This window comes from Saccopteryx leptura, chromosome 3 (genome assembly GCF_036850995.1).
Source record: "Saccopteryx leptura isolate mSacLep1 chromosome 3, mSacLep1_pri_phased_curated, whole genome shotgun sequence".
Taxonomy (NCBI): Eukaryota; Metazoa; Chordata; class Mammalia; order Chiroptera; family Emballonuridae; genus Saccopteryx; species Saccopteryx leptura.
Window position 1 is genome coordinate 74,356,792 of NC_089505.1, and position 69,637 is coordinate 74,426,428.

Genomic DNA, 69,637 nt, shown 5'->3' on the forward strand with positions numbered 1-69,637 from the left:
TATCTTGGCTTTTTGGCTAAAATCAAGATTTATCTATCAAGCTACCTACCCAATATGGTAAAGAATTATCACTTCCTGATTAATGTTGTGTTAACATTAATAGATATTTTGTCAAATGCCCCTTTATCTGGGGATAATCATATGATATTTTTTTCTACTTAGCTCTGTTAAGATGATACATTTTATTAATGATTTCCTGATTTTAGTCATTTTGGCATTCCTAGAATAAATCGTACTTGGTCAAGATGAATTTTTTATTATTATTATTATTATTATTATTATTATTACTTAGCAAGAGAGATTGAGAGAGACAGACAGACAGGAAGAGGGGAGAGATGAGAAGCATCAACTTGTTGCGGCACCTTAGTTGTTCATTGATTGCTTTCTCATATGTGCCTTTACAGGGGGAGGGGACAGCTACAGCAGAGCGAGTGACCCCTTGCTCAAGCCAGTGACCTTTGGGCTCAAGCCAGTGACCTTGGGCTTCAAGCCAGTGACCTTTGGGCTCAAGCCAGTGACCTTGGGCTTCAAGCCAGTGAACTTTGGGCTCAAGCCAGTAACCTTGGACTTTAAGCCAGCGACCTTGGGCTCAAGCCAGAGACCATGGGGCCATGTCTATGATCTCATGCTCAAGCTGGTGACCTCAGGGTTTCAAACCTAGGTCCTCAGCATCTCAGGTCAACACTCAATCCACTGTGCCAGCTGGTCAGGCAAGATGTATTTTTTTGTATTAAAAATTATTATTTTTCATTGATTTGAGATAGAGGGAGAGAGAGAGAGACACACAGAGAGAGAGAGAGAAGAGAAAGGAGAGAGAGAGAATCGTTAATTTGTTTTTCTACTTAATTGTTCCATTTAGCTATGTACTCATTGACTGCTTCTCATAAGTGCCCTGACCAGGGATGGAACGTGGACCAGGAGAACACTTTATCCACTGAGCCACCTAGCCAGGATAAGATGCATTTTTAAAATTATTATGCTGTCAAATATCATAAATTTGTTCAACTGCTCTCTCCTGGAACACAGTTCTGTGGTCAAATAATTTGATGCTAATCTGATTTTCTTTCCCTTCTAAATACTTGGTCTATTGGCCAGGTAGCTAAATAATTATCTTCCTCTTAAAATAAAGAAGAGCCAGGTGGTGGCGCAGTGGATAGAGCGTCGAACTGGGATGCGAAGGGCCCAGGTTCGAGACCCCAAGGTCGCCAGCTTGAGCGCGGGCTCATCTGGTTTGAGCAAAGCTTGCCAGCTTTGACCCAAGGTTGCTGGCTCAAGCAAGGGGTTACTCAGTATGCTGAAGGCCCGCGGTCAAGGCACATATGAGAAAGCAATCAATGAACAACTAAGGTGTTGCAACGAAAAACTGATGATTGATGCTTCTCATCTCTCTTCGTTCCTATCTGTCTGTCCCTGTCTATCCCTCTCTCTGACTCTGTAAAAAAAAATTAAAAAAAATAAAAAAGAACTAGTAGTTTTTCTAGAACATATTTTGTTGTTGTTTTATGTGTGACTGAGATACAGAGAGAGCCAGAGAGAGGGTCAGATAGGGACAGACAGACAGGAATGGAGAGAGACAAGAAGCATCAATCATCAGCTCCTTGCTGCGACACTTCAGTTGTTCATTGATTGCTTTCTCATATGTGCCTTGACCGCGGGCCTTCAGCAGACCGAGTAATCCCTTGCTCAAGCCAGCGACCTTGGGCACAAGCTGGTGAGCTTTTGCTCAAACCAGATGAGCCCGCCCTCAAGCTGGGGACCTCGGGTCTCAAACCTGGGTCCTCCGCATCCCAGTTCAATGCCCTATCCACTGCGCCACTGCCAGGTCAGGCTGTCATTTCCAGTTTTAAAAGCCTCTAATTGCTTCCCTTTCCACTCTGAACAAAAGCCAGAGTCCTGATTATATCCTCCCGGCCATCTGTGACCTGCTCCTGTTAACCTCAGCTGCTTTGCTTGGTCCGTCCTCGTTCTCCGGGCCACCACGTTAGCCCTGATGATGCAGGGCTCTGAGGCTAACCCTTCCCAGCATGTGAAACATGCAGACTTCCTTAGGGTCTCTCGGTGGCTCCGCCCCATCCCTCAGGTCTCAGCTCTGGTGTTACCACCTGCCCCAAGTGGGACCCCCTCTTTCCCACCACCCTCAATATCCTTACACAGATTTCATCTTTTATATTTGAAAGCGTCTTATCTATGTCTTTGTCTCCCTCCCTAGACTGTGCCCTTGAGGGGCCATGTCTACTGCATCCACTGTCATATCTCCTGTGTGTATGACCATCATCTAGGGTTGCTAAGCAATCGCTGAAAGAAAGAATGAACCTTTTTTGCCTTTATCAAAATCTAAAACAAATGCATTTTTCCCTCCATGGCCTCCCCAGAGGGATATCTCAGCACAAAGGAGTTTTCATGGGGCCCAAGGTCACCGAAAAAAACTTTGTCCAGTTTCCTTTCAGAAACATTCTGCCCCAGACTCTAAGACAGTGAGAAAAAGAGAAAGAGGGAGAGAGAGAGAGAGAGAGAGAGAGAGAGAGGTCATGAGGTGAGGCCCCCAGGCAGGCCCTGCCTCTCACTCTCCAGGCCCAAGTTTATCTGGGAAATGAGATTAGGTTCTGGAAAGCATGTAGAACCCTTGTTCCCAGAGAGGAACTGGATGTTATGCCAGCGCTGGAGCAGCTCCCAGTGTCCTGGTGGACATGACCTGACTCACAGGACTCACAGGTCTCACAGGACCTACCACTCACAGGACCTGGGATAGGGGCCAAGGCTGCATGCAGATCATGGATTCAAATTCTGGCCTTCCTTCCAGCTGCCTGTCTGGGGGCATGTCAACAAGTGCTGTGTTTTTCACCGTCTTTATCTTTGCAGTTGAGGCTGCATTCTCTGCAGAGACATGCTCCCTCAAGTCTCCTTCCAGATTCCGGGGACAGGCATCTGCCTTCATTTGCGATCCTTGCCAGCCCTATGAAGTTATGTACCCAGCTTTGGACTCGGTAATAATTTACATGGTAAATTGCAAAATATATAGTGCTTTCATACAAAAGACAAAATGGTAAACAGAAGAAAAAGGATTACCCAGTTGTAATCAGGCACAAAATTTCAGTTATAAAGTAAGTAAGTCATGGGGATGTGATGTACAGCATGGTAACTATAGTTAACAATACTGTGCCATATAGTTGAAAGGTAATAAGAGAGTAGATCTTTTTTTTTTTTTTTTTTTTTTTTTTGAGAGTAGATCTTAAAAGTTCTCATCCCACCTGACCAGGAGGTGGTGCTGTGGATAGAGTGTCGGACTGGGATGCGGAGGACCCAGGTTCAAAACCCTGAGGTCGCCAGCTTGAGCGCGGGCTCATTTGGTTTGAGCAAAAGCTCACTACTTGGACCCAAGGTTGCTGGCTCGAGCAAGGGGTTACTCGGTCTGCTGAAGGCCCACAGTCAAGGCACATATGAGAAAGCAATCAATGAACAACTAAGGTGTCACAACAAAAAACTAATGATTGATGCTTCTCATCTCTCTCCGTTCCTGTCTGTCTGTCCCTATCTATCCCTCTCTCTGACTCTCTGTCTCTGTAAAAAAAAAAAAAAAAAAAGGTTCTTATCCCAAGGGAAAACAATGTGTAACTATGTTTGGTGGTGGGTGTTAACTAGACTTATTGTGGTGATCATTTTGCAATATATAAATATATCAAATTATTACATTATATGCCTCAAACTATATAATGTTATAACATTATATATCAATTATATCTCAATTTTAAAAAGAAAATATTACAACAATATGGATGGACTTCGGGGGCATTATGCTAAGTGATATAAGTCAGAGAAAGACAAAAGGATAAGATCTCACTTATCGCCTGACCAGGCGATGGCATAGTGGATAGAGCATTGGACTGGGATGCAGAGGACCCACGTTCGAGACCCCAAGGTCGCCAGATTGAGCGCGGGCTCATCTGGTTTAAGCAAAAAGCCCACCAGCTTGAACCTAAGGTTGCTGGCTCCAGCAAGGGGTTACTCTGTCTGCTGAAGGCCCCCAGTCAAGGCACATATGAGAAGGCCTTGAACAACTAAGGTGTCACAATGAAAAACTGATGATTGATGCTTCTCATCTCTCTCCGTTCCTGTCTGTCTGTCCCTGTCTATCCCTTTCTCTCTCTGGAAAAAAAAAAAAAAAAAGATCTCACTTATCTGTGGATATAGTGATTATATAGTCAACAATACTGTGTTATAAATTTCAAAATTGCTAAGATGCTATATATTCATTGCTTTCACCACAAAAAAAGAAATGGCAACAATGTGACCAAATGGAGGTGCTAGCTAGTGCTATGGTGCAATCAGTTTGCAACAGTATAAATGTATCAAATTAACAGTATGCTTTAGTAGTAACCATATTGCAATATACAAATGTGTCAATCTAACCTTATCTTGGCTTGGTAGCTGGTTAGGACATCGTCCCAATACAACAATGTTGTGGGTTCAATCCCCCCATCAGGACACATACAAGAATCAACCAATGAATGCATAAATAAGTGGAACAACAATATGATGTTTCTCTCTTCCTCTAAAAAAAATCCAATCAATAAAAATAAACACCTTGTATACCTGAAGCTTATACAATGTTATATGTCTATTGTATCTGGAAAACATATATTTTTAAGTCTAATAAGTCTGCCACTGATCCCAGTTTTCCAGTTTCTCAATCCATCTCCCCTCTTACCATGCTCTCGTATATTTTCCCCCAGAAATTCACTGCATGTATGAGAATGTATTTAATGGTTAGCAAGTGGCCTGACCTGTGGTGGTGCAGTGGATAAAATGTCGACCTGGATCGCTGAGGTTGCTGGTTCAAAACCCTGCACTTGCCTGGTCAAGGCACATATGGGAGTTGATGCTTTCTGCTTCTCTCCCTGTTCTCTCTATCTCTTCCTCCCCTCTCTCTCCTCTCTCTTTCTAATAAAAATGAATAAATAAATAAATAAATAAAAATAATGGTTAGCAAGTAACAGAAGGATTACAATTTTGAGGCACTGTTCTGAATGCTTTACATAATTTGTACTACACATTTAATGCAGAGAACTGTTCAGTAGGTGACACATTTATGGACATGGAAATAAAACATGGAAAGGTATACCTTAATGTCTCATTCCTGCTGCTATGCCTCAGTATTTAGTCCCTCTTCCATGCTTCCACTTTTTTATTTTTTTTTCTGAAGTGAGAAGTGGGGAGGGAGGCAGAGAGACAGACTCCTGCAAGCGTCCAACAGGAATCCATGTGGCAAGCCCACTAGAGGGCGATGCTCTGCCCAACTGCTGCATTGCTCTGCTGTAATCAGAGCCATTCTAGTGCCTGAGGTGGAGGCCACAGAGCCATCCTCAGCACCAGGGCCAACTTTGCTCCAGTGGAGCCTTGGCTGCTGGAGGGGAAGAGAGACAGAGAGGAAGGAGAGGGGGAAGGGTGGAGAAGCAGCTGGGCGCTTCTCCTGTGTGCCCTGGCCGGGAATCGAACCCGGGACTTCCACATGCCGGGCCAATGCTCTACCACTGAGCCAACCGGCCAGGGCCTCCATGCCCCCACTTTGATTAGTTTTCTTGCATTCTGTCAGCATATCGCAAGACCCAGATGATAGGAAAATGTTTTCTAATTTTTTTAACCTTTGCTCAGACACAGAATGACATAATCCTAATCTCTTCAGCATCTCTCTTATCTCGTTAGACAATTGAACGTGGAGGTGGTATTCTCATACACCATTCTGCATCTTGCCTTGAATTTTCACTTAAGACCGTATCCTGAAAAACGTTCCATTTAGGTAAAAAGAGATTCCTATTTTTTTGTCTGCAGGCATCATAGCTCATTTCTCTAGTCCCTTATAGGTGGAGACTTGGTTTCTCTCCAATCTGATAAGCACGTTTAGCAGGAGAGCTTTACAAACTGCTTGGGTTTCCTTCCTCATTTCTCAAGAAATACAACCTACATCTTCAAAACAGGAGACTGGAGTCTGTTTTGCTGAAGGGCTATGCAAGTCGCCATCTGTTAACGCAATCTGCACGGTGAGGAACAGGAAGATGTCTCATTGTGGGCGTGAAACCGCTGGGCTGCAGGGGCGAGGGGGGGGGGCGGATTCCTGGGGGTCCCGGCACTGTCAGAGGGCCCAGAGTGGTTCCGGTTTGCAAACGACAGAAATGGCTTCCAGATCCAAGAAGCAGAGGTGTGATTTAATGAAAGGGCACTGAGTACACCCCAGAAGGCCTGGGAAGGCTGGAGAACCAGGCGCTGGGATTTGGCAGGAAGCCGAGAAGAGACAGCAGAGAGAATGTCCCTGGAGTCGTGTGTAACCACAGCCCAGCTGGGAGGCTGCCGCTGCCCGGCTGCCCTTGCCGCCGGCCACTCCCACTCCCTCCACTCCACTCTCCACCAATGACACCTCATTCACCCTTGCTACTACACCCTGAATTTCCCTTTGCCCTGGCCTCTTTCCTGCTGCATTCAAAGCCCCAGCACAAAGCATTCGATTGTCTGTCTACCCCATACCATCCACGGAGTGCAAATATGCCCCCTTGGTCTTCCTGATAAACCAGACACCAGGGTGCCCACAATTGGAAATTCCCCTCCCCCCTCAATAAACTGGGGTTTTATATACCAGCAAGCCCTCAAAATACCAGACATTGTCTATACTATAGACTCTATAGTGTGTAAATATGCTTAAGTCCTGCAGAGAACATTCTGACAAGTAGGGGATTTTGGACACCTTGACACCAGACACCAAGGAAATCCTTCACAGAGCAGGAGCCCTGGGATCCAGGGTTGGCTGACAGCCTCAGGAGCCATAACTTCCTATTGATTCAGTGTTTTTTGTTTTTTTGTTTTTGAATGAATATTAAATTTGTCAAATATTCTTTTAACACGTATAGTCTGGGCATGCGATGTTTTCCTACTTGACTCTGTTAATACAATAAATCTCATGAATGGTTTCTAAATATTAGCCATCTTTGCCACCTAGAATGAATCCCACTTCTTTTTATTTTAATTTATCTTTTTATTAGTGAGAGAGAGAGAGAGGGAGATAGAGAGACAGACAGGAAGTGAGAGAGATGAGAAGCATCAACTCCTTGTGGCACCTTAGTTGTTCTGACTGCTTCACACAGGTGCCTTGACCAGGTGGGGGGCTCCAGCTGAGGCAGTGACCCCTTGCTCAACCCATTGACCTTCAGGCTCAAGGTAGGGACCTAGGAATCATGTGGATGATCCCACACTTAAGCTGGTGACCTTGTGGGTTTTGAACCTGGAACCTTAGCATCCCAGCTCCGTGCTCCATCTACTGTACCTCCACTGGTCAAGCCATTTTCACCTTTTTTTTTTTTTTTTTGTATTTTTCTGAAGTGAGAAGCAGGGAGGCAGAGAGATAGATTCCACTATGTGCCGGACCGGGACCCACCTGGCATGCCCTATAGGGGTGATGCTCTGCCCATCTGGGGCGCTGCTCCACTGCAACCAGAGCCATTCTAGTGCCTGAGGCAGAGGCCATGGAGCCATCCTCAGTGCCCAGGCCAACTTTGCTCCAATGGAGCCTTGGCTGCAGAAGGGAAGAGAGAGACAAAGAGAAAGGAGAGGGGGAAGGATGGAGAGGCAGATGGGCACTTCTCCTGTGTGCCCTGGACAGGAATCGAACCCGTGACTTCTGCTGGCCTGTGCTCTACCCCTGAGCCAACTGGCGGCCCGTTTCATCATTTTTGACTGTACAGTCAGTTTTCAATGACATTAAGTACAGTCACATTTTTTTTCTTTTCTTTTTCTTTTAAACATTTTCTCTTTTTTACCCTCACATTGTGGAACCATCACCACTATGCATTGCTGGAGGTTTCATCATCCCACACTAAAACTCGGTCCGCACTGAACACTAACTCCCCACTCCCCGCTCCAAGCCCCTGGTCATCATTACTCTACTTTCTGTCTCTAAGAATTTGATTAATCTAGAAATCCCATATAAGTGGAATCATATGATATTTGACCTTTTGTGCCTGGTTTATTTCACTTACAATATGTCTTCAAGGTCTGTTTATGCTTTAGTGGGTGCCAGATTTTTTTTTTTTTTAACAGAGAGAGTCAGAGAGAAGGACAGACAGACAGGAAGGGAGAGAGATGAGAAGCATCCATTATTCGTTGCGGCATCTTAGTTGTTCATTGATTGTTTGTTCATTGATTGCTTTCTAATATGTGCCTTGACCAGGGGGCTATAGCAGAGCAAGTAAGTGACCCCTTGTTCAAGCCAGCGACCTTGGGCTTCAAGCCAGCGACATTAGGCTCAAGCCAGTGACTTTGGGCTCAAGCCAGCGACCTTGGGCTCAAGCCAGCAACATTAGGCTCAAGCCAGTGACTTTGGGCTCAAGCCAGCGACCTTGGGCTCAAGCCAGCAACCTTTGGGCTCAAGCCAGTGACCATGGGGTCATGTCTATGATTCCATGCTCAAGCCGGATGAGCCTGCACTCAAGCTGGTGACCTCAGGGTTTTTTTTTATTATTTTTATTATTTATTTATTCATTTTAGAGAGGAGAGGGAGAGACAGAGAGAGAGAGAGAGAGAGAGAGGAGAGACAGAGAGAGAAGGGGGGGAGGAGCTGGAAGCATCAACTCCCATATGTGCCTTGACCAGGCAAGCCCAGGGTTTCGAACCGGCGACCTCAGCATTTCCAGGTCGACGCTTTATCCACTGCACCATCACAGGTCAGGCCGACCTCAGGGTTTTGAACCTGGGCCCTCTGCATTCCAGTCTGATGCTCTATCCACTGTGCCACTGCCTGGTCAGGCAGAATTTCATTCTTTTAAAACATTAAGTTTAGCACTGGCTGGGTAGCTCCATTGTTTACAGTGTTGTTTCCACAAACCAAGGTTACATATTGGATCCCCCATCAGGACACATACAAGAATCAAAGAATGAGTGCATAAATAAGTGGAACAACAAATCACTGTTTCTCCCTCTCTCTTCCTTTCTCTTTCTCTCTCTAAAATCTCTTTCTCTTTCTCAAATCAATAAAAAACACTGTTTATTATTTGTTATTAATCATAGCAATATAAGATTAAATCAGAGATGTGCAGAAGTTGATGAGTTTTTTCCTGAGTAGGTGGTGGTGCAGTGGATAGAGCATTGACCTGGGACACTGAGGACCTAGGTTTGAAATCTTGAGGTTGCTGGCTTGAGTATGGGATCAAAGACATGACCCCATGGTCACTAGCTTGAGCCCAGAGGTCTCTGGCTTAAGCCCAAGGTCGCTGGCTTGACAAGGGTTCACTGGCTCAGCTGGAGCCCCGTCAAGGCACAAGTGAGAAGCAATCAATGAACAACTAAAGCTCAGCAACTGTGACTTGATGTGTCTCATCTCTCTCCCTTCCTGCCTCTCTCTCTTTCACTAAAATAAATAAATAAATAAATAAATAAAGAAATAAATAATAGATGAATTTGAAAGAGAATGCAGAGATATGTTTATTTTATTTATTGGCCTGGCCATTGGTTCAGCAGTAGAATATTGGCCCAGCGTGTGGAAGTCCTGGGTTTGATTCCTGGTTAGGGCACACAGGAGAAGTGATTATCCGCTTCCTTCCCCCTTCCCTCTTCTCTCTATCTCTCTCTTTCTCTCCCCCTACCACAGCCATAGCTCAAATGGTTCAAGCAAAGTTGGCCCTAGGTGCTGAGGATGGCTCTATGCCAGTGGTTCTCAAAGTGTGCGCCAGGGCACACAGGTGCACCTTAGAAGATTTCCGGGTGCGCCCTATGGTATTCCAGAGAAATATGTGCCTGTTGGGGACCAAGAAACCAACAGGATTTTTGGAGTTTAGAATTTTGGGGGACAGAGGTGTGGGGAATTGGCTGTAAGCTGACAAGTCTGCCCAACCCCCCTCCTCACTTGCCTGATTAGGTTGCAAAAGGCTGTTAAGCTGTGGTGCTGGATTGTTTACACTACCCTCCATGTTCCCTGGAAAGAGTGGAGGCAAGTTTCTTCTATCCTTTGTTTGATGTAGTTAAGATGATATGTATGGTGGGGGTTTTCTGCACTCAACACAAGAGTAAAAAGAGAGGAATTCTTCAATGTATTGACAAGGAAATGAGAATTTGCCTTTCAAATATATGTCCAAACATTGCACTAGGACACATCAGGCTCATGTTTCGCATAAACACAAGAATAAAAAAACTTAACACGTTTGCGGTGGGACCTGCCAAATTTACTAAATCTTACTAAGAATTTATCTATATATATAAAAAGATAACTTTTTTGCCTTACCCGTGGTGGTGCAGTGGATAAAACCCTGGGCTTGCCTGGTCAAGTCACATATGGGAGTTGATGCTTCTTGCTCCTCCTTTCTGTCTGTCTGTCTCTCTATCTCCTCTCTAAAATGCATAAATAATAGCCTGACCTGTGGTGGCGCAGTGGATAAAGCGTCGACCTAGAAATGCTGAGGTCGCCGGTTCGAAACCCTGGGCTTGCCTGGTCAAGGCACATATGGGAGTTGATGCTTCCCGTTCCTCCCCCCCTTCTCTGTCTCTCCTCTCTCTCTCTCTTTCTCCTCTCTAAAATGAATAAATAAAAATAAAATTTAAAAAAAATAAAAAAATAAAAAAATAAAATGCATAAATAATAAAAAGAGGATAACTTTTTTGTCGTTTTTTATTTTTTTAACCCCTCTTTTTTTATGAATTCTAAAAAGCATAACTCAAAAAATGTAACATAAAAATGTTTTTGGGTTTTTTTTATGAACTTTTTTTTTTTTTTTTACAGAGACAGAGAGAGAGTCAGAGTGAGGGATAGACAGGGACGGAGAGATGAAAAACATCAGTCATTAGTTTTTCGTTGCGCATTGCGACACCTTAGTTGTTCATTGATTGCTTTCTCATATGTGCCTTGACTGCGGGCCTTCAGCAGACCGAATAACCCCTTGCTCAAGCCAGCGACCTTGGGTCCAAGCTGGCGAGCTTTTTGCTCAAGCTAGATGAGCCCACGCTCAAAATGGCAAGCTCAAAATGGCAACCTCGGGGTCTCGAACCTGGGTCTTCTTCATCCCAGTCTGACGCTCTATCCACTGCGCCAGCACCTGGTCAGGCTAAAAATGTTTTTTAATGTCAGAATAAATTTAATTTTGTCGTATTTATTTTATTTAATTACCATAAAAGCACACTTGAACTATTTTTTTAATATTTGACTTAATTATTATAACATATTTCTCAGAAATTTGTATATAGTGCACCTACAGTTATTTGTAGGATTTTAAATGAGCCCCAATTTCAAAAAGTTTGAGAACCACTGCTATGCCATCGTCTTAGGCACTAAAATAGCTTAGTTACCAAGCAAAGGAGCAGCGGCCCATACAGGCAGAGCATCGGCCTGATATGGGGCTTGCCAGGTGGATCCCACTGGGGTGCATGCGGGAGTCTGTCTCTGCCTCTCTGCCTCTCACTTAATAAAATTTTTTTTAATTTATTGATTTTTAACTTTTAAAAAAGATTGTATTTATTGATTTTTAGAGAGAGGAGAGGGAAGAGAGAGAGAGAGGAGGGGGAAGAGCAGGAAGCATCAACTCCCATATGTGCCTTGACCAGGCAAGCTCAGGGTTTTGAACCGGTGACCTCAGTGTTCCAGGTCAACCACTGCGCCACCACAGGTCAGGCTATTTATTGATTTTTTTTTTTTTTTTTTTTTAGATTTTATTTATTCATTTTTATTAGAGAGAGAGGGGAGAGAGAGAGAGAGAGAGGGAGAGATAAAGAGAGAACAGGGGGAGGAGCAGGAAGCATCAACTCCCATATGTGCCTTGACCAGGCAAGCCCAGGGTTTTGAACCGGCGACCTCAGTATTCCAGGTCGACGCTTTATCCACTGCGCCACCACAGGTCAGGCCTATTTATTGATTTTTTTTAAGATTTTATTTATTCATTTTAGAGAGAGGGGACAGAGAGAGAGGCCAAGAGAGAGAAGGGAGGGAGGAGCAGAAAGCATCAATTCCCATATGTGCCTTGACCAGGCAACCTCAGCATTCCAGGTCAATGCTTTTACCCACTGCACCACCACAGGTCAGGCTATTTATTGATTTTAGAAAGAAAAAAAGAGAAAAAGAGAGAGAGAGAAAATGGGGAGGAGGAGTGGAAATCATCAACTCATAGTTCTTTTATTCATTTTTTTGACAGACAAAGAGAGGGACAGATAGGGACAGATAGATAGGAAGGGACAGAGAGGATAAGTATCAATTCTTCGCGGTAGCACCTTAGTTGTTCATTGATTGCTTTTTTTTTTTTTATTGCTTTCTTATATGTACCTTGACCCCGGGGGCTCCAGCAGAGTGAGTGACCCTTGCTTGAGCTGGCAACCTCAGAGTTTTGACTGGGTTCTCTGAGTCCTAGTACGACATTCTATCTACTATGCCACTGCCTGGTCAGGCAGATTGATAACTCTTGGATTATAATAAAGAAAAGAGAAAGCAGTAACTAAAAAAAAAAAAAAAAGAGTTGGAAGAGGCAAGCAAGCCATCCTCTGCTTAGAGCTTTCAAGGGAGTGTGTCCTCACTGACACCTTGATGTCAGACTTCTGGCCTTCAGAACTGTGATAAAATACATTTTTGTCATTTTAAGCCATAAGATTTGATGATTTCACCCTGGCTGGTGAATCAGTGGATAGAGTGTTGGCCTACCATATGAATGGCCCAGGTTTGATTTCTAGTCGGGGCACACAGGAGAAGAGACCATCTGCTTCTCCACCCCTCCTTCTTCCCCTTCCATCAGCCTCAGGTGCTAAAAATAGCTTGGTACTTGAGCATCTGACCCCAGATGGGGGTTCTCAGGTGGATCCTGGTCAGGGCACATGCAGGAGTCTGTCTCACTATCTCATGAAAAAAAAAAAAAAGATTTGACGATTTGTTGTGGCAGCCCTTGGACACTAATACAGCTGATGTCCCACTTTTTGCAAATGTTATATTAACTCTCCATCTCTGTTCCACAGCTGATTCTTCAGGGTTCTTGTCCTTTTCTTCCTTCCTTCCTTCCTTCCTTTCTTCCTTCCTTTCTTCCTTCCTTCCTTTCTTTTCTTCAGCAAAGAGAAATCATCCAAATTTTATTCTTTAACTACCAACACGATTTACCTCTATACAGGGCATTACTATTTCTGCTACCGTAGCAAGTTCCAGTTTTCTCAGGGCCTTTTCCCTGACTTTTCTGGAAATAAAATATCATATTTCCAGCCATCGAATGGAATGAAAAATTTTCCTCATAAATATATGTACCAGGTTGGTATATTCACATATATGCTTTCTATTTTCAGACTAAGCAAAAATATGCAGTTAGAGCTATATTAACATTATCAAAGTAAAGACAATCCAAACAAATACCAAGAGTAATTGTGACCTTTCCATGCAGTGTTTGATATAGAAAACATTGATTTTGACATCTCTTTAAAAATTATTATTCAAATACCATCCTGATCACTCCCGGTCTAAGAACATTCAAATATTAAACCAAAAAGAAACAGATGTTAAAGATTGGTCTTCACACGTTACAATCGATGATGCCATACTTGTCTATGATCTTGTGGACATAAAACCACATCCACACCTCAGTGGCCATCAACGCATTCAGCCAGCGTCCTTAACTGTGAGCTGTTTGAAGCCACCAGTTTGAGCACTACTGACTATTTTTCCTCTTTCTTTTTTTATGATTTGATTTTGGAAAATGTTTATTTTTATTGATTTTTGAGAGAAGGGAAGGGAAAAAGAGAGACAGGAACAAACATCTAATTGTTTCTGCATGTGCCCTGCCTGGGGATGGAACCTGCAACCTCTGAGTTTTGGGACAATGCTCTAAGCAACCGAGTTATCTGGCCAGGGGCTTTTTTTAAGTTGTTCATAGTTGTAGGGATCTCAACAGGTGTTGGAGAAATCTTCTCAACCTTGGCATAGTGCCAAAAGTTGGCCAATCAAAGCCTTGAGTAAGATACAGTGGGTTTACCAGCGTGGGAGCCTTTTCTGCGAGGTTACGAACAAATTGGGCCTTGGTTCTGGGGTGGCAATTTTGAGGCCCCGAATGGCCAGATGAGTTTCAGGGAACTTGATCTTTCAATGCCCCATAGATTCCATTCTGCTCAATTGCGTTGATAACATCTTGTTGATAAGACCTAAGCAAGCAGGAAGGAGGAGATAGATACATTGTAAGTCTTACCAATATACATGCACGCCAGAGCATGGGAGAGAATCTCCATGAAAACCGGGGAGCCTGTCATGGCAGGGAAGTAACAGAATCCACCAGGTCTGAGGACAGTGGGAACACCCAGATGAAGAAGTTACTACCTCTGAAACTCATTGCCACTAACAAAAGAGATTAAACCTTCATTCCTTTGTTCTCACTTAGAAGGCACTCCTAAACACGGTATGTGTTGATGAATGAAAGAAACTTTCCAAAGAACCCAGAGTACGGAGAGATCTGTATGACGAAGTGCATTCCACAGTTCCGTGTGCCACTCCACGCAAATTACCCAGCAAATTATCAAACCCGGGATGGGGCCACGGAAACCCCCTGTCAGAAGTAGGGGAGGCCTGAACCTTGCGATTGGCATCTGAAGTGGGGTGGGGTGGTCTTGTGGCACTGGGCCCTTCACCTGTGGAGTCTGACACTAACTCTAGGTCGTTAGAATACCCTGGTTCAGAGTTAAATGGAATCGCTGGACACCCAATTGGTGTCCGAAGAGTCGGGGAATTGGTTTTTGGTGTGGAACAAAGAAACAAACCCACACGTGTGGTGTCAGGAGCAAAAAACAGTTCATCTATAACCCAGGTGAACTCTATCCACAAAAACCTCTATTTCCTCTATTTTTTTTTCTTCTCTTCCAAGTGAGCAAAAGGGAGATAGATAGAGGGACTGATTCCTGAACGTGCCTCGACCAGGATCTCCTGGGCAACCCTCGTCTAGGGCTGATGCTCTGCCCATCTGGGGCCATACTCAAAACCGAGCTATTTTTAGAGCCTGAAGAAGAGGCTCCACGGAGCCATCCTCAGCACCAGGGGCTGATGGGCCCGAACCAATCAACCAATCTAGCCATGGTTGTAGAAGGGGAAGAGAAAGAGGGAAGTGGGAGGGGGAGGGGAGAAGAAGCAGATGGTCACTTCTCCTGTGTGCCCTGACAGGGAATCAAACCCAGGACATCCACACACCGGGTGACGTTCTACCACTGAGCCGACCAACTGGCACTCAAAAAACTCTATTACAGAGAACGTTCCTAAGCCATCTGGTAGATCAGATGACCACTCCGAGGCTCTCCATCCACATCCCTCTCCAGACTCCCCCAAATACTTGCTTGATGGGCTCATAAACAGTTACTCGCCCAGGGTTAGCCAGCTCTGTCACCGATGACTGCCCACCTTCCTGGCAGCAGCAAGCACTGCTGAGCCAGGCCCTACCCTGGTTTCTTAGGGAGACCAGCCAAGTACCTGGTCACGGGAGGATTATATGGGCCCCTTTCCCCATGGATGAAGGCAGTGAGTTTTTCCTCCTTGGAATAATTTTACCTCTGGGCTGTAATTTGTTTTCCTAGCCTTCCACACTCCTGTATCTGCACTCAATGGCCCTATTCAGCTCACATTAACCCACACCGTATTGCTTCTGATGGAGGAACCCAGTTTATGAGGAAGTCAGTGGGCGGCTCCGTGTGCCCCATCACCTCGAAGCCGCTAGCCTCCGAGAACAGAGGCACGGCCTGTCTGAGACTGTGCTACAGTGCCAGGCTGCAGACAACATTGCTGGGCTCGGGGTGATGTCCTCCGGGATGGGGAACCGCTCTGGCCCAGTGGCCAGGAACACTGCCAGATTACCCGGACCGGCCACCCTAAGGTTTTTCTTCTCAGGATCACACCCGATGACTCACTCTTTAAATGTTTACTTCCTGTTCCCGCTGCCCTGAATTCTGCAGTGGTGGGTTTTGGTCCCTAAACGGGGACGGGCTGGGCAGGCTTCTACTAGGGAACACAAGATAGTAAGTTGTGTGAGTGGAGGCCGCTCCTGCTCTTTTGGGGGCATCTCAGGAGTGCCGCTATGGGGCCAGGCAAAGGGGGTGACTGATTTGGGCAGGAAGGAGGGGATGGGGAGATGCTGCTTCCCTGGGGGCCTAGAAACGGTGTGAATAGGACTTGGGGATATCCCTGGAGAACCTCTAACTACAGCCACGTCCTGATGCGGGATTCATGGAGACTCCTCCCCTCTGCAGGGCGCAGAATGACCGAGAGGGTCTGCGCCTACCCCCTCTGCAGGGGGACAAAACTGGGCCTGCAGGCTCCACATACCCCTACCCCCTTTTCTGCAGAGCTCAGCGTCCAGGCACTCCCCCCCCCAGCCCCTCCCACGTCCGCAGGGCACGCAGCCGGGTTTACTGAGCTCCCTGACCCCTCCCGACCCCGTTCCCTTCGCCCCTCGTTCGGCTTTCACCGCGCGGCTCGGCCTCCAAGCTTCCGCCGTGGTCGGCCTGGGAGGCACCCCGCGGCAGAAACGAGGTCACGGCCGGGTTGGCTCCACGTTGCGGAACCTCTGCGGCCGCCTCCAGGCCCCGCCCCGCGGCAGCCGCGAGCCAGGCCGCGCCAGGGACGACTGCGGAGCGTGGTGAGTGTGCACCAACCGCGGGGAGGGACCCAGGCGGCCCGGTCCCCGCCCCACCCGACCCCGGGCCTAGCAGCCAGACCTGCAGCTCCCGCCGGCTCTGAGCCCATCGGTGTCAGGGCCCCCCCCAGGGTCGCCCCTAGAAAAGCACCCCGCCGTCCCTCCCTGCGGCGGGACCGAGCAGACGGGCCCCTCCCTTGTTGCAGGAACCGGGAATCTGGCGCCCCCGTTCTCATTAAGCCTTTGAGCCCCTCCCTCTTTCCAGGAGCCAGGAGTGCAGGCCAAAAATATCTTTCCTCCAGACCCGAGAGGCTCCGCTTGCAACCACGTCTGCTCCGAAAATCCAAGTCAAAGCCTGAGCTTTGACTGCTCTTTCGAGCCAATCATCTGGGTCCCCAGCCTGGGCATCTACTGGAACCCGGGAATCGATGCCCCCAACTCCTAGCGCCTCACATCCCAGGAATTTTGCTGTCAACACCCCTCCCCCAGCCCCACCGTCTGTGACCCGGGGGTCCAGCCCGCCAGCCCTTGAACCGCGAGTCCCAGTGTAAATTACAATCAGGGGACCCTCGGATCCTTAAATACGGGAAACCCAAACGCTGTTCTTTTGGGGACCCAGGAGTCGGTGACCTCATCCCAGAAGCCTTCTGAAGTCTAGGGATCGGTACCTCTTTCCTCTTTCAGGGACCCAGGACGGAGACCCTAACCCACAGAACCCATTAAACGGAGGCCCGGTCGCCATCCCGCGACAACCCAGATGTCCAAGATTTCATCCATTCTGGGCTAGAGCAGACGGGGAGGGAGGGGGCAGGAAGGCGGAGGGAGAAGTGAGTGAGGTGACACTGGGGTGGGGACCTGGGCTGAGGGTCTCAGTCCTAAACAAATGCTAAACAGGCAGGGTGCTATGGCAACGGCCTTTCCGGGCGCCCCTAGAGACTGCACTGGGGCTGTGTCAGGGAGGGCAGCCCCACGAGCCCCCACTCCGCCAGCTGTTGTGTCTTCCTGTTTTATCACCATGGCGACAGTTACCTCAGTCCTCCACGCCCCCACCTCCCGCGGAGCAGAGGTTCAATTATTCCACAGGGAGCGGAATCTTGTGCTGGCCCCGCCCCGGGGCGGGGCTGGGACAGACCTGGCTTTGGGGAGTCCCGTTAGACATTGGAGCCCTGAGCTCCGGGCCCGCCCCAGGCCCCGCCCGTGCTCTCTCCCCACCGTCCCCACCCAGTCCGCAGACCCTTCTAGTCTGCAGCTGTCGACTTTGTTTCAGCTCAGCGGCCACAGGCCTGTGAGGTGAGGCTGCGGTGACTCTGGAGGGTGGGAACAGTGGTCCAGAATTCTTGGGTGCAGGAGAAATGGGCTGGGATTCAGAATGTCTTGAGTCCCTAGAAAGACTGGGGCTGGGCCAGACTCGAGTTTTGGAGAGGAGAGAGCTGAGGATAGGTCATACTTCTGAATGAATTGGGGGGGAACAGGGGCCCGGACTCCCGGGTCTGAGGGAGGAAGAGGGGCTGGGGGCCCGGATTCCTGGGTCTGAGGGTTCAGAGGGATGAGGATTCCTAGGATCCCGGTTTGAAGGGGCTGGAATCTGGTATGAGGAGGTCACCAGGCGGGGAGGAGCTTGGAATGGAAGTTCTGAGTTTGTGAAAGACAGTGGCTGGAGTTGAGAATTATTGACCTCCCCATCCCGGGGACAGACTCCGAACTTTGGACGGGAAAGGCCGGGACTGAGATCCAGCACCGATGCTCCCAAAGCGCGATGGAACTAGGCAGCCCGCGCCCTAAGGCCAAGAGAGAACAAGGCTGAGGCCAGCGTCCCCTGGTGTTGAGAGTGCAGGCTGGGGTTCCGGGGCGCGGTCCTCAGTCGGTAGAAAGATGGGGTGTGGTGCTAGGCCTGGAGGTGGGGAGGGGGCGGGGTGTGGCTGGGGCGGGGGTCCTGAGTTGGGTGGAGAAGACGAAGGGCTGTTCCTTCCCCTCCTCTCGGGTCCGGAGGCGCATTCCTGAGCTGTCTCAGACGAACCAGAACGTGGTCCTTGAGCTGACCCGCCTTCCACGCGACTTCTCAGGAGCTTTGACCCGTCCTCTTCCTCCTGGGCGGTCCCGACTTCCTCCTAACGGGTCCTGGAGGGAGAGGCGCGGGGGAGGCACCTTCCAGGTGGCCCGGGACACCTGCCTCCCTGGAGTGGTTCGGAGGTGTGGCGCCTTATCCCTGCTCTCGACTCCAGCACTGTGCAGGTTCCAGGCCTCCGGGTGCAGGGTCTCCGCCAGGCGAGCCCAGGGGTCCGGGCTCCCTGTCACTTCTCCCTTAGAGACCCTCCTGGGCAACCGGCGCCCAGCCCGTCTTCACAGGGACTAGAACTCACGTGTTGAACGTCCCAGATGTTTGGGTTCCAGGCCTTTCCCAACTAGGATCTGGAGTCCAGGTTCTTCGCCCCATCTCCTCCCACCTCCAAACCGACGGGCGGGGCGGACCCTCCCGGAGCCCGGCGCGGGGCGGGGGGTCCCAGCGCCGCCTGCCTGGCCCCCGTCAAATTCCTGGTGGCTGGGCTGACTTGAAGCCCTTATAAGGCCTGGAGACGCGGCGCCGGCAGGCGGGCGGCCGGAGGCCTCCGCCCAGGGCCCTCCCCCGCGGCGGCCGCGCCGGGGCGGGGTCAAGACCACTCACGCCCACGCCAGCCCGCGGGCGCACACTTCGGCGGATTAACCTCGGTTTTCGCGGTTTGCAGAGTTGAGAGGAGGCGGGGCTGCCCAGGGGTCACCCCACTGGACCCCGCCTCTGCCAGGAGGTGCCTCGGGCAACTGCAGAGTCTTTCTGGGGGTTCGAGGCGAGCCGGACTGTCGCCTGGGTCCCGGGAGGGCGGAGCCGGGATTGAGCGGGACACTGACGTGTTCTCTCTCTCTCTCTCTCTCTCTCTCTCTCTCTCTCTCTCTCTCATGCTCTGACTAACCTTCTCCAGGTGTCTGACTTCATCCGCTTGCACAGCCGGCTCTTTCTTTGTTGGAGTCCTCAACTAAAACCGCTGGTGAGTAGGTTACGGGCCTGAAACCCTGGATCTGGGGGAGGAGGGCCCGGGGGGGGGGCGACGACTGTGGGCCTGGACTTCTAGATCCTGAGAAAGTACCCGAAAGTTAGCGTTCCCAGGAGTGGGGCCCTGACCCCTGTGTATCTGAGGAAGGAGTGTGGGGTGGAGTTGGACTTCCTTATCCTCAGGGAACTGTTGTGCGGGGCTGGTTGGGCTCCCAGTGGTTAAAGCCTGTTATTACTGGCCCCTGACTCTTGAAGGGGGAAGTTTTATTTCCCTGTGGCGGAGAGAGTCCTGAGTTTTTTAGTGGTAGCAGCTGAGACAGGAGACATTTTACAGGCCGAGGGAGGATCAGATCCCCAGAAGGCTGGGTACTGGAGTCCTGAGGGTCTTTAGGACTGGAGGGTGAAAGCCCTGGGTTCTGAAGGGAATGAAGAAAGGAGTAGATCCCGGAGGGCAGGGCAGGGTCTGGTGTGCTCTGGGTGAGGCCTAGAATCCCAAGGTCTGCAGCTGGATAAGAACACGGGAGGCCTAGAGGTTCAGTGGAAGGGTCAGAGCATTGAACAGAGCAGAATCTGGGAGCTGAATTTTCATGAAGGTGGCGAACTAGCTGGCTGGGGCCCTAAGGCTGTTGGGTTCCACGTGGAGGAGGTGGAGGGGACATAGACAAGAGGAAGCGCCACTTTGTTTGGGCTGATGATCTCCAGATGGAACTCCCAGGTGGGAGTCAGAATGAGAGCAGAGACGCCTGATCGCTGAGGTGAGGGTGGGCAAGGGAGAGGGGTAGCCCAGAGATTAAAGCCAGTTCCAGGGACTGGCTAGAAGCTCTGATCAGATCTGGGTAACTGAGAATGCAGGCACTTGGAGGTTGGACTCCTGAACTTTTGGAGGCCAGATAAATCTAAGTCCCTTAGGGCAGCCCAAAGCAGGGAAATAGGGAGAAAGATGGGTCATGGAAGACTGAGCCTCTTATTATGACAAGGGTTGCAGGGGTGGGCCAGAGAAGGAGAGGCTTTGGAGCCCAGTCTTGAATGCTGAGTGGCTGAATCCCTGGGAGAAGCAGGGCAGTCTTGGATGGCTGTGAGAAGAAAACTCTGGTTTTACAGGAGGTGGATTGCAGTGGAAGGAAAGGAGTGTCAGACAGGAAGGAAGAGGGATGAGAAGCATCAATTCTTCATGGCAGCACCTTAGTTGTTCATTGATTGCTTTCTCATATGTGCCTTGATTGGGGGGCTATTGCAGAGCAAGTGACCCCTTGCTCAAGCTAGCGATCTTGGGCTGAAGCTGGTGAGCCTTGCTCAAAGCCAATGAGCCCATGCTGGTGAGCTCGGGGGTTTGAACCTGGGTCCTCCGCATCCCAGTCCGACGCTCTATCCACTGCGCCACTGCCTGGTCATGCAGGAAAGGAGTGTCTTGACAAGGCAAGAAATAGGGGCCTAGACTCTCCTGGGTGGGACACATGAGACTGCAGGAAAGGAGGGGCTGGGACCTGGGTGACCCATTCATCCTAGTAGACCTGGGAGCATCCCAGTTTGAAAACTAAAAGGCCTGCATCTGGGATACCACCCTCCCCCCCAGCTAGAGTTCAGGTTCCTTTGTCCTCCTTGGGGGAGGCAAGGGTTGGGTGCCTGGATTCTCCTGCTTGGAACCTTCTCAGAATACTTTCTTTCCCCTCCCTACAGCCATGCCGGTGACGGTGACCCGCACCACCGTCACGACCACCACGTCGTCATCTTCAGGACTGGGCTCCCCAGTTATTCTGGGGTCCCCGCGGGCCCTGACTCAGCCCCTGGGCCTCCTCCGCCTGGTACAGCTGTTTTCCACCTGTGTGGCCTTCTCGCTGGTAGCCAGCGTGAGCGCTTGGGTCGGGTTCATGGGCAACTGGTGCATGTTTGCCTGGTGCTTCTGCTTCTCCGTGACCCTCATCATCATCATCGTGGAGTTAGGGGGGCTCCAGGCTCGCTTCCCGCTGTCCTGGCGCAACTTCCCGATCACCTTCGCCTGCTACGCGGCCCTCTTCTGCCTCTCAGCCTCCATCATCTACCCCACCACCTACGTCCAGTTCGAACCTCATGGCCGCACACGGGACCACGAAATTGCCGCCATCGCCTTCTCCTGCATCGCTTGTGTGGCCTATGCCACTGAGGTGGCCTGGACCCGGGCCCGGCCCGGCGAAATCACTGGTTACATGGCCACTGTGCCAGGCCTGCTCAAGGTGGTCGAGACCTTCGTGGCCTGTGTCATCTTTGCCTTCATCAGCGAGCCCTACCTGTACAAGCACAGGCCAGCCCTGGAGTGGTGCGTGGCCGTCTATGCCATCTGCTTCATCTTGGCAGCTGTGGCCATCATACTCAACCTGTGTGACTGTACCAACGTGCTTCCTATCCCCTTCCCCAGTTTCCTGTCCGGGCTGGCCCTGCTCTCCGTCCTCTTCTATGCCTCAGCCATGGTCCTCTGGCCTCTCTATCAGTTTGATGAGCGGCACGGCGGTCAGCCCCATCGAAGGACTGATCCTAACTGCAGGAACAGCCACACCCAGTCTGTGTGCCCCTGGGACTGCCGCCTGGCTGTGGCCATCTTGACAGCCATCAACCTGCTGGCTTACGTGGCCGACCTGGTGCACTCGGCCCGCCTGGTGTTTGTCAGGGTCTGAGGCTCAGACCAGGAGCTCCCGATTCGCTCTTCTTTGTGGAGGTGTCTTTACTGAGTTCTGGTTTCCTCTTCCTGGGACCCCTCTCTTCTTCTGCTCTTCCCCTTCCCCATTCAGCTCACTTTCTCCTATTTCTTTCTTTCTTTCTTTCTTTCTTTCTTTCTTTCTTTCTTTCTTTCTTTCTTTCTTTCTTTCTCTCTCTCTTTCTCTCTCTCTCTCTCTCTCTCTCTCTCTCTCTCTTTTGGGGGGAGAGAGAGACACAGGAACATCAAGCCACTCTTGTATGTGCCCTGATTGGGGAATCGAACTGGCAGCCTTTCCGCTCCAGCACGATGCTCCAACCAACCAAGCTACCTGGCCAGGGCTTAATTTTTTTATTTATTGATTGCTTTATAGAGAGACAGGGAGAGGAAGGGAGAGAGAGGGGAGGGGGAAGGGAAACATCATTTGTTGTTCTACTCAGCTGTGCATTCATTGGTTGCTTCCCGAGTGTGCCCTGACTGGGGATTGAGCCGGCAACCTTGTCCTTTAGGGATGACGCTCTTAACTGACTGAGGTAACTGGCCAGGACCATGTTTCTTTTCTTTCTTTCTTTTTTTTTTTTTTTTTACTGAATTTATTGGGGTAACACTGGTTAATATCACTCTCCTGTTTCTTCTGTCGCCTGCTCTCCCCTGTCCTGATGCACTGGTCTTCCCTTCCTATTTCCTTTGGTTGCACACGTCCTGTTAGGCCTTTCTCTTTTCACTGTTGTTTTTTTTTTTTTTTTTAAACCTTCTTGGTTTATTTTGTTGTTGTTCAGTTCTTTTCTGGCCATCTTCTTTGTTTTCTCACCTGCCTGTTACCTGACCACCTCTTCCCATTTCCCTTCTTTGGAATCGGGAGCCTTGAGACTTCTTTGTTCACCCCCCACTGCCACCCCCAATTCCAAAGGTGCTGAGCTCCACATCCCACACCCCTTTCCCCAGCTGTTCAGACCCTGGGCCTCCTGAGGGGCCTCATTGCCAAAGCATGTGCCCACCCTGGCTGTGCCTTAGTAGGTGTGTGTGTGTGTGTATGTGTGTTTGGGGGGGGGGGTAGCTAGGGATTGGGCCCCCTTTCTCCCAATGGAAGGGAGTATACAGTGCTCCTTCCCTTTAAGTTAAAAAAAACAACAACAAAAACTCAAGGTCAATTATTTCCAGTGGGCAGGAGGCTTAAATCACAGACCGTGGGTCCTTAAGCCCCGCCTGGCACTCAGCCTAGCCTGAAACTGGCTCCAGAATTCTTGCCAAGGCTTACTAAACCCCCTGCCTAAAGGCCATCTTAAAGGAAGCAAAGGGTGATGAATGCCTTCCATCCTAATTATTCTCTGGGTATCAAGATGTCTGATTATTTGTGAGGGGCAGGGGTATGGGGCTCCAGCTTCAGTGTTAAAAATAGCCGGTACTGCCTTTGCTGGGAGAAGAAAATGGCCACTGCTGGCCTTACCAGAATTCTAGCCTGGGTTTTTTCTTTTCTTCTTCCTATCACAAGGGCAAAAATGACTGGGTGGTCCTATTCTTAAAGGGGAAGTTTCTTTACCATTTATTTTAAAATTTGTGGGTGGGTTGGGTAGGTGGGGGCTGCTGTCACTATAGTCACTTGAGTGTGTGATAAAACATGCATGTTCCTGTGTGCTAGTTGCTTCCTGCTGCTGCTTCCTGCTTCTCTGGGACTCACGTATAACGTGATATATATAGATGTATAAATATATTTTTTATTTTTTTTAATTCTCTGGAGCTTCTGGTTTCCATCAGCCCCTGCTGTCAATTATAGAGGGAAGCTTTGTCCCTTTCCACACTCCCACATCCATAATCTTTATTTTATTTTTTACCTCAATATAGAGATAAAAGGAAGACTTGTGCTTGCTTTATTATTGGGGAGGGCTCCAGGAGAGAGGGCAAGGCTGGGATTCAGGGGTCTGGTGGGAGGTGGGTGGGGCCAAGATGACTTTGGCCTCATCAGAAAAGTACTAGCTGACATTGGATCTTCCAAATTACTCTCTCAAACCAGGAGAGCTAGTTAGGATAGTAATGAACAAGATTTCTCCACCCCTGGAGCCCATGAACAGCTCAACTATATGACATCCCAATCTGACTAGGAATCTTCCTTCCAAAATCAACTCTTCCAGGTTCCCCATCGCAGTATTAGCCTTTCAGGGTTGAGAACCCAAACACTTCTTCTCATGGGCTCCTCCCACAGTCAGTGGCTAATCAAACACTGTCCATTCTTCCTCCTAAATGATATTTATGTCTGTCTCCTTCTCCAGGTTCCTGACCCAGCTCAGGTTTCAGGTCTACTCCTTGATACCTCCAGCCCACCCTGGCCTCACCCATGGGGCTTCCAACACCAAGGTCGGATCCTGATCCCCCCATCACATTCTCCCATATTCACACATTCAGGATCTGACCTTGTGAACATTCCCACTCTCAGTTCTAAGGCCCTATCACACCTGGTCAATAGATAACCTTGATAAAGACAAAATTTAAAAAAAGATCAAAGAAGTCTGTCCCACAGAAGGTCATCCTGTTCGTTTCTCCAGCCTGAGAATCATAAATATAGAAATCCCGGGAAATTCCAGAATCGTGCCACCCATTGTCTGCATCTACACCTGCAAAAGCAGTTGGGAAGAGAAATTGCAAAGCAGGGGAGGATCTCGCCGGAAGAAGGGGATGGGCTAACTAGAACAGGGGCACCCCCATTTTAGTGAGGAATGGCCTCTTGATTTCTGTGGTGTCCACCCTAGAATGCCGACCTGCATCAATCCCCGCCTCCTCAAATGGCGTCTCCTGCTTGATCAGGCGGTGGCGCAGTGGATAGAGCATGGGACTGGGATGCGAAGGACCCAGGTTTGAGACCCCGAGGTTGCCAGCTTGAGCGCGGGCTCATCTGGCTTGAGCAAAAAGCTCACCAGCTTGGACCCAAGGTCGCTGGCTTGAGCAAGGGGTTACTCGGTCTGCAGAAGGCCCGCGGTCAAGGCACATATGAGAAAGCAATCAATGAACAACTAAGGTGTCACAACGAAAAACTGATGATTGATGCTTCTCATCTCTCCGTTTTTGTCTGTCTTTCCCTATCTATCCCTCTCTCTGACTCTGTCTCTGTAAAAACAAAACAAAACAAAAAACGGCGTCTCCTCCCCGTAGTTAGGGGTCTCTCTTCCCACCGCTCCAGAACCCGGGACTGTAACGTAGGTGACGGGAATAACCCCTGGGGCACTGGAACCGAGCGCGGTGGGATTCGGAGGTCAGTTTTCAGGACTACCCCGCCCCCATCTATTCTGGAGGTGGGTGGAAGGCTAGAGGACCCCATGTTGGGGGGGTTAGGAGAGGACGCTCGGATTCTCTCACCTCCCCTTCGGTTTCGGGAAGGCGTACCCAACCCCCAAAAGTCCCAGACCAAGCGCGGTGGGTGCCGTGACTCCCCAAGCGCCGCCTCAGAGACCCGCTCTTCCTCGTCTCGCGGGGCATGCCGGGAGAGGAAGTTCTCGACCGCGTCTCAAGAACAGGTAGTCCGAAGGCCCAGACTACAAGTCCCAGGATGTATTGCAGAACATCCCAGGGAGGGCCGTGGTTGCCCTTGGCAACAGCAGGGCTTTCAGAAGGAGCCCTGGGAAGCGTCCGGGAGTTGGGGGAGAGACCGAATACTACCAGAGAGAGACAGAGACGCTGGTGGAGCGACGGAGGGGTGACAGGAGGCGACCCACAAGGCCGACGTTGAGAGAGACCCTCCCAATCCCCGAACAGATGCACAGACAACTCCAGAGCCAGAGGGACAGGGACTGAACTACAGAAAGATGTGGAGAGAGAGAGAGAGAGAGAGAGAGAGAGAGAGAGAGAGAGAAAGACCCCCCCCCCCCACACTCGAGACAAAGAGAAATTCATAGAATCAGAGAGACAGGTAGAAAGTGGGTGAGAGAGGGACAAGGTACAGGGGGAAGGGTGAGGCCAGGAGAGGCACAGGCACAGAGAGATAGAGGAGAAAGAGGCAAGCACGAACAGAGAGACAGAGACAGATACAAAAGCATTTGCAAAGACAGGGACACGGAGAAAGGGAAAGACAGCAAGGATTTAGAGAGAGAGAGATATTAACTCACGGAGAAAAACAGAGGGAGGAAGAGGCAGAGTCAGAGAGAAAGATGTGAGAGAAAGATTGATTCGCAGAGACAGCGAGAAGAGAGACAGAGACAAAAGCATTTACAAAGGCAAGGACAGAGTAGGGGAGAGACAGCAAAGATGTAAGGAGAGACCTCCAGAACGAGAAAGAGCGCGGGGGGGGGGGGCATCAGCGCCTAGAGAAGGGTCGTGAGACCAAAACCCAGAGAGGGTCACAGGATGTGTGAGAGACACAGATGGGAGAGAACAGAGAAATGGACATTCTCAGAGACAGGGAAAGAAAAACCGACCCTCTCAGAAAGAAACAGAGAGCTTGCGCGCCCAGGAATCCAAGGAGGGGAACAACCCTCAGAAAGAGACAGAGACATAGACAGTCTTAGAGACCTTTTCCCTGAGAGAGAAGTCAAGACTCGCGTGGTGTCAGAGAAAGTGAGACACCAAGCTTCCCTGTTCTCCACTGGATCCCAGCACCGAATGCAAAGTTTGTGGACTGAAACAGAGTGACACAACCAGAGACACAGAGATATAAGAGGAGTAGCAGTGGGCTACAAGGAGCCACCGAGGGACCCGCATGGGGACGGAACACGGGCCAAGCGACAGATTAGGGTGGGGGAGGGCACAACTCCCAGGATGCCCCCGCCCTCTAGTCAGCCCCGGGGCGGGGTGGAGGGTGCGCACGTGAAGGGGGAGAATGATGGGGGAAGAATATTTGGACATTTGTCCCGTGTTCAGGGAGGGGGACGCCTTTAAGCCGAAACCCCGCCCCTTGGTCGTCATGGCAACGCCTTCCCCCACCCGGGGCTCCCACATTTCAGCAGGTGCCGGAGCCGGAGCTCCCACCACCGCCGCCCGTGCCTCCGGCTGCTCGCGCCCCTGCCCTAGGCTCTAAGCCCAACTCGCTGTCTCCCCCTGGGCGCGCCCGGGGGGGGGGCGCTCCCTGCCCCACACTCTTGCTCCCGCTCCCGGAGGTGCCTCACCCCTCTCCTCCACTCCTCGGGATCTCCCCGGGGCTCCTCCGCTTTCCCGAGTCTCCGGCTCCTCGCCCTTCCACCTGCTCCCCCAGAAAGGCAGGATCCCGGTCCCTGCGACGTTCCGGGGGCCATGGCAGGCCTGGGCCCCGGCGGAGGCGATTCAGAGGGGGGCCCCCGGCCCCTGTTTTGCAGAAAGGGGGCTTTGAGGCAGAAGGTGGTCCACGAAGTCAAGAGCCACAAGTTCACCGCTCGCTTCTTCAAGCAGCCAACGTTCTGCAGCCACTGCACCGACTTCATCTGGTGAGGGAAGGGGGCTAGGGCCCTGAGGAATGGGGGTTACCGGGCAGAGAGCCCTGTCACCCACATCCCGGAGTAATAAGAAAAGGGGGCTGCAGCCCTGGCTCCTTGTCCTAGGGTGGAAGGGGGTCTGAGAGCCCGGACTCCTGGGTCTGAGGGAGGAGGGGTTGAGGGTCCCGGACTCCTGGGTCTGAGGGAGGAGGGGTTGAGGGTCCCGGACTCCTGGGTCTGAGGGAGGAGGGGTTGAGGGTCCCGGACTCCTGGGTCTGAGGGAGGAGGGGTTGAGGGTCCTGGACTCCTGGGTCTGAGGGAGGAGGGGCTGGGGGCCCGGACTCCTGGGTCTGAGGGAGGAGGGGTTGAGGGTCCCGGACTCCTGGGTCTGAGGGAGGAGGGGTTGAGGGTCCTGGACTCCTGGGTCTGAGGGAGGAGGGGCTGGTGGCCCGGACTCCTGGGTCTGAGGGAGGAGGGGTTGAGGGTCCCGGACTCCTGGGTCTGAGGGAGGAGGGGTTGAGGGTCCCGGACTCCTGGGTCTGAGGGAGGAGGGGTTGGGGGCCAGAATTCTGGGTCCTAGAAAGAGAAGGCGGCTGGGGCGTAGACTCCTGGCTCCTGCGGGAGGAGGGTCAGAGGCCACCATGTCAGAGGCTACCATTAGCTCACAGACGTGAGGGGCTCCAGTTCCCTGTTACCCTTTCCTGCGCTGACCTCAGATCCTTGACTCTTGCAGGGGGATTGGAAAACAGGGCCTGCAATGTCAAGGTAAGAGCTGGGGAGCTGGACTCCTGGGACCCTCAGGAGGGTGGAGGCTGGGGCCCCAGATCTGAGGCTGCTTGACACACGTGTTCTCTGGTCCCCAGAGAGGCGCGGGGGAGCCCGGGGCGGGGGGTGTGGCAGAGACACAGTCTGTGGTGGGGAGGCAGCTCTGATGGTGGGGCCACCGCGGAGGTGGTGCTGGGGGCCCCTCCCTTGGCCAGCTCCAGGTGGGGACAGATATTTGGAGAATCTGTTGCCATGGGAACAGGGAGATTTGGAAAGGGGGAGCTGAAGGGGGGGGCTGAAGATGCCAAGTCAGAGCCCCACCCCCCGGGCTGCCGTTACCACGACAACATCGACCGTCCTAGGCAGGGGCAGGCCGGGTGGGGTCACCAATGGGCGGGTGGAGGCCGGGTGGGGCCGGCAGTTATGGGGGACGGTGGGGGGGCGAGTCCTAAAGCACCAGCTGCTACGCTGAGAACAGAGTGAGTCAGGGAGGGGGGCGGCCGGCAGCCGCGTCCCCGGACTCACTTCTGCCCAAGTTACTGCTCTCCGTTCTGTCCGAGGACAGCCCTGTGTGCTCTCTCTCTTTCCTCTCTACCTGCCTCTCTCCTTCTCGCTTTCTTATCTCTGTCTGTGGCCCATGGCCGTCGGTGGGAAACCTATTTTCTCTTTCCGGCTCTGTCTTTGGGCACTTCTCTTGAGTGTCCATCTCCCGGTTTCTGTCTCTCTCTCTCCGCATGTGAAGCCTCTCCTTTGATGTACTCTCAGTCGAACTTCATATCAGGGTTCCTCTCTCTGGTTTTCTTTCTGTCGGGGTCTCTCTTTCTGGTTTTCTGTCCGTTGGGGGTCTCTGTCTGTCTCTGTGTCTCTATGATTCTCACCTTCAGTCTGCAGCTTTGTGGTTCATCGACGATGCCACGAATTTGTGACCTTCGAGTGTCCAGGCGCTGGGAAGGGCCCCCAGACGGATGTGAGTGTCCATACACCTGGTTGTTCCTCCTCAGGCCGTGTCCCCGCCCTCACCCCCTAGGCGTCCGTCCCAATTTCTCCTGCTATTTTTAAGGCTGGGAGGGGAGCGGGGCTGGAGAGATAGGGGGAGCTAGTCTGGCCCAGATTCCCTGCCCTTGGCCTGGAAAGGGGGAATCAAAGGGGACTGAGACAGGCTGGGGACACAGGTGGGGGACAGAGAGAAGGCAGGGATGAAGGGACCAAAGACTGGCACCGGAGGAGTTAGACTGTGAACCAGAGAGCTGAGTAACAAGGAGAAAAATGTTGATGCAGGTACGGAGATCCTGAGATAAGAAGAGAGCGAATCTTAAAGATGCAGACAAAGATAGAAAGCCAGATAGAGAGACTGAGGCAAAAAAGAGAAAAGGAGAGAAAGAAAAAAGATGAATGGAACAGAGACAGCAACATACAAGAAGAAGGGAAAGGGGACTCAGTGAGACTGTGAGAGACAGACAGGGACAGAGACACTCAGAGAAAGAGGGGCAGATATCCAGAGAGAGAATAGAATAGAAAATGGCGGGTAGAAAAAACAGCTGAGGTTCTGAGGAAGCGGTGACCAGAGAGATCCTGAAACATACACAAATACACACATGTGCATACACAGATCCCATGTGCATACACACAACCATACAGATTCCCATGTGCACATACACATGCATACACAGACCCCATGTGTGCACACAGCTGCATATATAGATCCACATGTGCACACCCACCTGCATATACAAATCCCCATGTGCACACACACATGCATACACAGATGCCCCATGTGAACACGTATGTGCATATACAGATCCCCATGTACACACCCGCTTCCATATATAAATTCCTATGTGCGCACATACACATCACATGTGCACACACACACACCTGCATATATAGATCCACTTTTGTACACATGTGTGCATATGCAGTTTTTTATGAGTACATACACAGATACCTACAATTTCTCTTTCCTCCCCTCCTCCCACATCATGGGCTAACAAAACGAGCCCATTCCTGATCCCTCCTTCAAATTCCATCTGGCTGTGGGGCTCATTCTCTGTGCTTCAGTTCCCTGACCCTTCGCCTCCCTTATAAGGCGGGGCTGACAGCATAGTGTTGACCACCAGAGCTTTCTGCAGCAATGGAAATGTCCTATGTCCACGTGTCCCATGCTGAAGCCACTGCCACACTGCCAGTGAGCACTATTGAAAGGGACTATTGTAACTGAGGGAGGAACAGCTAAATTCCATTTAATTTGGATTGATTTAAACTTAAACAGCCCACTAACATGCAATTAGTGACTGCCACATGGGACAACATAAATGTAGACATCTCAGGCTTGTTTTTTGTTGTTGATTTTTTGGTTGTTTTTTTGTTGTTGTTGTTATTGGTTTTTTAAGCTAGAGAGACAAAGAGAGACACAGATAGGGACAGACAGACAGACAGGAAGGGAGAGAAATGAGAAGCAACAATTGCAGCACTTTAGTTGATCATTGATTGCTTTCTCATATGTGCCTTGACTGGGAGGCTCCAGCTGAGTTAGTGACCCCTTGCTCAAGCCAGTGACCTTGGGCTCAAGCCAGAGACCTTGGGCTTCAAGCCAGCAACCTTGGGCTTCAAGCCAGTGACCATGGGTTCATGTCAATGATCCCATGCGAAGGCCAGCAACCCTGCGCTCAAGCCGAATGAGTCCATGCTCAAACTGGGGACCTCAGGGTTTCAAACCTGGGTCCTCAGTGTCACAGTTCAATGTTCTACCCACTGCGCCACTGCCTGGTCAGGCTCTCAGACTTGTTTTAACAGTTCAATGAAATCAGGTAGGTTAAGAGTCTAACCCAGGGTTTGATGCAAGGATGGAGATGGTTTTGTAAATAGTAGATGGAGAAAGAGAGGCACGCATACAGAAGTCTATGAGCAATTTTGCCAGCCAGTCAGGTGCAGAAAATGGATGTTTCAATAGAAGATGTGACTTCATAGAACACATAGATTGAGCAGCACTGTCTACCAGGACCTGTAGATGTTACTGATAAGCTGCCTGCCTTCCCACCTTCACTGCCAACGCTACTTCTGGTTTATCTGCTGTTCACCACACACACTGCTAAGGTATTGTGAATACAGTATAGGACTGAATCTGCACTGCAGCCTATCAGGTTAGGTACCAGTCCTGTCCTGTTCTGAGCAGAGGCTCCCAAGTCAGAACACGTGGGCTGGAATCCCAACTCTACCACATGTTGATTCCGTGACCTTGTGAAAGATAACTTGCCTTTCTGCGTCTCCTGAGTTCATCACCTTTGAAATGAAGGGGGTCATCATGCCCACCTTCTAGGACTGTTTTGAGAACTAAATGAGTCAACTATTTGGGGCTGTGCCTGACAGAGAGACAATGAGACATGACAAGAGACAATCTATTAATTATCATCATTGTTAAAATTATTATGGTTATCGATGACAAAACAGAGGTGAATAGTGAAGAGGGTCTTTCCTCTACATCAGTCTAGCTTTTCTTATTCTTCTTAGTGCTTCTGACCACATAAGTAACACGGATCAAGGGCTTAAAAAGTGTTAAGGGCTTCACAAGTGTGACTTCACTTAGAACCCTTGCCAGGAGGGCTCCTGACCTCTCCCCTCCACCATTTTATAGGAAGGAAGCCTGGGGTCTCTGGTAGGGATTGGAAGAGCCCACACAGCTGGTTAGTAAGCAGAGTAAAAATGTGGACCCTGATCTATCTTAATTGGACAGCCCCAGCTCTGTCACCTTTTTGATAAGTGGCTCTCACTTTGAGAATAATCACAGCTTCTATCCATGGAGTGTCTGTGTTCCTGGCACCCAGCTGTGGGCTTTCACACAGACTATCTCATTCGGTCAGCAGGAATCCTTTGATTCAGGATCCGCTGAACATCTTTAGAAACCCAGAGCTTTGGAAGAGATCATGGCAGCTGCCAACACCCACCCACCACCCAAATATTATTCAAAGTAGCATCCCCTCTTAACTGCCAAATAAATAAAAGTCCAGGAGTGTCCTGAATTTTCACCATCAGATAACTCTTGCAGAGCATACTTCGTAAAAGGTAAATATCAAATGATTTTAGACTCAGACCTTGCTAGGAATGGAGGGAGAGTGCTTTACCAGTGTCCTAAATTCATGCTTAATTGGACTCCAGGCAACATTGCTTCAATATATAGATTGTGTCTTTCCACCGGGCAGAGAAGGAGGCTAAATCTCAAAATTGGGCATAAACTTGCCCCAAATCACATAGCTAGGAAATGGTCTAGCTCTTATTGAAACCCAGGGCTATGTGAGGATTGCCATAACATCACTAATAATAACCACAGTGGTTAAGAGTAACAGTACTGAGCACATTTAACTTGCTAGGCCCTGCTGTGTGCTTTACACTTAATCTTTCATTTAGGATGCCTGGGGCCCTATAACTGACAGGTCAGATTCCCTATCCTACCAAGAGCTCAAGAAAACAGATCTTCAGTGGGCAAAGACAAAGGCTGACATTGAATGATCTAGGGCAGTGGTCGGCAAACTCATTAGTCAACAGAGCCAAATATCAACAGTACAACAATTGAAATTTCTTTTGAGAGCCAAATTTTTAAAACTATATTGGTAGGTACATTGTTATTAACTTAATTAGGGTACTCCTAAGCTGGTCTTTGCACCTACACTCAAGGGGCCAAAGAACCGCATGTGGCTCATGAGCCACAGTTGCTGACCACTGATCTAGGGTTCATGGTGGCCCACAATTCCTCAAAGAACGACTTGTGTGAGGTGGGGCTGTAGGGGTTATGGGACTTGAAATTATTTATTGATTGATTTTAGAGAGTTAGCAAAGGAGAGAGAGAGAGAGAGAGAGAGAGAGAGAGAGAGAGATCAATTTGTTGTTCTTATCTATGCATTCATTGGTTGATTCTTGGATGTGTCCTAACTGGGGATCAAACCTGCAACCTTGGCATATCTGAAATACGCTCTAACCACTTAGCTACCAGGCCAGGGCCTGTGATACCTTCTGATTTATCACTATTTCAAATTTCAGTCTCCCTACTTTTGACAGTCCCCTTCCCTGTTTCATTTCCCCCAGAGAACCTATGACCATCTGTCATACAATATAATTTATCATGTTTACGTTCTGCCTCCCTCCACTAGAAAGCAAATGCCACGTGGACAGGAGTTTTTATTTGTTTCGTTTCACCGCCGGGTCCCGACACCCAGCACCGTGCCTGGTATACCCAGTAGATACTCCAGAAATGCTGTAGAATGAAGGAGTGAAGTTGGGAGTACCCGCAGGAGTGGGAGAGCCAGGCGGAAGGAGGAAGAGTTCAAAGGGCTGCTCTTGCTGGCTTCTAGACGCCTTTGCTGCCCCCTCTGACCGCCCCCTCTGTGCCCGCAGGACCCCCGGAACAAGCACAAGTTCCGCCTGCACAGCTACAGCAGCCCTACCTTCTGTGACCACTGCGGCTCCCTCCTCTACGGGCTGGTGCACCAGGGCATGAAGTGCTCCTGTGAGTCTGCGCTCGCTCGCTGCTCAAGACAGAACTCGGAGCTTCTGGGGCCCCTTTCCAAAGCGCAGTGTCTGGCTTTCGGGAAATACGGTGGTGGTGGTGGTGGTGGTGGTGGTGGGGAGGTGTTGTGTGGAGTCTGGGGTCCCGGACGAGGCCTGAAGCGCTCTCCCTGCTTTTGTTCCCCCCCCCCCTTCAGGCTGCGAGATGAACGTGCATCGGCGCTGTGTGCGCAGCGTGCCCTCTCTGTGCGGCGTGGATCACACGGAGCGCAGGGGGCGCCTACAGCTGGAAATCCGCGCTCCAACTGCGGATGAGATCCACATCACGGGTGAGGCCCCGCCCCCTCACCCTCGAAGGCCACGCCCACAGTCCGGACCCAGCCTTGGGAGGCTAGCACCACCTGGCCTAGTCCCCTCTAGCTGGTGGCCCTGTCTCCAGCCATGCCTCTTGCAAATTTCAGCCCTCTCTTTTTTGTTTATTCATTCTACTTAATGTTTTTTACATTTAAACAAATTTTAAGGAATTGAATTTGCTGGGGTGACACTGATTAACATAGTTATTCAGTTTTCAGGAGCCCAACTCCGCAACAACACACCTCTGCACACTGTATTGTGTGTTCATCCCCCCTAAGTTAAGTCCTTGTCTATCACCACTTATCCCTGCCTTTACCCTCCTCCACCTCCCACCCCTCCGGAAATCACCACACTGTTGTCTGTGTCCATGAGTTTTTCTTTTTCTTTTCATCTTTTTGTTTTTGGCTCTATCGCTCCTTCTCTGACCCAGGCCTGCCTGCTCTCTGTGTATGAGTCTGTCTCTATTTTGCTTGTTAATTCATTTTATTCATTAGATTCCACATATAAGTGAGATCACATGGTACTTGTCGTTCTCCAACTGGCTTATTTCACTTAGCATAATGCTGTACAGATCCATTCATGCTGTCGCAAAAGGTAGAAATTCCTTCTTTTTTGTGGCTGTGTACTATTCTATTGTGTAAATGTACCACAGCTTTTTTATCCATTCATCTACTGATGGGCACCTGTTAGTCCCCCCTTAAAATTTTTTTTTAGAGAGAGGTAGTGGGGAGACAGAGAAAGAAACCTTAATTTGTTGTTCCACTTATTTATGCATTCATTGGTTGATTCTTTTATGTCCCCTGACTGGGTATCGAGTCTATAACCTTGGCATATTGGGACAATGCTCTAATTAACTGAGCTACCTGGCCAGGGCTCAGCCCCCCCTTTTTTGTATTTTTCCGAAGTTAGAAGAGGGGAGGCAGTCAGACAGAGTCCCGCATGTGTCTGACTGGGATCCACTCAGCATGCCCACCAGGGGGCAATGCTCTGCCCATCTAGGCCATTGCTCCATTGTGGCCGGAGCCATTCTAGTGCCTGAGGCAGGGGCCATGGAGCCATCCTCAGTGCTCAAGCCAACTTTGCTCCAATAGAGCCTTGGCTAGCAGGAAGGGAAGAGAGAGATAGAGAGAGAGGAGAGGGGGAAGGGTGGAGAAGCAGATGGGCACTTCTCCTGTGTGCCTTGACTGGGAATCGAACCTGGGACTTCCACACGCCGGGCTGATGCTCTACCGCTGAGCCAACTGGCCAGTGCTCTGCCCCTTTTTATGGCCACTCGAGCTGTCAAGGTCTTTGAGAGGGTGGGGTGAGAGAAGACCTGTGGATATGGCCAGGTCCTGACTCCTGGGTCCTAATGGAGGAGGGTCTAATTTCCGGGTTACAGGGCTTTGTGCCCTATCTTCTGGGTACTGGAGAAGTAAGACATCAAAGACTTGAGTCATTACAAAGATGGTTGAGGGCTTGAAAGTCTTGATGCTGACTGGTGGTGCGGTGGGGGGGCTCTTCCTGGGTGTCTAACCTGATCTACCCTTCTTCACTTTCCCACTCAGTCGGTGAGGCCCGTAACCTCATCCCAATGGACCCCAATGGTCTTTCTGACCCCTATGTGAAACTGAAGCTCATTCCAGACCCTCGGAACTTGACAAAGCAGAAGACCCGAACAGTGAAGGCCACTCTGAATCCTGTGTGGAACGAGACTTTTGTGTTGTGAGCCTCGGGTGTAGGGGAGGTTGTGATGGCTGACAGAGAATGATCTGAGGGTCCTAGTGGCTCACAAGAATCCCCCCAGAGAGCACCTGGTGGAAGGGGTTAGTATAGAGGGACACCCCCCCCCCAAAGGAAGGTGAGAAAAGGGGATGGAGTGATTGGGGGACAGGGATGGAGATACAGAAGCTGAGAGACAGACACCTGTATATTTAATCTCCATCAAAGCCCACCAGTTTAGAGTGAGGCAAAGATGAGGGAGAGAGGGTAGGAGAGAGGAAGAGAGAGACTCAGAGCGAGACACAGACAGAATGAAAGGGTGGTGCTGTGAGGGGTGGGCATGGTGCAGGGAAAGAGAGAGAAGCCAACTGACAGAAAGAGGGAAAGAGACTCAGAGTAGAGCAGAGATCTGGAAAGAAAGACCCCGAGGCAGGGATGGAAAGAGGCCAAAAGGGAGAGAGGGAGAGAGATGGAGAGAGAGCTCTCTAGGTTTATTTAGGGCCCTGGTGTTGGGAGAGGGAAGCCCAAAGTGAGGCCCGCAGGTGGGAAGACATTTCCCAGAGCAGGAAAGAGACCCCGGCCTGCCTTGCGAGGTTAGCCTCCTCCTTCGGCAGCAGGGATGAAGAGTGCGCAAGCCCGCGGCTGGGCCCCTCACCCTGCCCCACCCTTCCCACAGCAACTTGAAGCCTGGGGACGTGGAGCGCAGGCTCAGCGTGGAGGTGTGGGACTGGGACCGGACCTCCCGCAACGACTTCATGGGCGCCATGTCCTTCGGGGTGTCAGAGCTGCTCAAGGCTCCCGTGGATGGCTGGTGAGGGCCAGGACGGGGCGGGCGGCCCAGTATCTCCACCTCCGTCTGTGTGGGTTCTCCTCCTCCGGGCCAACACCTTTCCCTCTTCCCCTGTCTACCTCTCTCCTGATCTCACTCGTCCTCTCCATTTCTGTCTGTCTCTCTGTGTCTATTTCCCTCTTCCAATGTCTCCTCCTCTCCCGCGGGTCTCTCCCTTCCTGCCCGCTCTGGTCTCCGTCTGTATGTCAGGTACAAGTTACTGAACCAGGAGGAGGGCGAATATTACAATGTGCCGGTGGCTGATGCTGACAACTGCAGCCTCCTCCAGAAGTTTGAGGTACCCGGACTCTGGCTTCCCCACAGAAAGTCCAGCCCAGCACCCCTTCAGTTCAGAGCTGGCCTTTTCCAAGTGTCACCGCTGGCAGCCCACTGTCCTGAGACTACAATTCCCAGAAGACCCTGGGGCTCCTTCATGGGCTTTTCTAGGGGATTTCTGCCTCCTGGTCTGATGGGAATTGGAGTTCCTATTCGTCGCTGTGGCTTGGGAGTTTAGGGGCTCCCACCCCCTGCTCCAGGGCAATCTCCTTCCTTTCTGGGCCTCTGACTCTGGCTTCCTCCCCCTTTCAGGCCTGTAACTACCCCCTGGAACTGTATGAGGTAAGTGGCGCTGAGACGGGGAATGGAGAGTTTCATTTCTGGGATCTGCATCTCTCTCCCCTAATATCTGTCTTCATTTCCACACACATGGACCGAGCACATACTTAGGGGGCAGGGTTATGCTTGCTGAGTAATCCTAGGTGGATCTGACTCTCAGGCAAGTCTCCAAAGTAGGGACAAGTCACAGATATGATGCTTAAGTCTCAAGATTATGTGCTAACTCGGAGCCCAGGGCATTAAAAGAGCATAGAGGAGCTGGGGGGTGGGGGAGTGGCAGTCAGGGAGGGCTTCCCTGAGGAGGTGCCATTAGACTTGGTCCTTGAGTTTTTCCATCAGTTGATTACTATAAACCGATATCCTCTCTCTCCTCCATGCATTTATTTACTCACTTACTGAACACCTATTTTACATAAGCCCAGCCCTGTTCTGGGAATACAATCAGGCCATTGCCTGGAATCTCATGGTTCAGTGTAAGAAATTTACAGATAGAGAAATTCACTGCCAGAAGGAATATATTAGATAATGGACAGCTTTGGGCACTAGGGAGGTCCCAGAAGGACCTGGCACTGCCTGGGAGAATCAGAGAAAGCTTCCCAGAGAGTTGAGTCCTGGGGGACATGCAGTGTTCCCCGGGAAAAGGAGAGGGACACCAGGTTTCCAAGACAGAGAAAGGAATGCTTTCTCCCTCATTTATTCTCTCATATAACATTTTGTTGAACCCCTTGGTAGTCAAGGGCATGCAGGGTCCTAGTCACTGGGGATAAAGCAGTAAACAAGAGAGAAAAAAACTCCTGCCCCCATGAGGCTTAACATTGAGAAAGACAAATAAAATTAAGCAAATGATATTATGTTAGAAAGCAACGAGCAATATGGAGAACAGTAAACATTAAGGAGGGTAGAGAGTGCCCTTGGAGAAGGCTTCGTGATTTTAAATGCAGTAGGCAGAGAAGCTACTGTGTGGCAAAGGTGTAAGGAAGTGAGAGAGTGAGCCATGAGGAGAGCAGAGACTGGCCTTCCAGGCAGAGGCAACAGCACATGCAAAGGTCCTGAGGTAGGGACAGGCCAACAATGTCTGCTGCACAGCAAGGAGGACAGTCTGGGAAGATGGGAAACAGACAAAGTCACAGAAGGAAGGTTGAGGGGGTGCTAGTCATTCGTTGGAAGGATTTGGGCTTTCAAATCAAGTGAGATGGGAGAACATCAGAGGTGACCTGAGATTATTTCAATTTGAACGAGATGACTGCCTCTGTGTAGAGACTAGATGGTGGAAGGCAAAGGTGGGAGGAGGAAGGCTATCGTGATGGCACAGGTGGGAGCAGCTGGCCCAGGAACACAGGGGTGGTAATGATGTTCAGATTCTGGGCCTGCTCTGAATGAAGGTTGAGCAATGTGAATTGCATTCAGCACCCATCTCCTGGGATCATCGACCATTCAACACCCTCTCGCTGGTACCTCTCATGTTCCAAGCCACATACTGGGTGATGGTAGAGAAACAGAAAGCAGGGAGACACAAACAATCTGGCTTTAATTGATTTTGATTTTTCCCTGATTGATTTGAGAGAGAAAGAGAGAGAGGAAGGGAGAAAGAGAGAAGGGCAGAAGGGAGAGAGAGAGAGAACGAGTGTAAGGGAAGGGAGAAAGAGAGAGAAGCATCAGCTCATTGTTCCACTTAGCTGTTTCATTTAATTGTGCACTGCTTGGTTGCTTCTCATATGTGCCCTGACTGGGGATTGAATCCGTGACCTCAGCTGGCCGCGACAATGCTTTATTCACTGAACCATCCTGCCAGGGAGGATTTTGATTTCTGGCTCTGTTTATTACCCTCTGTGACTTGGGGCAAGTTACTTAACATCTCTGCCAATTTCCACTACTCTAAAATGGGGGGCGGGGTGATAACACGGTTTTCCAGAGAATTGATGGCATAGTAAGCCCTCTAAGGGTTAAATATTAGGTAAACCCTCTGACTATGGAAAGTCTTAGAAATTTCTTAAGCCAAGGAGGGGAGGGAACAAATTTTTATTTTCTCTCCATCTCTCCCCACCTTTTTTATTCTTGGATGCTGTCTCTTTTAGGGGCACCCCCGTTATCCCCACTGGGGGTCTGACTACCTTGGGATCTCTCCCCTTTCTCACAGCGGGTGCGGATGGGTCCTTCTTCCTCCCCCATCCCCTCCCCATCCCCTAGTCCCACCGACTCCAAGCGCTGTTTCTTCGGGGCAAGCCCTGGACGTCTGCACATCTCTGACTTCAGCTTCCTCATGGTTCTAGGAAAAGGCAGTTTTGGGAAGGTCGGATTCCTGGGGCTCTGGAGGAAGGGAAGGGTGTCTGGAGGGGTAGTCACATTTCTGGTTTTTCCAGAGGAATAGAAGGGGAGGGACACTAGGTTTCTGAATCCCCAAAGACGGTTGGATGGGGCCTTTCGGGTCTCTGGAGAGGAGAGACAAAGATGTGGATAGCTTTTCTTGAGGGAGTGGTTGGCAAAGGCAGGGCACCAGATCCCGGGAGAAGGAGAGGGAGAGGAAGGACCTGAGACGCTGTTTCTCTGTGTCCCTGAAAGGGGGATGGCAGGGACCGGCGCCCCTGGGGTTCCCAAGACACACTGGGACTTTCGGGCCTCTGCCCCTAGGTGATGCTGGCCGAGCGTAGGGGCTCCGATGAACTCTACGCCATCAAGATCCTGAAAAAAGACGTGATCGTCCAGGATGACGATGTGGATTGCACCCTGGTCGAGAAACGCGTGCTGGCTCTGGGGGGCCGAGGCCCGGGAGGCCGGCCCCACTTTCTCACCCAGCTCCACTCCACCTTCCAGACCCCGGTAAGGACGGAGGACGCGGGGGCCGGCTTCAGAGCCCTCCTTGGCCCCTCTCGGTGGATCAGGCATCCGCCCCAGGATTCTGAGCTTACGGCTTGGCCAAAGGGCTTCGCTCACTCACTGGGCGTGGCCAGGCGTGGGCCCAACGAGCTTGGTCTTGAGTGTTGAGTGGGTGTTTTTGAGTAACGGATTGTTGAGTGAAGGAATGCGTGGAGGAGAAAGTCTTTTGTGTGGGTGAGCCCAGAATTAGGCTCCGAGCCACGAGGTCGTCAGTCTTGCATTCTGAGTGAAATACTTCTCAGAAAGAAAGGTTTCCCAAGATTGTGAATGGAGCAGGAAGTCTGAAGCGTCAGGGGTTTGAGAGGGCGTGACTCTACTGCCCGGAGCTCTGAATGGGCGTGGCCAGTTTCTTGGGATTTCCCCCACCCCTGGATTTTTATATTATTATTATCATCATCATCATCAATTGCAGGGGAGGCCTGAACAACTTTGGTTCCTAACAAGTGGCCAGAACTGCATATGTGTGGGAGTGTGTGTGGAAGAGGTTTGGGATCTCTGGGATTTCCAGCGAATGGTGGACTTCAAGCTTCAGTTCTGAGAGGGCGGGACGAGAACACCTACAGTTGGAATAACAGGGAACGGGGCAGGTGGAGATTCTGAGTTAGTCTTGTTAGAATCTACAGGGCCTCCGGTGGGCGTGGCCAGTCGCCCTGAGTTTCTGATTGGGTGGCCCCCCAGCCTTTCACATTTGTCTCGGGTGAGTAGGCTGCCCGTTTAGAGACGCAGCTCCGCCCACCTCGACCTCTGGGCGCACAGGCCAGTATAGAACTCCTGGTGGGCGTGTCCTCACCTCAGCCTCGCTCACTCCTCCCCAGGATCGCCTGTATTTTGTGATGGAGTATGTCACTGGGGGCGACCTGATGTACCACATTCAACAGCTGGGCAAATTTAAGGAGCCCCACGCAGCGTGAGTCTCAGCCAAGGTGAGGGTGGAGGGAAGGTGGGCGGGGGTGGGGTCCTGCCATTGACCTCTCCCCTCCCCCTCCTTCAGGTTCTACGCGGCGGAAATCGCCATCGGCCTCTTCTTCCTTCACAATCAGGGCATCATCTATCGGTGAGCAGCCCCAGACTCTTTCATGGAAGGGATCAGGCTCCTGGAGGGGAAAGGATGTGAACTTAGGGCTCTAGCCCACTCTCACTGAACTCTATTCTTTTTTTTTTTAATTTATTTATTCATTTTTTTTAGAAAGGAGAGGGAGAGACAGACAGAGAGAGAGAGAGAGAGAGAGAGAGAGAGAGAGAGAGAAAGGGGAGAGACAGAAAGAGAAGGGGGGAGGAGCTGGAAGCATCAACTCCCATATGTGCCTTGACCAGGCAAGCCCAGGGTTTCAAACCGGCGACCTCAGCATTTTCAGGTCGACTCTTTATCCACTGCGCCACCACAGGTCAGGCCCTGAACTCTATTCTTACTCACCCACCCCGCACCCCCAGGGACCTGAAACTGGACAACGTGATGCTGGATGCCGAAGGACACATCAAAATAACTGACTTTGGCATGTGTAAGGAGAACATCTTTCCCGGGACCACGACTCGCACCTTCTGCGGGACACCAGACTACATAGCCCCCGAGGTAACTCGAACTCTGCAGTCCTGGGTGCGCTCCAAGCGAATCAGTGGGTGTGGCTGGCTGTCTAGTATTTATAACGCGGGGGATCTGACCCTGGGGTCTTTATGTGAATGGTGGGCGTCCTAACGAAGCTCAGCGCAGACAGGCCTGGGCGCTGAATATTCAAAGTGGGTAGTGGGTGGAGCTGGGTCTTCAATAGGCAAAGATGGCGGGACCTGTGGGCGAACGTTCTGAAAGAACTCGTAGGAATTCCAAGAGAACGGTGTCTGTTACTGGATTATTCTGAGAAGGTGGAGACAATTTCCAGTTAGTCTGAGTGGGTGGGGCCCATCCTCCCCGCCCCCCAGAACACTAAACCTGTGGAGGCTGTCCCCTTGGGTATTTCAAGTGGGCAGAGTATGCTCTGGCTTTGTAAAGGGGTGGAGCTAGCTATCTGACTGCATATTTAGATAGAGAGTATGTCTTGACTTTTCTGTTGGAGAGAGAAGTGATATTGGTGGTGCTGTCCTTGATTTTTCCAGATGATTCGATGCTAGTGCCCGAGTAACCGAGGTCAATGGTTTTAAAACCAGGCTGGTAATCAGAATCACCTGGGGAGGTTTTGGAAGTTACACACATAGTCCTGCCTCTGACTCAGGCCTATTAAGGCTGGAATTCTTCAGGGATGGGAGTATCTATTTTTAAATAGCTCCATCCAAAACACGTCCAGATTTAAGAATCTCTGGTCTCTGAAATTGAGCCCTGTGCACCTGTTATTCTACAGAGGGTCCAGTATTTAGGTCTTGTATTTAGGGTCCAGTTACCTAAATATTCCAGATGGGTGGCACTTGTGACTTGGCCTTTAGATAGCCTTTGTATGACATTTGGGACCAAAGGAATATCTTAAGTAGGTAAAGTTTGTTTCCCAGATTTCCCAAAGACTTGAGCTCTGGCCAAGGTATTCTGTGAAGGGAGTTTATGTTGAATATCCTTAAAGTGAGTAGGTTGCCCAGGGAGTGAAGCCAGAAGAGTCCTATGCTTCTTTTTTATTTTTCCGAAGTTAGAAGCGGGGAGGCAGTCAAACTCCTGCATGTGCCCGACTGGGATCCACCAGGCATGCCCACCAGGGGGCAATGCTCTGCCCAACCGGGGCGTTTCTCCTTTGCAGCCGGAGCCATTCTAGCGCCTGAGGCAGAGGCCATGAAGCCATCCTCAGCGCCCAGGCCAACTTTGCTCCAATGGAGCCTTGGCTGCAGGAAGGGAAGAGAGAGATAGAGAGAGAGGAGAGGGGTGGAGAAGTAGATGGGCGCTTCTTCTGTGTGCCCTGGCCTGGAATGAAACCTGGGATTTCCACACTCTGGGCGGACACTCTACCACTGAGCCAACTGACCAGGGCCAGGTCCTATGCTTCTTAAAGTGCAAGGCATGAGTTCTTGCCTCCCATTCTGTATTCCCTCTTCCCTATAGATCATTGCCTACCAGCCCTATGGGAAGTCTGTTGACTGGTGGTCCTTCGGGGTTCTACTGTATGAAATGTTGGCAGGACAGGTAAGGGAAGCTGGGGAGAGGCTGACTTGGCTACAGGCAACACCGAACAGGGCACCACCTGTTGCATAGATTATCTTTATCTCAAGAAAAGCCTGGGAAGGAAGGTCTAGCCTCTTAAGGAAGTGCTGAGAGTCGAGGAAGCTCAGGCCCAGATAACACTGTCCTTGATCCTGAAGCATTGTCTTCCCACTGTGCCACGGACCCCTTTGCAGAACGTTTTCAAATGCACAAAATAAAATAATAGGATTACAAAAGAAATCAATCATTTACAAAGATGATCACCAATACTTTAAATGTTTAATTGAATCTAATTTAACCAGTTAAATAAATTTAATTTAAATGTATATAGTTGCCTAAATATTAAACATTGGGATGTGGACATACATGTGAAGTCCTATTAATGAACTAAATAGTATTATCTTGCAGGAATAGGAAGTAAATAGTAAGGTCTACCAGTACCAGTAATTTTAAAGTAAAGATGACCGATATTTTGAGATATCTGCAACTTAATGTGAGTGTGTGTGTATGTGTGTGTGCATGTGTGATTTCTGTTGATAAAGCCAACAGCACTGCTGAAGTGAAACAACTGTTTTGTTGCCTACATTCATAATTGAAGGGAATGTTAATCTTCAGTTAGACATTTTAAAAAATAGAGATGCATTTTCCCCATCCAAGTTCATGGGCTCCCTCCTTGTCTAAACACTCTCTAGATCCCACATTTAGAATCCTTGCCTTGATGTTGCCCTTCCTAATCCCAGAAGACTGGAGACCACTCATCCAACCAGAATGCTGGTACAGCTTTCTCTGCAGTTCTCTCTGTCTTCTATTTAATGACATATGGCCTAATTAACACCCTGCTGATTTACATAGTAGATAAAGAGAGACAGAGCAGCAAAGAGGTGCTGAGAGCTGAAGCTTCTGAGATAGGCAATCAAAGTGTCTGGAAGTGGGTGGGGGACATAAAGCTCTGGTGGTTTGCTCACATTTTCTTCCTAGGAAGAGGGGTGGGGCTTATGTTCATGGTGGGGGATGAAGATGTGGAATGTGTCTGGGGAGAGATAGTCCATCTAGTGTCTGGCTTTTTATCCCCTCTCTTTCCTTAGCCCCCCTTTGATGGGGAGGATGAGGAGGAGCTGTTTCAGGCCATCATGGAACAAACTGTCACTTACCCCAAGTCACTCTCCCGGGAAGCCGTGGCCATCTGCAAAGGGGTGAGAGCCCTGACTCCCAGACTCCCAACCTGTGCATCCCACTACTGCCATGCAGGGCTGCCCACGCACTGTGTCTGTGTATATTGATTAGAACGAGGCTCCCACTCCTCAAGTCGCTTTACTTCCATCTGCTGGAAAAGTTTATATAACACAGAGATTTTTATGAGAATAATTTACTGCCTACTGCCACCTCCAATTCAAGTCTGGCCTCTGCCCCATCCACCTCTGCTCCCCCCACTCCCTGGCTGACTGCAGGAAGGGCTGGGGCCAGGGCCTGCCTCTCCAGAACCAGGTGGGTCAGATGAACCAGCTCAGCCCCTTGTCCTCCCGTGGGATCTTGGGCAAGTCAACCAAACTCTGGGAGCCTTGGCCTCCTCTTCTGGGGAGACGGAATTAATGCGGGAGAAAGACTGTAGCCTAGGGCAGGTTTCCCACAGGTGTCAGCATGCTTCTGCTTCTGGCTCCTGTCCCTGTGTCTCTCTGACTCTCTCTCTGTCTGGGTTTCTGTCTCACCCCTCTGCCCCCATCTACATATGATGGGGTTTTCTGTGTCTCTTCCTTCCCTTTGTCCTTTGGGATCTGTCTGTCTATCTCTTGCATCTTTGTCCCCCCGCTGTTTTCATCTCCCCTCCCACACACACTCATACACACACACTCGGCATCTCTGTCCCTGTCTGGATTTCTCTCTGATCTTTCTGAGTCTCTGCCTTTGTATCGGACCCACATCTCTTCCTCTGAGGGTTTGTCTCCTGGGTCTCTGTCCCCTGCTCCATCTCCCCATCACCTTCATTGCCTATGTTCGCTGGTCTCTCCTCCCTCCTGGTTTTCCTCTTCTCCCTGGATCACAATCTCCCCTTTTGGGGGGTTCTGCATTCTCTCTCTTCTTCTGTCTCTCCCCTGTCTCCCTCTCATTTCCTTCCTCTCTTCCCTCTGGGATTTTTTCCTTGCCCCTTTCCTCTCTTTCTGGGTCTCTGCCTTCCTTTTTCTCTGAGTCTCTGTCTTGATATTGGGCCTTTGTTCCTCTCTCTGGGTTTCTCTACTGGGTCTCCATCCTCCTCTTTCTCTGGGCCTCCAATGTGTCTCTTTACCTCTCTCCCTCTACCCCTCCATCTTCTCATCTGACTCTTTCCTGGTCTCCTTGCTCTCTTTCTGGGTTTCTCCTGCCCTCACACCCCACACCCTGGTTGCTCCCTCTCTGTCCCTGGGTCTGTGGTCTGGATATCACTTACCCCATTCTCACTTATTCTCACTTTTCCTTTTTCTCTCTCCCACTTCCTGTCTCCCCCATTGCTATTCTGTCTCTGGATCTGTATGCTTGTGTCTCTCCCTTCCTCCGTTCTTGTCTCACTCTTTCTCGTTCTCTGGGCCTCCCTGTCTGGGGCTTGTCTGTCTGTCCATCTCTCTGTGTCCCCCACAGTTCCTGACCAAGCACCCGGCGAAACGCCTGGGCTCAGGGCCTGATGGGGAACCCACCATCCGCGCTCATGGCTTTTTCCGCTGGATCGACTGGGAACGGCTGGAACTGCTGGAGATCCCACCTCCATTCAGACCCCGCCCGGTAGGTTACCTTAGCCCCTGGGGGTGGGGACCCAGGAGCTCCAAGACCTCTATGAGGAGATGGGGCAGGGTTTCCTCTGCAGAGACCCCTGAAGGGGGACACAAAGGCCATGAAGATGTGAAGGGGTTCCAAAGGAGACAGGAGATAAATTTGGGGGGACGGAGACAAGGTCCCCAAGGAGAAAACAACATGACAGTTTCCCTCCCTGTGTTTTCCACAGTGTGGCCGCAGCGGCGAGAACTTCGATAAGTTCTTCACACGGGCGGCACCAGCACTGACCCCCCCAGACCGCCTGGTTCTGGCCAGCATCGATCAGGCTGATTTCCAAGGCTTCACCTACGTGAACCCTGATTTCGTCCACCCTGATGTCCGCAGCCCCATCAGCCCAGCGCCTGTGCCGGTCATGTAATTTCCACATCCTGCCACTAGGTGTCCCCACGGCTCCCTCTGCCGTGCCAGCTTCGGCCGCTCTTCGCCTCCTTTTGAATTCTAGATCCGGCTCCCCAGCATTCTAGCCCCTTCCCCTGGAGTGCTAGGAGCCCCCCTCTCAGGCGTTCCTGGCATTCTCAACTCTGTACAGTCTCTAGAGCCTTTCCATGCTCTAGATTTCGCTGCGCTGAGCCCCAGATTCTCACTCACCTTGGTGTTCTTGGCTCAGCTCCACCAGGTTCCGGAACCACAACCATCACCACGACCCCCCCACTCCATGGGGTTCTAAACTCCATCTTGGTAGCATCTCTGCCTCTTCTTATTATTATTATTCTTGGTAATTCTGGGAAATAGTCTCATGGGGTGGGCTGTTCCAAACTCAGGTTCCAGGACAAGCCCCCACCTCCGAGGCCCGAACCCATCCCCATTCCATTCTGGAGTAAATGGGAGGCTGTGCCGCCATGCTCCAGTGCCCTCCTCTGCGCTCTAGGGACGCCTGGAGTGTGTGTGTGTGTGGGGGAGGGGATCCTCTCCTCAACTGTTCCCAATCAGCTTTCGTTCTAGACTCCCCCCACCCCAAACCCCGCCCGGCCCGCCTGCCAGGTGCATGGCTCCAGTCCTGCTCGGAACCCCGCCCCCGCCCCACGCCTGCCACTCTCGGGGACTTCCCTCCCCATCCCCCAACTCCTCTTCTCTTTGCCTCTGCCATCCGGCCACAGCTGCTGGAGAATAAATTTGGGATGCTGACGCTGAGGTGTTTGGATGTTTTCTTCTAAGCTTGGAGAAGGAAGGGATTGCGGAGGTGGGCCGATGGCCACACAGAGGAACAAACAAAGAATGGGAGGGGGCGGCCGAGGAGAGAGAGTGCTGGGAGCCACGAAGGGAGAGAAGGTACAGCGTGAGAGCGGAAGCACAGAGACAGACTGGTAGAGAGGACCAAAGGGCGCACGTGCCCAAGGAGGCAGCGCTGAGAGCACCAGGGAGAGACAAACCCTGGGCACAGACACAGGCCCGCACATACTCATCCAAACATCACACAAGCTCACAGACACACACTGACACCCGGACCCTGGTGAGTCCCGAGCGGGGAGGTGAAAGGCAAGCCTCCCAATGGAACACCTGGAGATTTGATCAAAGAGACTGACTCCACGACACAGAAACCTAAACGACCGGAACGCTTGAGCTGAAGGATCAGCGACTGAGGAAGCAGGCAGACGTGCAGTCCGGGCCTCCTTTCCTTGACCCACTTGTGAATGGGGGGGGGGGGGGGGGGGGGGAGGAATGGAGAGACTAGTTCAAATGTACTACACATCCCAGCAGATACCGCGGCGGACCCTCCCCCCCAGTGCGGCCCCTCGCGGCCAGGGCTGATGGGAAATGTAGTCCCTGGACGGGGCAGGCTGGTCGAATAGTGTGCCTATGTCTGTGTGTTTGGGAGCATTGAACCCCAAAGCTTCGCAAGCTCCCTTGGGGAGCCCCGGCGTCTCTTCGTCCCTCTTGGGTTGCCGGGACTTGGTCCAGTTGGATGCTGGAGCTCTCCCTATCTCCCCCGGCACGGCTGCTGTACCCCCGCCCTGTGCCCGCGGCCCCTAGTCCCCCTCCGACCCTCGGCGGGCGGCTGCCCCTTTAAGAGTGGCCCCGCTGACATCACGGCGGGTGGGGGGGGGAGTGCTGGCTCGACTCCCGGCTCCGCGGCGGCTGCAGGACCCGGCTCCGCTCTGCGCCCGCCTGCTGCTCTGGGGACCCCGGCCCGGGACGCCCCCTCCCGCTTCCTCCAGCTGCCCCGACCCCAGGCTCCGCCCCAGGCCCGGCCAGAGCCCCAGCCCTCATCAGGGGACCCCGAGGACTGCCCCTGCTGTCTCTCCTCTCAGGGTCCCTCTCCCTCTATCTTTCTGTCTGGCTCAAGGTGTCTGGGTCTCAGCATCTCTCAGCCCAAGGCCTCTGAGCGCCCCCGTCTCCTTCCGCCTCTGCCTGCTTGACCTCTCCACGGCCAGTGCCCCAGAGTTTCTGAGCCCGGGAACAGGGGTCTCGGTCCCGCTCTCCGCCCCTCCTCTCTCTCTCTCTTTTTCTCTGTCTCTTTTAGGCCATCTCTGTGTCTCCTCCGTCTGCAGACCTGCGAGTCTCAGGATTGCTCAGCCTCGGGGTCTGGGCGCGCCCAGGTCCCCGGCTGTCTCTCACCCCCCTGTGCGCCCCTGTCACTATCGGCGCTCGGCTCGGTTTCTACCCTCGCCCTGCCTGCCTCCCCCATTCCCAAGGCCCACCGTCCTCCCTCCCGCATCCCTCCCCGCATCCCTCCCCTCCCTCCCCGCCCCTCCCCTCCTCCGCGGCAGCCAATGAACGGCCGCGGGTCCCAGCTACTGGCGTCGTCCGCCGAGTGAGGCCGCGGGCGCGGGGGGTGGGGGGTGGGAGGCCAGGAGGGGCCGGGACGCCGGGCTCCGGGGCGGGGGCGGGGGGCGCGGGCATCGGCGACCCCGGCGGCGGCGGCGGCGGCCGGGGGCAGCCGCGGGGCCGGTCATGCGGCTGCGGGGCCCGCGGCCCGGAGCGTCCGCCCAGCCCTGAGCGAGGTGAGCGCTGGAGGAGGGTCCTGGAAGGAGGTGTGTGTGTGTGTGTGGGGGGGTCCCTTCGAGGTGGCTGGGGTCTGGGTTGGGGCTGAAAGGGGCCGGGAGTGGTCTGGGGAGTGGCGTTCCGGTGGTCAGGGCGCCCGAGTTCGAGAGGCAATGGAGAACGGAGTGACATTTGGGCCTAGGGAATCCCGAGGACGGGGTCCGAGAGTCCGGAGTGGGGCAGCTGCACTCTCCGTGTTCGCGTCTCAGGCCGTGGGCCCTGGGGAGGGTGCCGGCCAGGTCCTTGAGGGGGGCGGTCTTGGCGGAGGGGCAGGGCTGGCCCACGAAGAGCAGGCTGTGAGTGTGAGAAGGGGTTCCCGGAAAGCGGGGGCATGCCCCCCCCGGAGGCTGAAGGGAGATGGAGAAGGGGACCCCGGGGACCCGAGTGCTCGCCTCCTGGAGAGGTTGTGAAAAAGGATGAGGAGGCTCCCGGCCTGAGGGGAGGGTCCCAAAGGCTCAGGGCCGGAGGCTGGCGGACGATGTTGAGGTATGGGTGGGTCGTTCAGAGTGAGTGGGAATGGAAGCAAGGACGAGGGGGCTTCCACAGCGACCACGAGCCAGGTCCCAGCCGGAGACGGCACAGACACCGCGGGGAGCTGAGGTCAGCCTCCTGGGCCCAGGCAGTCAGGGTAACTGGGTTTCCGATGCTTGTTTCCGAGCTGAGCAGACTACAAGAACAGCGAGCAGCTGGCGGTCAAGCCCCAGAGCCATGGGACGGGGGATGGGAGGGAAGCTGGTCGGAGCTCGGCCAGCCTCGGATCCCTGAGCCTTCCAGGAGGCCGGGGGCGGGGAGCGGTGCGGGCCCTGGAGGCTGGGGTGAGGGCGGTGATGGAAGTTGTCTCGGAACTCCCTATTGGGATGGGGCAGAGTTTCAAGGCTACCAGCATTCTGGTTTTAAAAAGTGAGGTCACAAATCTGGGCTGCATTGCTAGGAAGTATTTAAGGGATCTTAAACTTCAGAGTTAAACAGATGACAGGGACTCTGGTGTTCAGAGAGGTAGAGGTCTCTGGTTGAGGTAGGATGGGGATTCCATGTCGAGTCCCCCGAGTCATGGGGTGGCATAGTTTACGGAAAAGTTCAAGATGGGGGTAAGATGCTGGAGAAGGGATGGGGAACATCCTAGCCAGAATCCAGATTCCTGATTGGAAGTGAGGGGCCCTGGCTATGAGATGCAGATCTCTTGTTTTGAAGATCCAGTGTTGTGGGAATCAGATTTCCAGGCTGGATGTTGAAGAGGGTCTGTAGTTGAAGTCCTAGCATGGGAAGTGGAGTTCGGAGTCTCTGGTAGGAAATTTCGGGATCTTGTGATGGAGGACAAGGAAGATGGGATCCAGGACTTCCTGACTGGGGTCTTAGAGTTCGGGGCACTGATTCCTAGTGTGAAGGAGGGCCACTTGTTCTACTGGAGTCCTCTGGTTAGGGTGCTGATTTTGGGGGGGAGGAGGTCATTCCTAGATCATGATTTTCACATTCTGGTGTTTCCACCCAAAATTCTGGCTCCAGGTTTTTCTGGTCTGGAGCAGCCTTAGATGGAGTAGTTCCAGCATCCCAGGTTCAGGGCCCTGTCTGGATTTGGGTGGGATTGGGGAAAATTCGGGTTCTGGAATCTCAGACTGGGGTAACAAATTGAGGTCAAGACACAGAATCAGAGTTAGACGGTCATAGGTCAAGTCCTTAGTGTTAGAATTGGGTGTTAAGAATGAAGATATTAGTCTAAGAGTTTAAACTTAGGAGGCTGCCTCTGCTCAAGGTCTTAGGTAAGCCTGAGGTTAAGGGCCTGAAGTCAGAGTATGGGGTTAGGGTGCTTTGTCAATAATGACCCACTTGGGGGATTTCTGGTTTCTATTCAGAGACAGAGTCCAAAGAAAAGGGGTCAGTGGCTGGAATCAGGACTGGGTGACCTGGGTAAGGGTTTCTACACAGGTCATGTTGCTCAACATCCAGTGTTGAAATTTCAACACTCAGGGTCCAGATATTTAGGTCCTGGCTTAGACTTGAGGTCATAGGCCCTTACTGGAGCTTGGTAATCAAGGTTTGTTGCTTGCATGAGGGCACAGTCAAGACTAGTCCTAGTGTTGGAGTGCCTGGTCACTGTAATAGTGTAATAGCTTCTGAGTCATAGACCCAGGCTCAGGGTTAAGAATTCTGGTAGGGTCTAGTGTCTGCGGTTAAGGTCTTGGGTCAGGACACGCGGTGCAGGTTCAGGTTGGAGGGCTTGGTTCTGTGGTCGAGAATTTAGAAACAGAATTTCTTGTTGAAATCATATTTGGCACCCTGGTACCGGCACAAAGTTTGAGTTGAGGTTCAGTCCGTGGATGTGGGCTGAAGATTAGGGTTGGAGGTCTTATCCTGGGTTTGGGAACCTGGTGTGTGGAGTCTCAGTTCAAATCCAGAGCCCTAACACAAGTGTCAGATGTATGAAGGCCAGTTCTAGGGTTGAAAGCCAATATTGGGAGGGAGTCACACGGGTCAGGAAACAGAGGTCAGAATTGACAGGTTTGGGCAGTGGTCTCTATGGCCTGGGTGCAATGTCCCAGGTGGCTACATGGGGGCGAGAACTCTAGTTGGTCCTATCAGGCCTCTCCAGGGCAGCTTCCTGTGCCTCAGGCCCCGCAGGGCGCCCCCCGCCGCTGAGGATGAGTCATTGCAGCAGCCGCGCCCTGACCCTGCTGAGCAGCGTGTTTGGTGCGTGTGGCCTGCTGCTCGTGGGCATCGCGGTCAGCACTGACTACTGGCTGTATATGGAAGAAGGGACGGTGCTGCCGCAGAACCAGACCACAGAGGTCAAGATGGCACTGCATGCTGGCCTCTGGCGCGTCTGCTTCTTCGCAGGTACCCACCTCACCTGCCCTCCATTCAACTGTCCCCGCCTTGCCTGGGGGGGGGGGATGTCCGAGAGGCCTTATCCTTAGTTCTATCTCTTGGGTTCCAGAAATCCAGAAACTGACCCTGTTTATGTCTTGGAGAATCAAATTCCTACATGGAGACCCAATTTCTAGCCCTCTGTTCTCTGGATCTGGGAGCCCCTGGGCTCATACAATCTCCTGGTCTCTAACCCCCTGGGAACCACAGACTTCCCCATCCCCAGCCCACCGGAAGTGGTAATCTAGGTTCAGAACTTGTCCCCTGACAGTTCCAGTGTTGAATGGGCAGGATAAAAAATTCATGCCTCCCAACAATCGTAGATTCCTACTTCAAGGAATCCACCACCCCTTATCTTATCATCTCTAAGGATCCAGGAGTTCTAACCCAAACCCCTCCTCCCTCAGACTCAGGGTTCCAGCCCTGTACTTCACTTATGGGTCTGGTCTCTAGCAAAGCTGGCCACAGGTGCTCCCAGACTCTCTGCCCATTTCTTTCCATGACCCTTGAGTTAAGCCATGCACATCCCGGGTCATTCCACTGTGCGTTGCGCCCCTGCTGCCCCTGTAGAATTTATAAGCCTCTCATCCAGCCTGCCTTCTTATCATCCTCCCAGGTCGGGAAAAGGGTCGCTGCGTAGCCTCGGAATATTTTCTTGAACCGGAGATCAACTTGGTGACGGAAAACACGGAGAATATTCTGAGTGAGGGGAAGCAGGGTGGCGTTGCTAGACAACAAGGGGGCAGGGTCACAGGGCAGGTAGTGGAAGAAAGGGCCGGACCAGGGAAGGGGTGGAGTGAGAGGGAAGCAGTGGAAAACAGAATGGTTGGGTAAGGGGGAGGGGCCTGGGTTGAAAGGGTGGGGCAAGGGAGCGGGTGGAGCCAAGAGGAAAGGGGTGGGATTAAATAAAAGGATATGTGACCTGGGTGAAGGAGTGCAGTCTGCAGTGGAATTATTAGAAAGGAGAAGAATCTGTTGAAAAGAGAGAATCCATCTAAAGGGGCAGGGGAATGGTAGAAATGGAGAAGTCAGGTGAATGGGGAGGTGTCCCCCAGATTGTCCTCCTCATCCCCTGTCTCTCTCCTGACCCCTCCCCCAGAGACAGTGCGCACAGCCACCCCCTTCCCCATGGTCAGTCTTTTCCTCGTGTTCACCGCCTTCGTCATCAGCAACATCGGCCACATCCGCCCACAGAGGACCATTCTGGCCTTCGTTTCTGGCATCTTCTTCATCCTATCGGGTGAGCCCAAGGAAAGGACTTATGGGTTGGGGGGACTCTTTTAGGTTCCAGGAACCTATGGGCCCTCTTCCACTGAGTAAGCTACTTCCTTGCTGTGCAATCCTGGGAAAGTTGCAGAACCTCTCTGAACCCCACTTTTGTCCTCTGTGAGAGGGAGTTAGCAGCGCCCATTTGACAGAGGACCGAATCATAGCGAGTGCTTATTAGGTGCTGAATAGGTACCAGGCTCTGGGCTGATAGGCACAACCCTGTGAGGTAACCGCTATTAATAGCCCCATTCCACAGATATGAAAACAAACACTCGGGGAGAGATAAAGTCATTTGCTCAGGGCCATACAGTGAGAAGCAGAGCTGGGGCTCAAACTCACAAATTTTGCTTCCGGAGGCTGTATTTTTAACCACTCCTGATATTTTAGCAAATAGCAGATTACAAGGCTCTTCATTTCCTGTGTAACATTTTCAAACAGAAAAGGTGAAAAATTTGGGCTTGAACACCCATGGACCCACCACTTAGAGTCAGCCATGACCATATGACTAGGACTTACTTTGTCCTGTATCTGTTTGTCTGTCTATATTTCTACCCATTTACCAACCTATCGTACTATTATTTATCTCACTATTTTTTTATGCATTTCAAAGTGAGTTGATAGATGAATACACTTTACCCTAAATACTTCACTATGCATGTCCTTTGCTAGTTTTTTTTTCTGATGAGCTCTGAGTGATCTCACACCCTTCTCATCATATCTCTGCCCAGGAGTTATTAATAGCACTCACTTAATAAAAGGGGGGTACTGAGGCTCAGAATTGTGCAGGAAGCTGCCCAAGATACCAGCATAAGGTGGTGCCCTGAGACGCAAGAGTCCTGGGTTCTAGAGTAGAGTCCTTTCTGGTGTTCCCATCTTCCAAACTGCAGCTGTTTGGTCGAGTTGGGTCCCACTGAGGCCAGGGCAGACCAGGTCAACTCAGCTCTAACACATTTAACTCCATTCATCTGGTCCCACTAACCTCAATCCATTCTGACTCCATTCTTCAATTTTATTCAAATTAACTCAACACTATTTGATTAAACTCTATTCTAGTGCTTTTAATCCCGTTGATATTTTATAAATAAACCCTCTTGTACATCTTATTTCCATTCTGTCCCGGGGACCCCCGCTGGGCTTCCTATTTAAAGGTGACCCTGCAAATAGTTAAAGATGGATTTTTAAATATCCCCTCCCCCAGACCATCCGCACTCCTCACCCTGCTTTCTCTAGGCTAAACCTCCTTGTGCCTCCAACCTAAGCTGATAAGATTTTTCTCAGGGAAAGCAGGGTGCGACCTCTGTGCAAACTTGAATCATGGCATGTGGAGCCAGACAGGGACCTAAAATAAGACACAGAGGATGTCACCATCCCGGAGTGTCAGAACGAAAGGTCTCATTTTTTTCGATGGAAAAAATAGTGGCCTAGAGAGAAAGTGGGGCAGAGAGACTTTCTTTAATCCACCCAAAACATTAGAAAGAAAACTCCGTTGTTTGTAGCTCACAGAAGCAGAGAGAGGAGAGGCAACCTGCTAGTCAATGGTAGGGCTGGGGTTAGAATGGAGGGTTTTTCATCACAGAAATAGGGCTCATGCCAGCACCCCAGGATCTGACTTACCAAGGTCAAGCTGAGCATCAATGGTGCTGTCAGGGCTGTGTGTCAGGTCTCTGATGTAACAATATAGTGATCTGAGAGGATTGAACCCCATTTCCTGATCCCCTTCCTTGACTTCGTTTCATAGACTATGATCTATGCATCCACCTCTAGGTGTCCATCGTGCACTTTGCAGGTTGTGGGTGTAGTGGCTGAGGGCACAAGCTGCTCTGAACCTGGAAAGGCTGGGGTTCAAATCCCAACCCTTACTGTGTGCGCTGTAGCCTGCCTTTGTGGAGTTGTTGAGAGAACACATTTTGATCAGGGGTCGGCAAACATTAGATAGCAAATACTTCAGGCTTTGTGAGCTGTAGGGTTGCGCTGTCAAAGCAACCAGGGGGGACGCAGTGGGCATGGCTGTATTCCAGCAATGCTGAATTGGATTCAAATTCAATGCAGTTTTCACAGGTCACGAAATATTTATTTCTTTTTTGTTTCCCCACACCGTTAAAAAAAATGGAAAACCGCACTTAGCTCACAGAGCTTACAAAAACACATGGTGGGACAAATTGTAGTCCACTGACCTCTGGTCTAAATCCTGGGTGGGCCTGACCAGGCAGTGGCACAGTGGCTAGAGCGTCGGACTGGGATGCAAAGGACCCAGGTTCGAGACCCCGAGGTTGCCAGTTTGAGCGCAGGCTCATCTGGCTTGAGCAAAAAGCTCACCAGCTTGGACCTAAGGTTGCTGGCTCGAGCACGGGATTACTTGGTCTGCTGAAGGCCCACGGTCAAGGCACATATGAGAAAGCAATGAACAACTAAGGTCTCACAACGAAAAACTGATGATTGATGCTTCTCATCTCTCTCCGTTCCTGTCTGTCTGTCCCTGTCTATCCCTCTCTCTGTCCTTGTAAAAAAAATAAATAAATAAATAAAAAAATAAATCCTGGGTGGGAAGGACCAACCCAGTGCCTGGTCTATAGGCATAACTGCTCAACACATGGCAGTTTTACATGCATATATACATGTATACATAAATCACAGTAGTAAGAACAACAACCATCATAATAAACACTTAATTGAGTGTCATGGTTTGGGGAAATTCTACGTGCTTTATGCAAATTAAGTTATTTCTTTTTCTTCACCTAGTAGGCAGACACCTTTATTATTCCCATTTTCCAGAAGCAATCAGAAGTTAAGCTGTTCCATTGTGGAAGCTGGATTCCAGCCCAGGCTTTCACCACAGCCCTCTACCACCCCATAACATCGTAGAAATGAAGGTGATTTAAAAGGAGAGGAAAGGATGGAAATAGTACCAGTATCTTAGCTCTTGGAACAAAACAATCTGGTTGAAGCACGTCATGTTCCCAGTGAAGAAACTGAGACTTAGAGAAAGAGAGAGAGAGAGAGAGAGAGAGAGGAGCTGTCTGAGGTCTGGGAAATGGTGGGGCTGCCATTCAGTCCTGGGAAAAGCCATGGAAGGGGTGGGGCAGAAAGGCAGTATCACACTGGGTATTAAACACCCCTCAGCAACCTGTGCTGGGGATAAACTAGAGGAAAATGGGCCAACCAAGGAGGAGGCTTATGCAGTGGTCTGAGCAGCAGCAGTTAAGGTTTGAGCTGGGCTGGGGCAGGGAGGCTACAAGAGACTTGATGGCTTGGAGAGAGAAGAGTATCGACAGAAGAATCAATAAAACCAAATGGCTAGCTGGGTTGGATTGGTGAGAGATGGGGTGGGAGGCTGCAGTGGCATTGATTTTCTTTCTCCAGAGCATCAGAGGCATGCTTCACAGGCGTGGCCCACATTAACCCCGATCCTCAAAAACATGTTTTGTGCATGCACTCACTTATTCACTCATCAAACATTTACAGAGACATCCTACATGCCAGGCTCTGGAGACACAGCTGAATCCGAAACGGAGGCCCACATGCAGTAATTCTCAAAACAATCTCACATTCATCAAAACTTGTCACACAACACTTAAGTTCTTCAGCGCTTTGGTTAATTCCCATTGCACTTAGAATACATCCGAACTCCTCATGCCGGCCTATCATGGTTTGGCTACTGCTCAGATCTGTGACCTCATTTCCTAACCTACTGACACTCCCTCCTTTGCTTGTAATGTCAGCCACACTGGCCTCCTGCTACTCTTTGAAAATGCAGATCTCAGCCCAACCTGAGAACTTTTACACTCATGAGCCCTCCATACTCGGAAGTCTCTTCTCCCTAATTCTCAAGGGCCTGGAATGTTCCCTTTTTCAAATTTTCTTTCTCTGACAACATTATGTAATATGGCCTGGCCCCCTCTACTATGCCATTCATTTTTTTTTTCTGTGTCAGAGACAGAGAGAGAAACAGACAGACAGGAAGGGTGAGAGATGAGAAGCATCAATTCTTCATTGCGGCACCTTAGTTGTTCATTGATTGTTTTCTCATGTGTGCCTTGACTGGGGGTGGGGGGCTACAGCAGAGCAAGTGACCCCTTGCTCAAGCCAGCAACCTTAGGCTTCAAGCCAGCAACCATTGGGCTCAAGCCAGTGACCATGGGGTCTGTCTATGATCCCAAGCTCAAGCCAGCAACCCCACACTCAAGCTGTTGAGCCCACGCTCAAGCCGGCGATCTCGGGGTTTCGAACCTGGGTCCTCTGCTTCCCAGTCCGATGTTCCATCCATTGCGCCACCGCCTGGTCAGGCTATGCTATTCTTTTTTTAAAATGTTTGTTTCTTAGCACCATAGCTATTGTCAGTCATCTTGTTTTTTTTTTCTGTCCCCTCCTCCTAGAATGTAAACTTCGGAAGTCAGAGACCTTTACAAATATCTGCTGAGCGTTGATAGGTTGCTGGCATAAAGTACATACTGAGATATTTGTAGAACGGATGGATCATAAGGACAGCTCAGGGCATGCCTGAAAAGGGGAGACACATTCACCTGACACAGTGGGGGGTTGGGGAGAGCAGGAGTGACCAGAATTCCAACAGGAGATGGCATCGAGGTTGGTAATGATAAAGAAGCGAGGGGGAATTTTTCAAGTGAAGAGAGAGAAGTAAATGCCTTGTGTGGAGATGGGGTTCACAGCGTGTGTGAAGACCCTAGAAAGCACTTCAGTCCAAGGTAGGCGTGTGTGCCGCTCTCCACGGTGCTGAAACGCGATTGTTCTAAAGCCAGGGTGCCTATTCCGCTTGGCAGGTAGGTGATTCTTGCCTACTGCGCTCTAAGAATGCTGTAACAGCTGCAGTGGAGGGGGTAGGGAGAGAGTTGGGTTAAGGAGAAAGGGAGGGAGAAACAGAGGGAAGGAGAAAATAAAAGGGGAAGAAGGTTATTTTTGGAGAACCAGAACTATTGTGAAATGGCCAGGAAGAAGAAAGAATGACAAGAATAATTTACCCTCTGACATTGTTTTTTTTTTTTATTTAATTTTCAATTACTGCAAGCAAAACGACAACCAAAACCTTTGCATTTGTAAATATCTCCTTCTCCTCGACCCCTGGTCCTGACTCTCCTGACGGAGAATGTGTGTTATTTAGAACTGTACTGTGAAACATGGAACTTACAGAGAGGCAGGCGTGATTAGCAAAGATCAGGTCATAAAGAGCTTGGAATGTCAGTCTGGGGAACGAATACCTTTTCCTGTGCATAGCAGGGGGCCAAGGGAAGGTTTTGACAAGAAAAAGATAGAATTCAAGAGGGGTTTTAAAAAGAATCCATTTCTAAAGCAGAGAGATGAAGATTTGGCGACAGTGGTGCAGGCATACACAGATAACCTCAGCCGGATCAGAGGACTTGGGTTTGCAAAAGCGGTTTAGATTTATGAGATATTCAGGAAGTAAAATGGACATGACTTGATGACTGGGCATCCTCGATAGATGAGAGAGAGAGAGGAATCAAGATGAGCCCCTGCGTTTGACTGGGGTACCTGAGTGGCTGCCTTGTTGGGACTCCCTTTGGTATACCTTTCATACACACCTGCTCATCTGTCAAGACTTTCCTCTGATGCCTTTCCACCATGTAACACTTCATGGGTCCCCTCTTTCTAAACGTCAAAATTATGGGATACTAGAAGTCCAAAGTGCCATGGAAGTTCAGAGTGAGAAAAGGTTCATTCTTAGAGGAGGTTGAGAAATGGTGGGAGTTAGAGTGGGTTTGAAAAAGAAGCAACTACGAGGTTTTCTGGAAGTTCCAGTTGTGAAGCAAATCTACTTATCTATTCGACTAGCATTTATCATGTGCTAGATGCTAGAAATGCAATTGAAAACGAGGTAGACTAGCTTCAAGCATCCTAGTGGGGGTGAGGGAGACGTGTGACAAAAAATTACAAATAGGTGAAAAATATAATGTCGGGTGGTAAGTCCTACAATGAAAAACGAAGATGTTAACATTAGGGGGAGTGTTGAGAGAGTTATTATTTTATCTTACCTTAATCATTCCAATTTTTTAATGAAAACTTAAAAATCTATAGAATAGTACAATGAACACTGGTATACCATATTTCACCTATCCACCTAGATCCTGCATTTTGCTAATGTTTTGCCATATTCTCTCTCTCTTTCTCTCTCTCTCTCTCTCTTTCTCCCATCTCTTGCCACACACACGTTTTTTTCTGGCTTTCCCACTTGAATGTAAATTGCAGGCATCATGATAGTTTATTTCTAAACATTTTAGTATGCATCTCTAAAAGTAAGAACGTCTTCTACATAGGTACAATACCATTATCATACTTAGAAAATTTACAATAGTTCCATAATGTAATTGCTTTCATTTTCTTTCTTTTTTTTCTTTTTTACAGAGACAGAGAGAGAGAGTCAGAGAGAGGGATAGATAGGGACAGACAGGAACAGAGAGAGATGAGAAGCATCAATCATTAGTTTTTTGTTGTGACACCTTAGTTGTTCATTGATTGCTTTCTCATATGTGCCTTGACCGTGGGGCTACAGCAGACCGAGTGACCCCTTGCTCGAGCCAGAGACCTTGAATCCAAGCTGGTGAGCTTTGCTCAAACCAGATGAGCCTGCACTCAAGCTGGCGATCTCGGGGTCTCGAACCTGGGTCCTCCGCATCCCAGTCTGATGCTCTATCCACTGCACCACCGCCTGATCAGGCTCTTTCTTTTTTTTTATTTCATTTTCAAACTGTCCCAGTGGTCTCAGAATGCCTTTTATAGTGGTCCCCCAGAACGAAGATTTAATCTAGGTTCACATGTAGTATTTAGTTAATGTCTCTTTTAGTCTAGACTAGTTCTCCCACTATTTTATTTACAACACCGACTTTTAAAATGTACTTCATTATGAAAATACATAAAGAATAGTATAATGAAATGCCATGTATCTTTCATTGAGTTTCAACAGTTACCAACATATGGTGCATCTTTTTTTAAGCCACACTGCCATACCTTCCTTCTGCACTTCAGTACACTATTTTAAAACCAGTCTCATGCCTTAAATGATCTTATCCACAAACAGTTCAGTGCCGCTCTGAGAAATATGCATTTTGTTAACTAACAGCCACAGCACCATAATCAAGCCCAAATTAAGAATAGATGTTTAATATCATTTAATATCTAGTAAGTGTTCAACATCCCCACTTGTCTCATAAGTGCTTTTTATTTTTTACAGCTACTTTGTTGTAAATTTGGATCCACATTCCACTTGTGCGTTTAGTTGATAGATCTCCAAAGCCTCTTCTAGTCTATAATGGTCTCTCTCCTGTTTTTTTGCTTCCTTGCCATTTATTTGTTGAAGAAATCTGGTCGTTTGTCTTGTAGAATCCCCATGCCCTAGATTTTTTAATCACATTCCTGCATCATGGTTTAATATGTCCATCCATCCCTGTGTTTTCCTGTAACGCTGTTGACTCAGCTCCAGGTTTGATTTTTTTTTTTTTTTTTTTTTTTTTGGACAAAAATACTTTATAGATAGGTGGTGCTGTTTACACCTCACTGCATTACATTGGAGACACAATAATGTCTGATTATGTCTTTTTGGATGTTAAGGCTGATCACTGCTTCTGTTAGCAGCTCGCCCCTTGTCTTCGTCCTCTTGTAGAATGGCTCAGACCCTGGATTTGTCTGGACAGTTCCTTGTGGCCTCATTTAATTTTTTCCCCTGTCCTTGTACTTTCTGTATCCTGGAAGTAATGTCTAGACTACCTTAGATTGATGAGATTCAAGTTAAACATGTTTGGCCAGAAGATTCAGAGGAACTGTGTTCTTTGCTATTTTTATTTCAGGGAGTAAATCACGTCAGGTGGTAAAACATTTGAATGCTTGGTAAAGGGGGTGGTCATCAGGGCTCTCCATTGTAAAAGGGCATTTTCCTCTTTACAATGAATAATCTGCAGGTAATATTTCACCACCATAGGGGAAGATCCTGCTTGGGGATACCTATTTTTTTTATTATTATTACAGTTGATGTATGATACACTAATTTCAGGCGGACAACCTTGTGGTTAGACATTTATATAACTTACAAAGTGGTCACCTGACACCATCCATAGTTATCACAATAATATATTGTTGACTGTATTTCCTATGTTGTACCTTACATCTCCATGACTATTTTGTAACTGCCAATCTGTACCTCTAAATCTTGGGAACACCGACTTTATTAAATTTTTTTTATGTTGAAAATAATTTAACCTACAGAAATGTTGTAAAAATTATACAATGAACTTACATATCCCTCTGTCTGTCTGTCTATCTATCTATTTATCCATCTATCTATCTATTATCTATCTTCTACATCTATCACCTCTCATTTTTTCTAGCTTTCATCATGTACGTCACTCATCTATCTATATCTAATTATTATTAATATCTTTTAAACTTTATCATTGTCTCTCATCTATTTGTTTTTTTGTGACAGAGACAGAGAGACAGAGAGAGGAACAGATAGGGACAGACAGACAGGAAAGGAGAGAGATGAGAAGCATCAATTGTTTGTTGCAGCACCTTAGTTGTTCATTGATTGCTTTCTCATGTGCCTTGACCGGGGGATACAGCAGACCGAGTGACCCCTTGCTCAAGCCAGCAACCTTGGGCTCAAACTGGTGAGCCTTGCTCAAACCAGGTGAACCCACACTCAAGCCAGTGACCTTGGGGTTTTGAACCTGGGTTCATGCGAACCTGGGTCCTCTGCGTCCCAGTCCAAAGCTCTATCCACTGAACCACCGTCTGGTCAAGGTCTCATCTATTCTTAAATCTATGTTTTATTTATCTATTAATATCTATTTATCATGTGTTTATATCACCTATGTATCTATCTATATGCAAAGCGACTTGAACATCAGTTGCAAACACTTCGCCCCTAAACACTTCAGCCAAGATCTCATATGAGCAAGTGTAGTACTTCCTTTTCTGACCACAGTGCAATAATCGAATCCAGGGAGTTTCACCTCTGTACAATACTATAGCTAATACACAGTCCCTATTCCATTTTCACCAGTTGTCCCAATGCTGTCTGTTAGAGTCCCTTTCCCCTGACTTGGGATCCAGTCTAAGATTACGTTTTGCACTTTTTTGTTGTTGGGTCTCTTCTGTCTTTAACCTTTTATATAGTTTCTGTGCCTTTAAAAAAATTATCTTTCATGTCGACCTTTTTTGAAGAGTGCAGCCAGTCGTGTTGTACAATGCCCCAGTTTCCTCAGCAGTGGATTCAGGTTACACATTTTCAGCAGGAATGCTTTGTAAATGAAGTAGTGGCAGGCTCATCGGGAGGTCGCGGTGTCAGCCTTCCCATTACTGGTGATGTCACCCTCTGTCCCTTGGTTAGGTTGGTGCCTATCGGGTTCTTTTATAATAAAGAAAGTTTTTTAAAAAAATAATTTCTTTAAAAAATTTTTTTCAATTACTGTTGACATTCTGTAGAGTATACATTTTTAGTGAGAGAGAGAGACTGACAGACAGAGAGAGAGAGATGAGAAGTATCAACTCATAGTTGCAGCACCTGAGTTACTCATTGATTGCCTCTCATATATGCCTTGACTTGGGTGGCGGTAGGGGTTGGCTCCAGCCAAGCCAATGATGTCGTGTTCAAGCTGGTGACCTTGGACTTCATGCCAGTGACCCTTGGGCTCAAGCCAGCCACCATGGGTTCATGTCTATGATCCCACCCTTAAACTCCCAATGACCCCGTGCTCAAGCTGGTGAGCTTGCGCTCAGGCCGGAGTCCTTGGGGTTTCCAACCTGGCCCCCTCCCCCAGGTTGATGCTCCATTCACTGCGCCACCATCTGGTCAGGCTCAATATTCTATTAGTTTCAGATGTATGGCATCATGGTTATTTATATAACTTATGAAATGATCTCCTAATAAGTCTGGCACCCTTCTGACACCGTACACAGTTATTACAACATTGCTGACTGTATCCCTGTGCTGTGCTTTGCATCCCCGTGACTGCTCTGCATCTGCCGATCTGTACCTCTCAGTCCCTTCACCTCTTCCACCCAGTCGCTCCATCCTATCCCATCTGGCAACCCTCAGTCTGTTCTCTGTATCTATGAGTCTGTTTCGATTTTGTTTACTTTGCTCTTTAGATTCCCCACATATGTGAAATTATATTATTTGTCTTTCTCTGGCTTTATCATCTCTTTGTAGTCAGTCGCTACTCCAGTGAGGACAGTCAATCATCCAGTGATTTAATGTCCACTTGCCCAAATTCCAATATTACTATGAAGGTTGAAAATGGTGTTTTCTAACTCTGTAAAGAAGAATTTCTCTCTCTCTCTCTCTCTCTCTTTTATTAGTTATTTATTTTAACAGTATATCAGTATGGGTTTACATTTTTAAAAAATACAATGTGTCATATGCCATTATTTTTCTTATTCATTTTGATATTCAAATTCTTCCCAGTTGGATTAACAGGAACCCTCCTCAAACCAGTTTCTGTGTTCTTATTTGATGTGTCCCTCTATTTTTTTTGTTTTTTGTTTTTTTGAGGCCTTCCTTACATTGTGATGCAAGTACACTTTTACGTCTCTGCCCCAGGCTTCAAATGAGCTACTTCCCCTGGGAGCCCTAGCTCCTTATACAGTGGAGGATGAATATTCAGAACCAAAGTCTGGCTACTAGGTGTTCTCGTTGCTGCTGAGGTGTTGCTGCTTCTGGAATCTTTCAGGACACAAAGCTGGGAAATTATATAGATTTGTAAAATAAGAGCTTATACTGCCCCTAAACACCAGGGCATTGTTCCTTGCCCTATTCTGACTTGTATCTTCCTTCTTTCAGAAAAATAAGGGGACTCTAGCTCCCCAAAACATCAGTATAGTTACATATGCACTCAGCCCTACAATGTATACAGAATAATTTCAGAACTGTTACCCCAGACCACTCTAAACAACCACAATAAAACCCTATTATGTAAGGTTCAGATCTTCTTCTTCTTCTTCTTCTTCTTCTTCTTCTTCTTCTTCTTCTTCTTCTCTCTCTGTGTGTGTGTGTGTGTGTGCATTTTTCTGAAAAGTGAGAAGCAGGGAGACAGAGAGACAGACTCTCACATGTACCCCACTGGGATCCACCTAGCATGCCCACCAGGGGGCGATGCTCTGCCCATCTGGTGTGTTGCTCCGTTGCAACGTAAGCCATTCTTATGCCTGAGGTGGAGGCCACTCAGACATCCTCAGCACCCAGGGCCAACTTTGCTCCAATGAAGCCTTGGCTGCGGAAGGGAAAGAGAAGGATAGAGAAAAGGGAGAGAGGGAAGGGTGGAGAAGTAGATGGGCACTTCTCCTGTGTTCCCTGGCTGGGAATCAAACCTGGGACATCCACACGCAGGGCTGATGCTCTACTGCTGAGCCAACCGGCCAGGGCCAAGATCTTGTCATCGGACTAAAAGGTATAATCAAAGTACTCTCACCCTAAGTTGCTGAGGTTACTGCTTGCTCCATCCTCTGGTTGCACTACTCATTTGATGTGAAGTCGGTTTGATTTATGTTTGTTCATATTCAATTTCAGTTTTTCCCCATCTTTGTTCAATGTATCTTTTTTAATAAAAAAATTTTTAATAGAAATTTTAAAATTAATTTTAGAAAGAGAGGAAGGGAGAGAGAGAAAGAAATATCAGTTGTTGTTCCACTCACTTATGCATTCATTGGTTGATTCATTTTTAAATTTTTATTTGTTGATTTTTTTTTTTTTTTACAGAGACAGAGAGGGACAGATAGGAACAGACAGACAGGAAGGGAGAGAGAGGACGCATCGATTCTTTGTTGTGGCACCTTAGTTGTTAATTGATTGCTTTCTCATTTGTGCCTTAACTGGGGGGCTCCAGCAGAGCAAGTGACACCTTGCTCAAGCCAGTGACCTTGGGCTCAAGCCAGTGACCACGGGGTCATGTCTATGATCCCACGCTCAAGCTGGCAACCTTGGGGTCTCAAACCTGGGTACTCCATGTCCTAGTTCAACACTCTATCTACTGTGCAACTGCCTGGTCAGGCTTTATTTGTTGATTTTAGTGAGAGAGGAAAGGAGAGAGAGAGAGGAGAGCGACAGGAACATCGCAACCTTGACATATCAGGACTATGCTCTAACCAGCTGAGCTACTACATAATGTATTAGCATTGTTCCAGAGGTCAGAGCATAGGCAGCCACTTCGCCCTATTGCTTGTTTCCTCTTCTTCTCATCTGGCCCCGGTAGGCAATCAATTGCATATATTTGTTTTCTTTCCCTTGTCTCCTTTTGCAAAAAATAAACAGATGCAGACATGTGTGCTCATGGTCCCTTCTTTTTTGCTTAAAATTAGCATCCTGTATACTTTTTTGTGCACTCCTTTTTTTTTCCTTTTCTTTCTCTTTTTTACTAAGTGGTAAAGCCTGGATTATCACTGAACTCCACCCACATCAGTTCACAGAGCTCGACCTCATTCTCTTTGCACGATGGCTCAGTACTCTGTTACATGGTGTTTTACAGATTATCTCATGAATCGAGGGCATCCACATTGTTTCTGATATTTTGCAATTACGAACACCACTGCAGTGAATTAACTTGTGCCTATAAGCTTTCATATTATTGGACAGATATGTTCGAGGTAGAGTCCTAGGAGCGGGATGCTGGGTTAAAGGATGAATAGCAGTGTGGTCTTGTCAGTTATGGCCGAACTCCCCTCCTTAGGGGCTGTACCATTTTGCATCCCTACCAGCAACATGTACAAGCTTTTGTTCCCCTGGCCTCATCACAAGAAAATCTTGTGAAGCTTTTTAACTTTTGATGGTCTGATGTGTGTGACATGGTAGCCCCTTATAGTTTTCTTTCTTTCTTTCTTTCTTTCTTTCTTTCTTTCTTTCTTTCTTTCTTTCTTTCTTTCTTTCTTTCTTTCTTTTTTCAGGGACAGAGACAGAGAGTCAGAGAGTGGGATAGATAGGGACAGAAAAGAACAGAGAGAGATGAGAAGCATCAATCATCAGTTTTTCGTTGCGACACCTTAGTTGTTCATTGATTGCTTTCTCACATGTGCCTTGACCATGGGCCTTCAGCAGACCGAGTGACCCCTTGCTCGAGCCAGCGACCTTGGGTCCAAGTTGGTGAGCTTTTTGCTCAAGCCAGATGAGCCCGCGCTCAAACTGGTGACCTCGGGGTCTCGAACCTGGGTCCTTCCGCATCCCTGTCTGATGCTCTATCCACTGTGCCATCGCCTGGTCAGGCAACCCCCTTACAGTTTTCATCTGCATTTCTCTTTGAGAGAAAGAGAGTGAGTGAGCTTAAAAAAAAAAAAACCAATCAGGAAGATCATAGAAGACTTTTCTAAAGAAGTGACAGGGAAAGAGAAAGAAACCTGGGGGAAGAGCGTTCCAAGGAGAGAGAACAGCGGGTGCAAAGGTCCTGAGGCTGAAGCTCAAGAAAAAATGAGTTCATGGGCCTGGCCAGGTAGCTCAGTTGGTTACAGCATCATCCCGATACACCAAGGTTGCAGGTGTGATCTCCAGTCAGGACACACACAAGCACCAACCGATGAGTGCATTAAAATGTGGAACAACAAATGAATGTTCTTTCTTTCTCAAATCAATCAATCAATCAATGTGTTTTTTAAGTACTAAACAAAAAAAGAATAAGAAGTTTATATGGTCTAAGTAAAGGGAGCAATGAGAGACAGACCAGGGGTGACCAGACCGTGTAGGAACTGTATGTAGTTCAGGGGTTGGGAAAGTTTTTCTGTAGAAGAGCCAAATAATAAATATAATATTTTCAGTTTTGCTGGCCACAGTCTCTGTCACAACCAACCAATATTGCCACTATAGCTATAAGCAGTGCAGAAATAAATTGTTTCCCTTCCAATAAAATTTTACTTGTGCACCCTGAAATTTGAAATTCATAGACTTTTAAAATTGAAATACAATTCATACAACCTAAAATTCATATAATTCTGTGGGTTTTAGTATATTCACAACCATTGCCTAATTTCACAACATTTTCATCACCCTCAAAAGAAACCTCACACCCTTTAACAGCTCATCATAGCCCCTTCCACCGCATTCCCTGGCAACCACTAATGTACTTTCTGTCTCTATGGATTTGCCTGGTTTGGTCATTTTGTATAAACAACCATACAATATGTGGTCTTTTGAAAACACCAAATCCTAACCACTAGACCACTAGGGATTGCTAATATTGGCCTTTTGTATATGGCTTTGGGGTGGGGGGCGAGAGGGAGGCAGAGTAGAAGGGAGAGAGATGAGAAGCAACAATTCTTTGTTGCGGTTCCTTAGTTGTTCATTGGTTGCTTTCTCATATGTGCCTTGACTGGAGGGCTACAGCAGAGTGAGTGACCCCTTGCTCAAGCCAGCAACCTTGGGGTTCTGTTTATGATCCCATACTCAATCCAGCGATCTCAGGGTTTCGAACCTGGGTCCTTTGCGTTCCAGTCCAACGCTCTAACCACTGTGCAGCTCAAGCACATCTGGCTTCTTTTATGTAGTGTATTTTCTAGGTTCAACCATGTGGTGGCATAAGTCAGTACTGCATTCATTTTTTTGGCTGAACAATACTCCTTTATGTGTCCATTTCACATTTTTTTGTCCATACAGTTGATGGACTTCTGAGTTGTTTCTACTTTTTGGCTATTATGAATAATGCTGCTAGAAGCATTCAAGCCCAAGTTTCAGTATGGACATATGTTTCCATTTCTCTTGGGTAGACACGTAGGAGTGGAATCTCTGGGTCATATGGTAATTTTATCTTTAACACTTTGAGGAACTGCCAAATGTAATTCATGTACTTCTTACGTGCCACAAAATATCATTCATCCTTTTTATTTTTTTAACCATTTAGTTATGTAAAAAATCATTTTAGCTAGTAGGCCATACAAACACAAGAGGAAAGATGGATTTAACCTGTGGGCCATAGCTTGCTGACCCATGTGGTAGGCAATGGAAAATATTGTTTATTTATTCTGGGGGTGATGGACACACAAGTGTTTAGTTGTAGTATTCTGGGGGCAAATGCTGAGGATTACAGGGGTTAATTTGTAGTAGAGGCCTTTGTAGCCTTCTTAAGCCACCCTTGTCATGGCTACTGTTTAAAAAAAAAAGTTCATGTTGAGAAAGTGGCACTTGCCTCTTAAAAAATGCTCAACCCAGACCTCCTTTCCACTTCCTCCTATGCCTCTTCCCTCAGCTACAAGTGAACATAAAAATGGTACCTACTTAAAGGGTTGTTGTGAAGTTTTTTGTTTGGTTGTTTTAGTGAGGAGAGAGAAAGAGAAGGACAGACAGGACAGAGACAGGAAGGGAGAGAGATGAGAAGCATCAACTCACAGTTGTGGTCCCTTAGTTTTTCATTGATTGTTTTCTCATATGTACCTTGACTGGAGGGCTAGAGCAGACCAAGTGACCCCTTGTCTATGATCCTGTGCTCAATCTGGTGACCTTGGGGTTTCGAACCTGGGTCTTCTGCATTCCAGGCCAACATTCTATCCACTGTGCCACCAACTGTTCAGGCAAAGGTTTGACTGAGCTCATGCATAGATGACACCGAGAATGGTGCCTAGCACAGAGTGAGACCTACAGAAGCATTTGCTATTATTAATATCAATGGTTCTGCTATTATCCATACAGTCCCACCTGAGGCCTCATCTTCCACCCCCTGGAATATACAACTCCAGTGTCTCCTCTCCAACCTCTTCCCAGAACCAACCAGCCCCCAAAGGATTTCCTAACACTCCAATCTGGCCCTGTCTCTCTTCTGCTCCAGACCTCCCTCCGTGGCTCCCTAGTGCCTTTGGCATCAAGGCTGAGCTCCTCAGCCTGGCATATGAGGGTTATGCGTCCCTGTCCCCTTCTCTGACCTCCTTTCTTGTAGCTGCGGTCCATGTTTCAGCCACATGGATAGATCAACTCATGCTCAGCCTCCGAGCCTTTGTCCCTGCTGTTTCCTCCAGCCCAGAGTGGCATAATGTATACTCTTACTCTTCCCTGGGCCTCATCCCATAGGACTTGGATGAGAGCCCTTCTTCCAGGAAGCTTTCCTGGGCTCCTCCTGACCCTGACTCTGACCCTGACCCTGCCTGTTGACCAATGTCTACATTTGCCTTTCCCAATTACATTGTGAACACCTGGACACAAATTTGGGGTGGAGGAGAGGAAAGGGGTGATTAACCTCCAAGATCACTGCACCCAGCCAAGGCCCAGCACACAGGGGCTTCAAGAGATGAAAGTCCATGCCAGGAGAGGGAGGAGGGGGAGGACCGTGGTGGGAGGGGAAGGTTCTGGGCTGGGGAAAAGGGTTCACTACTAATGAAGC

At 49.6% G+C, this 69,637-nt stretch overlaps 3 protein-coding genes and 1 pseudogene across 5 annotated transcripts in view; 3 read left to right on the plus strand and 1 right to left on the minus strand.

Annotated features, from left to right (window-relative positions):
• Window positions 1–13,505: 13,505 nt before the first annotated feature.
• Window positions 13,506–15,666, minus strand: LOC136398219 (ATP synthase subunit g, mitochondrial pseudogene; annotated as a pseudogene).
• Window positions 15,477–24,145, plus strand: MYADM (myeloid associated differentiation marker). Of its 3 annotated transcripts, XM_066374181.1 has the most exons (4): window positions 15,477–16,601; window positions 16,901–17,888; window positions 19,553–19,618; window positions 21,301–24,145. In XM_066374181.1, the coding sequence occupies exon 4, from the start codon at window positions 21,303–21,305 to the stop codon at window positions 22,269–22,271; it is 969 nt and encodes a 322-aa protein (XP_066230278.1). In that variant the 5' UTR covers window positions 15,477–16,601; window positions 16,901–17,888; window positions 19,553–19,618; window positions 21,301–21,302; the 3' UTR covers window positions 22,272–24,145. The 3 variants fall into 3 exon arrangements, with proteins under 3 accessions (XP_066230278.1, XP_066230279.1, XP_066230280.1); XM_066374182.1 differs by lacking the exon at window positions 16,901–17,888; XM_066374183.1 differs by lacking the exons at window positions 15,477–16,601; window positions 16,901–17,888 and adding an exon at window positions 19,256–19,381.
• Window positions 24,146–27,239: 3,094 nt separating this feature from the next.
• Window positions 27,240–47,283, plus strand: PRKCG (protein kinase C gamma). Its single transcript, XM_066374184.1, has 18 exons — window positions 27,240–27,675; window positions 28,397–28,428; window positions 29,313–29,395; window positions 33,814–33,925; window positions 34,122–34,253; window positions 35,826–35,982; window positions 36,656–36,790; window positions 37,019–37,106; window positions 37,397–37,426; window positions 39,561–39,713; window positions 40,052–40,240; window positions 41,113–41,204; window positions 41,289–41,351; window positions 41,729–41,867; window positions 43,311–43,391; window positions 44,495–44,602; window positions 46,020–46,160; window positions 46,381–47,283. Exons 1-18 carry the CDS (start codon window positions 27,506–27,508, stop codon window positions 46,567–46,569), a joined length of 2,094 nt encoding a protein of 697 aa, XP_066230281.1. The 5' UTR covers window positions 27,240–27,505; the 3' UTR covers window positions 46,570–47,283.
• A 1,716-nt stretch (window positions 47,284–48,999) lies between these two features.
• The window catches only part of CACNG7 (calcium voltage-gated channel auxiliary subunit gamma 7), a 21,824-nt gene continuing 1,186 nt past the window's right edge, over window positions 49,000–69,637 (plus strand). Inside the window, exons 1-4 of the mRNA XM_066374185.1 lie at window positions 49,000–49,153; window positions 51,801–52,025; window positions 52,672–52,758; window positions 53,155–53,295. Coding sequence (XP_066230282.1) covers window positions 51,830–52,025; window positions 52,672–52,758; window positions 53,155–53,295 — 424 coding nt within the window. The 5' untranslated portion in view covers window positions 49,000–49,153; window positions 51,801–51,829. The remainder of the gene's footprint in view (window positions 49,154–51,800; window positions 52,026–52,671; window positions 52,759–53,154; window positions 53,296–69,637) is intronic.

Coding starts and splice junctions, on each gene's coding strand:
- MYADM (XM_066374181.1), top strand. CDS start 21,303: ATGCCGGTGACGGTGACCCGCACCACCGTCACGACCACCACGTCGTCA.
- PRKCG (XM_066374184.1), top strand. CDS start 27,506: ATGGCAGGCCTGGGCCCCGGCGGAGGCGATTCAGAGGGGGGCCCCCGG. Junction 34,254..35,825: donor GGATGAGATCCACATCACGG/GTGAGGCCCCGC, acceptor TTTCCCACTCAG/TCGGTGAGGCCCGTAACCTC. Junction 37,427..39,560: donor ACCCCCTGGAACTGTATGAG/GTAAGTGGCGCT, acceptor CCTTTCTCACAG/CGGGTGCGGATGGGTCCTTC.